The sequence below is a fragment of the Gobio gobio genome (assembly GCF_949357685.1).
Source record: "Gobio gobio genome assembly, chromosome: 22".
In the NCBI taxonomy this organism is placed as follows: Eukaryota; Metazoa; Chordata; class Actinopteri; order Cypriniformes; family Gobionidae; genus Gobio; species Gobio gobio.
Window position 1 is genome coordinate 36376342 of NC_137118.1, and position 72089 is coordinate 36448430.

The 72089-nt window shown below is 37.6% G+C and overlaps 3 protein-coding genes across 4 annotated transcripts in view; all 3 read left to right on the top strand.

The window, feature by feature from the left end:
• The window catches only part of mmp30 (matrix metallopeptidase 30), a gene marked incomplete at its 5' end in the record, with an annotated part of 16138 nt that extends 11810 nt beyond the window's left edge, over positions 1-4328 (top strand). Inside the window, 8 exons of the mRNA XM_079804020.1 lie at positions 427-575; positions 655-780; positions 871-1032; positions 1191-1347; positions 1542-1669; positions 1753-1912; positions 2157-2260; positions 2370-4328. Of these exons, the coding sequence (XP_079660146.1) occupies positions 427-575; positions 655-780; positions 871-1032; positions 1191-1347; positions 1542-1669; positions 1753-1912; positions 2157-2260; positions 2370-2473 (1090 nt within the window). The 3' untranslated portion in view covers positions 2474-4328. The remainder of the gene's footprint in view (positions 1-426; positions 576-654; positions 781-870; positions 1033-1190; positions 1348-1541; positions 1670-1752; positions 1913-2156; positions 2261-2369) is intronic.
• A 9230-nt stretch (positions 4329-13558) lies between these two features.
• On the top strand, positions 13559-29130 carry acat1 (acetyl-CoA acetyltransferase 1). Of its 2 annotated transcripts, none has more exons than XM_079805166.1 (12): positions 13559-13724; positions 13933-13983; positions 14090-14207; positions 18230-18325; positions 18468-18568; positions 18678-18821; positions 18994-19144; positions 20172-20267; positions 21863-21976; positions 28270-28334; positions 28416-28573; positions 28675-29130. In XM_079805166.1, the coding sequence occupies exons 1-12, from the start codon at positions 13653-13655 to the stop codon at positions 28793-28795; spliced, it is 1287 nt and encodes a 428-aa protein (XP_079661292.1). In that variant the 5' UTR covers positions 13559-13652; the 3' UTR covers positions 28796-29130. The 2 variants fall into 2 exon arrangements, with proteins under 2 accessions (XP_079661292.1, XP_079661291.1); XM_079805165.1 differs by having other exon boundaries at positions 13590-13724; positions 13936-13983.
• A 2181-nt stretch (positions 29131-31311) lies between these two features.
• tmprss2 (transmembrane serine protease 2) lies at positions 31312-49728 on the top strand. Its single transcript, XM_079805167.1, has 15 exons — positions 31312-31516; positions 34291-34402; positions 34538-34620; positions 35861-36137; positions 39302-39397; positions 39480-39596; positions 39700-39829; positions 43047-43169; positions 43664-43707; positions 45836-45998; positions 46078-46247; positions 48156-48251; positions 48436-48578; positions 48695-48847; positions 48982-49728. Exons 3-15 carry the CDS (start codon positions 34603-34605, stop codon positions 48988-48990), a joined length of 1539 nt encoding a protein of 512 aa, XP_079661293.1. The 5' UTR covers positions 31312-31516; positions 34291-34402; positions 34538-34602; the 3' UTR covers positions 48991-49728.
• Positions 49729-72089: the final 22361 nt, after the last annotated feature.

The following is a 72089-nucleotide window of genomic DNA, read 5'->3' on the forward strand; positions in this document are numbered from 1 at the left end:
TGAGTGCAATTTTAAGTCACTTTGTATAAAAGAATTTGCCAAATGCATAAATGTGAAAAGTTTAGCTCCTGCATGATACTGTCAATGAAGGGACTTTGGGGACCAAAAGTAGTTTTAGTAAAAAGAAAAAAAAAATATTTCTTCTCTATTGTGACGTACTGTATATCTGAGAGGTTTGCTATAGGTCGATCTCATGTGAGTGATAGGTTGTCCCACCCTCGCACCATCAGAGAAGTGACTAGATGTGGCAGCATAAGGGAGGGGAAGTTATTTCGATTAAAGATTATGAGTGCGCATGAATGAAAAAAATTATGATGTGCACGGCTAAATCATTTATAATAAACACTGCAGTATTCCATGAAAATATGAATTGTCAATTGGTGTCATGATGACTTTAAAGTGGATTCTAAACATGATCTCTCTTAGAATTACTGAATATACATCACAGATGAGCCAGAGAGAAGTGGATGCCATTATTGCCAAAGCTTTCCAGCTCTACAGTGATGTTATTCCACTGGATTTCAAACAGATCTACAGTGGCACAGCTGATATCATGATTCTCTTCAAAGCTGGATGTAGGTTCTAAACACATATCCATTCCCTCAAATATATGTGACACGCACACACAGATTTATATGTATTCTTTACTTTTAGACCATGGAGATTTTTACCCATTTGATGGCCCAAACGGGGTTCTGGCTCATGCCAACTCACCTGGTCCGGAGCAGGGGGGAGACACACACTTTGATGATGATGAGAAGTGGTCCCAAAGTTCACGAGGTTAATGCACAGATGAAGTAGAATCACATGCTTATATGTATGTCAGTTATTACATTTCTATTTTAAAAACAAAATCATAAATTGCTTTAGATGTAAACCTGCTTTTGGTGGCTGCTCATGAATTTGGACATGCACTGGGACTAGATCACTCCAAAGACCGTTCAGCTCTCATGTATCCAACATACCGATACGTCAACACGAATGGCTATACACTTCCCCGTGATGACCGACTTGGGGTCCAGGCCCTGTATGGTAATTTATTTTTTTATTTTTTTGGTGATAAAGAACTGTACATACTGCAATGTCAATAAATTACACACAGTAGATCATATTGTATGGCCACTGGTGAACTTAATCAATTATAAAACAATCTATAAATATGTATTTTCCACCCATGTTCTATGTTTCAGGTGTTCGAACATCAACAGATAAACCTGAACCAAAACCAGAACCGAAACCAGACCCAAAACCAAATCCTGAACCAAGCCCACCAGAACCATGCAAGCGTGAGTTAGTATTTGATGCAGCAACCAGCATTCGTGGAGAACTGTACTTTTTTAAAGATAGGTAAGAAATAATGTTGTATTTCTCTCATATGCACACAGAGGTATGTGCTTATGTGTTTTGAAGGGGAAAAAATCACAAATAATAAACCTAATATGATTTTGGCTAGGTCATCAGTCCAAGTTAATGTAAAAATGTGACTAAAAACAAGTTTGATTTAAAAACAATGTAATATGTCATGCCTTCATGTCCATCAGGTATTACTGGAAAAAGGGCTACTACAGTGGACTTTCAATGCTAGAAATCAAATCTACCTGGCCATCCATTGACTCTGTTGATGCTGCTTATGAGTTCAGTGACAGAGACACTAGCTTCCTTTTCAAAGGTAAAGTCTCATTTCCCAAAGAGTCTTTAAGTGGTGTATAAAATGTCTTCAGTAAATGTAGTTGTGTTGTCTTTCACATAAAGGTCAGCAGTACTGGGCAGTAAAAGGCAGCACTACTTTGTCTGGATATCCCAAATCCATAACCAAATTCGGGTTTCCCACAAATGTGAAAAAGATTGATGCAGCTGTTTATGTGAAATCAACCGGGCGCACTTTGTTCTTTGTTGGAAGCAAATACTGGAGGTGAGAATGTGTGTGTGTGTGTGTGTGTATATATATATATATATATATATATATATATATATATATATATATATATATATATATATATATATATATATATATATATATATATATATATATATATATATATATATATATATATATATATATATATATATATATATAGCCTATATATATAATAATGTTGATTATAATTGTGTTTTCATAACATCAAAAAAATATTTTTTTTTTTACAATGGTGTAGCTTCAATGAAAGAGCAGGTCAGATGGACAGTGGCTTTCCTAAAACTATTCGACGTCATTTTCGTGGCATTGGCTCAAAGGTGGATGCTGCTTTTGAAAATTATGGTGAGCTTAAACACTACAAAACAAAAACATTAACAATTCAATTATTCATTATTTAATGCTGTTCCCTTTTGTATTTTTCTCTAAAAAAGTATTTTTTTCTCTTCTTTAGGTTATCTTTATTTCTCAGATGGTCCAAGGCAAACGGAATATGATTTCACCTCAGGACGTGTGAATCGTGTTCTGTTGAACTATGGATGGCTGAACTGCTACTAAACATTTAACTGAAAATGTACAGTATTTCTAATAATGTTCATTTTATTTTGTTCAGACAAAGCCTTTGCCTTTATTCTCTTTTAAACCACTAGATGATTTAAACACAAGCACAACAATTCAGTAGGATAGTTCACCCAAAAATGAAAATTACCCCATGGCTTACTCACCCTCAAGTCATCCTAGACGTATATGACTTTCTTCTTTCAGACGAATACAATCAGAGTTATATAAAAAAAACTGTCCAGGCTAATCCAAGCTTTATATTGGCAGTAAATGGCAGCCAACAAATTTGAAGGCCAAAAAGTAATCCAACCGGTTAATAAAGGTTTTCTGAAGCGAAGCGATGTGTTTGTGTAAGAAAAATATCCATATTTAAAGCTACAATATGTATTTTTTCGCCGCTAGGGGTTGCTAACCTCTTTTGAAAAATAAAGGCGTAGATTTATGATGCAGTGAATGAGTGTGGAATCATGGAACTTGTCCCCATACTGATGGATCTAATAATGTTTCTGGATGAGTGAATGCATTCATGTTTTTTAAAGGGATATTTTTCACCCTGAAATAAAAATAAAGCCATCTTTTACTAACCCTGCTGTTGTTCCAATACCTTATGTCCTTCTATCTTTCATATAATGGCAGTGAATAGCGACTAGGCTAAAACATAACAAAAATGACACAAAAATATCACGTAATGATACAGTGAGTGTCATATATGGAAAGTGTTCAGGAGGCATACTATAAAGTTTTGCGAGAAAGAAACCAAATTATTCAGTCAAAATACTGAGCTCGGCCATTACTCTGTGTGCATTCCTGTGAATGCGTGCAAGCATCAGCAACTGCCAGCCACCCAGGATAAGCACACCCAGGTAGCCAAAATGGTTCGGCCCGACAATGGCCCAGATCCGGCATGCCGGATGAAATGACTCGGCCCAGTTGCGGCTGCCAGACTCGGGATGGACACGGGATGAATGACGCCCCAGAATCGGCCCAAATACACTGGCCTGAGTCCGGCTGCCAAAACTGCCGGCATTGGGCCACAATCATGCCGGCAAAAATACTACACTTAGCCAGTAGTGGCCCGAGTCTGGGTACTGAAACTGAGTCGGCAATGAGCCACAATCATGCCAGCATACTACATTTACTACAAATACAAATACTACATTTAGCCAGTACCAAGTCTTGATTGGTACCACCAATCAAAACTCTCCCATGGGTCCCAGCATGCATTGCGGCATGAATAAATGATGTGTCTGAATTGTGACTAATTTTCTTTGATTCTTGTGATGTTTTATAGTAGCTTGTTTTATGTTCAGAGTTGATGTTTATCTGATTATTTTTATTGTCACATTGTTAAAATCTATACACTGATTCTTGATGTCTGTTTGTGTCTAAGCAATGCTGTAGATTAAAAAAAAATTTTTTTAAATCCTGCATATTGTTTGATTACAACAACCATCCTGGCTCTCCTGTAGAATCACATGGCTATTATTATGAATACTACAAAACTAATAATACATTATCTCTATAACCAGAGCATTAGACTCTGAAAGAGATCAGTGATTGAGCCACTATATGTCATTGTAGTTCTTGTTCCTGCTCAATCATCACTTAATTATCTCATTAACATCAACACTGCTTCAATGGTACTTTAACTCAGTAGTGTGCACACACATGAACACTAGGCAGTGTTCATTTAACACGTTTTTCTGTGTACTATTACATAATTCTTACCGGTTTCATCTATGTATAACTTACAAATATGAATCACAAATAAGTTTATTAATTTGTTTATGTTAAAATTGAATGTAATTCAAATACATGGAAAAATTATATGCAATTAAAATACATAAATCTTATGTTTAGAATTTTTTTTGTATTTTTTATATGGCCATATCTTGCCCAAAATCAGACCAGCCCTTTTGGTCCGTAATTGGGCAGAATGTGGCTAAATGTGCCGTGTCTCAGTGCAAATCAGGCCAAATCCGCACATCCAAAGCCTAGCCAAATCTGGCAACCATTACTGGGCCAGAGCTGGCTGACTTTTGGTGAGCCGCTGCCAGAACACAGCCGAGAGAACCGACTCTCTGCCAAAATTGGCACTAGGGTGCTGGCTACCTGGGCACACACACACCATTTTGAGAAATCAGGCTCAATAGAAACAAACGCGACTCTCGTCTTTTCTATAAGGTATATGATAAGAAATAATGCAATAATACTAATAATAAGGTAAACCTCCTGAAGTGAATATGGTTTCTTTCTTGCAAAACCTTATACGTAGTATGCCTCCTGAGCACTTTCTATATATGGCGTGCTTCTCACTGTATCATTGCGTGATACTTTTGTATCATTTTTGTAATGTTTTAGCCTGGTCGCTGTTCACTGCCATTATATGGAGGAGCGCGTGCAGGACTATTTTTGAAATCTCTGCTTTTGAGATCCAAAAAAGATAGAAGGACATATTGGTATTGGAACAACAGCAGGGTGAGTAAAAGATGCCTTTATTTTCATTTCAGGGTGAAGTATCCCTTTAACATGACTGTGGTATGAAGCAGGGCACGATTACTAATAAGAGACAGATATCAGCGCCAAACGTGAGTCCCGGTGGACATAAATAAATGAGGGCATTTCATTCTACCCGTAAGTGCTGAATTACTACTAAAACATGTCAGTTTATTTGCCAAATTAAAGTTGTGAGGAAACGCAATACTGTCTACACACTATCTAAACTGCATTTGAGTGTGTTGAAAATTATACTGTTTTTCTGTGCGTTAGTTTGTAGGCTGTATGAGACTAGCACTATAGGCTACATCAACATTAGAACATTATACTGATGATTTGGGCCGGCCCATTGGATTCAGTAATCCAATCTCTGTTATGTCCATTCTTAACTCTCCGTTGTCTATCTTTAGTTTTAAGAAATGTTGTAACTGAAGGTCTTTGTAATAAATTGTAATACTTATTTGTAATAATAAATAAAGACTTTAGAACGTTATATTGCTTCACAATCTTTTGGAAAGACTTTAGAGTGCCCTCTGAAAATAGACAAGACATTTGGTAGATTCCCAGTTTCAGCCATGACGAAAGGCCAATATTTTGTAATGTTCAGGGCAATCAGGATTGAAAGAAAGTGGGGAAGACAGGTAAAGAGAGGCACATAATTTAAAAATATGACTTAATATCTCTCCAAGTGTTTGATATGGTATAATGTTCTGAAATCTTTTTTTTTCTAGCTTTGTGTGGTTCTTAAAGGGGTCCTATTGTGCCCTTTTATGAAGTCTTGATTTTTTTGAAGCCCCTCCTTTCGAAACACAAAATGTGCTGTGATTGGTTAGCTGGCCCAGTGCGTTGTGATTGTCACCGCTTAGCTAGCGTGTGTTTGGGAAATGTCCCACCCCTCCATAACTGCGAGTCATTCTCTAGTGTACTGTAAATATTACGGAATGCATCAATTTTGAACCAATTCGAATCTGATTCAGAAAAAACAAGTAATCTGTAACAAGTATATGCTAATTTTCCTAAAGCATAATAGGATCTCTGTAACAAATGGTTGAAATCTAATTGGAGAGCAAGCTGCACTTCCATATTATACCTACCATATTATATGATTATTTGGTAGTGATGGCAATTTCAAAACACTGCTTCAAGAAGCTTCAAAGCTTTACAAATCTTCGGAGCACGTATCAAACTGCAAAAACCACATGATCTCAGTAAATGAGGCTTTGTTACGTCATCACTGTTTCGAAACACTTTGAAATGTGGTCACTAGGGGGCGATGATCTCTGTGAACCTATGAATCATGAGCAGTCACTGGCTGCGTCCGAAATCTGGAAAATGCTGCCTTCGGGGGACACATTTCAAGGTAGGAAGGCATCAAGGCACGTCCGAATCTAATGGTATCTTCACTTCCTGTCTCCTGAGATACCTTCATCTGATCAATTTTTGAAGGCAGCATATCCACCTTTTTCCTGGTGAGCGAATTTACCCATGATTCATAGCGCATTTGAACCAGAAGTCGGTTGTCCTTTTCCGGTTCAAAGCATGTGTATGTTTTTGATAGCTTGTAGCTTGCCATCTTGTTTGCTGTAAAAGCTCGTGTTTCTCCATGGATGAAGCACAAATGGACAAAAAACGGAGGTGCATACACACCATGGATGTTTTAACAAGTCAGGACGACAGTACCGTAACAGTCCTTCATCCATCCCGTCTGACGGAGTGGCTAGATGAAATGAAGCAATGGCCATTTATAAACACCTAAATCGGAATAAAACCGAATGAAATTGTAATCGGTTTAAGAGGGGTGGGATAAACCTTTTCATGAACCGATCAAATGAAAAATTTCACCATGTAAAAGGCCTGATCCGATTACTTTGAGTGTACGTCTTTCTGTGACATGATATACAGCGCGCGCGCCTCCACAACTGAAGCGCGCGCGCCGCGCTAACATCAGGGCAGGCTTATGTTGACAAGAGAGGAAAGTAAATTTTTCTGAGGTATTAAACTTTTATTTCGTAACAAGTTATGAACATAATGTTGGAATAATGCCTGGCTACAGCATCTCATCTTGACAGCATTTGTCCTAGGCTTCACTGCACCTGACAGAAGAATACATTTTTCTGAGGTGATTCTTGCACTTTACAACAAATAATAAACAGCTTTTATAAAACTGTACAAGTCCTGGTGGCCGTTGAGAGTCGCCATGGCAAAGGGGAACATTCAAGCTGCTGGAGAGGACGTGTGACGACATTTCTCTCTGTTTCTCGTAAGTTAAATAAAATAGTAACTTACTGCATGTCCGCCCACAGAAAAATAAATAAATATAAAAAAATACCAACACAGAACTATTGAACTTATTCTAATCAAAGTAATGTTCCCTTCTCTGTCGATATCATGGTACGCTAGTAGAGGTTAGCCGCTGAACAGGAAACACAATACCGGAACGCGGAAGTAGGTCAGCACCCATTGGTTGCTGAAGAAACAGGCGGATATGTATCCTTCGCTGCCTTTGATATTCCACAATCCCGTGCTTTCCATTCTGTGACAGATGACCTGGGGGAAAAAGATGGCGTCCGGAAGTTGCTATATAGCACCAATTTTGGTGCTTCAGTGGTTCTTCAGCGGTTCTTCAGAGGTGCTATATAGCACCTTAGTCAAAGAACTGGTGAAGAACCTCTGAAGAACCGCTGAAGAACCTCTGAAGAACCGCTGAAGAACCACTGAAGCACCAAAATTGGTGCTATATAGCACTAAAAAAGGTTCCCCTATGATTACGAGCCAAGAACCATTTTTGGTGCAATATAGAACCTTTTTTTTTTCGAGTGTAGCAAGAAATGACTAATGTAGTAATTAAACATTTGTTTAGTTCTCACCAAAGCTCTCTCTTTTTTGCTGTAGATCATTAAACGGTTACACTGCCTAAAAAGTGTGTCCGTTCTGTGAGGTGCCTGCATGCACAAACGCTGACAATTGATAAAAGAACATAAAACACTTAATATTTAATATTTAAGAGCACAGGCATACAAAAATGGAAATAAGAGCAGAAAACATGATTTTGTGTGCAATTCAGATAATTTTGAATTCATGTTTCAGTTTTGAGCAATATAATTTTAAACTTGTTTAAATGTTTATTTCAGTCCAGGGCAGGCAGCAAGGAGTAAATCACAGGAATAAACGCTCAGCGATGTTCACCAGGGCAAGACAAAACTTTGCAATGAAGTAGTCTGAGAGCAGCTTAAATAGTCCACTGATGAATGTCAGGTGCAAGGGTAACCAGTGCCAGGTACGTGAGAGGGAAATGTAGTCCAAAGAGGTTTATTATTCGGGAGAGGGATCCCTCTGGTGGCGAGCAAAAGGAACCGCAGGAGTCTCGTTTGTGACAATGGGCTCCCCAGTAGAAATATGACTTAAGATTTGGCAAGGCGATCCCACCTTTGTCCTTTAGCTTTATTAGTTTGGAAATTTTGATCTGAGACATTTTATTATTCCAAATAAACTTTGAAATGTGTTCATTGAAGTCTTTGAAAAAACTTGCTAAATAACAGTATGGATTGAAATAAATATAAAAGCTTGGGAAGGAAGGATATTCATTTTTATTACATTTATTCTCCCAAGAAATGAAATCGGGAGTAAATACCAGTTTTTCAAATGTACCTTGATTTTTTATCTATAAAAGGAATATAGTTATTGTTTATCAAGTGAAGCTGTGATAAAAATGCCATGATATCTGGAGCCATTCTCTGATATTTGGAAAAGGGAAGATTAATTTTAGGTGTTTTAACAAGAGATTTTTAAAGGTAATGCATATTTATTTTATAGCCAGAGAGACTACAGTTCTAAGAAATAATACAGGATTAGACTGGTCTGGTTTAGACATAAATATTAATACGTCATTAGCATAATAATGCTTGATGGTCTTCTCCATCCACTGTACTGCCATGGAAATGTCTAATAAGTTTGTTCCCACTTTATATTAGGTGGCATCAAAAAAAGAATTACAATGTACTTATTGTCTTGACATTGTATTGCAAAAGCAAAACACTTTTGCTGATATTGAGGATGGGATACGGGTAACCATTCACAACCACTGTGGCTTTAGGATTAGAAAGTAAAGCAACTACACCCATCTGATAAAATGATCCCCTATACATTTCAACAAGAGTGGCAAACAAAAATTCCCTCTCAACTCTGTCAAGACAAGAGCTTTTTCAGCATCAAGGGAGAGAATAAGTGCAGGGTCCCTTTCATTTTGAACAAAATTAATAACATTTAAGAGTCTGCATATTTTATCGGTGCAATAACATGATTTCACAAACCCTGTCTGTTCTTAGGTAATATACTCTCCAACCTACACACTAGATCTTTAGCCATTATTTTGATGCAGTCATGTGGGTCTCTTTATCCTTCTAGTATAAGGCAGATATTTGCCATTTTCCATGTTTCAGGTATTGTACCTTGAAACAGCTTGTAAAGCAGGCATAAAAATGTTTAGATAGTTCAGGCCGAAATTATTTATAAAATTCTGGGAAGAAAACAGTCAGGTCTTGGTGATTTGTTGGCATTGACTGTATTGCTGCCAGGACCTCTTCTGAATTTAGATGAGTTAAGGTAATCTAGGTCTTTGTCTGAAATAACTAGGAGAGAAATATTATTTAAAAAAAAGTTTCAAATTCTCTTTGTAAAGCACTGTTTTGTGAACAAATTCCATATCACAGATGTAAAGTCTGTGATGTAACAATCACATCTTTCGTTCCAAACCGATTATAAACAAATATATGACATATGAGAACCCTGAAGTCACCACCCCTCCGAATATGGTAAAGGAGAAATAAAGTAGATAAGAATCCATTTATTACTTAGCTTGCAAAGTCTTTATGAACTCATTCACCTCAGTCAGAGTAGGCTACTTAAAGTGCAAAGCTCAGATTTGTGAAGACAGTGCAGCTTGTCCGGATACACGAAACCATGGAACATCTTGCGACTAGATTCTTGTTCACAGTGTCAAATTTCCAGCATTTCCTCATCAATTCGACAGAGATCTTGAAGTGTATCTGCATTGTGAGTCATTTGACATTTTTTCAACACTACCTGTAGAACGCCAAGCGATCTGTGCCTAGGGTTGCCACCTTTGCCACCCGGGTCTCCCTGGGTGGGACTTACCCATTCACAAAAGTTTTCTCTTTTCGCCCAGTCTGAGTTGCAGGTTGTAAATCGCTTTTTCTTTGACACTGGTGGTGGCTCATCCGATTTTGTTGTGCTATCCTCCTCGTCCGTCTCTCCCACCATTTCACAAAACTGAGTTAATATACATTTTTTAAAAAGCTAGCTAGCAACTGAACACTGTTTTATCCTAGTTGCTAGGCGATAAGTTGAGCTTCCAATCAAATAAAAGTAAATGCCTGGCATTGGCCAATCCACTGTTTGTTTACCCGTTTTTACCCGTTTACAGACAAAGGATTGGATGTACACAACCATGAAGAAAACACAGTAACAGAATAAGGAAACGGTTTAATTTGAAGCCAGGAAATTCTACTTTAGAAGTACATTTTCACAAAAAAACGGGACAATTCGTGTCCCGGGAAAGAATATACATTTTCCAGGTATATTCACTCAAAAAAAAAGAACAATCCCTGGAAAACCAGGACGGGTGGCAACGCTATGCCTAACCCTCTCAATTTTAAGATCAGAAGAGAGGTCAAGCCATTTTGGTAACCCGAAAAAGCTGATTTTTACGTCTTCCTCTGTTTTCAAGGTCATCCACTTTGGCTCAAAGTTGAGTCACCATTTTCGTCAAGCTATATGCTTTGGAAATGCTCTGATCTAATGCTTTCAAAGCTAGCTTGCTATTGCTAGTGTCTCTGAAAATTGCCTACCTTTTAAGATAAGCTGTCAAATTTTGAACACATTTCAACCATCTCTCCCGAAAAATGTCATGCGCGTTTTGCTGCTTGTATTGCTCAAAAAATGAAATCTGTGACAGAAGATAAAATAAAACCTAAAGTTATAACATAATATACCTTTCCACTCACGGTTAGAAAATGTACATCAATATCTAGTGTCGGAAATTGGAAATGCATCCCGTCTTACCAGAAACGTGGCTAAAACAAATGAATGACCATGAAATGGCCAGAGGAGGGATATCAAAAGCAGAGGCAGTGAATACAAAACCTAAAATCTTCCTGAAGCGGCCCATTCAGTTGTGTCAGAGGTGAAGTCATTGGCAACACAAACTTCTGTCTGACAATCGGAACTATGTTTAATCACTGTTAAAACAATCCTTCCTCTTTCCCCCCAGGCTTATTTGTTACAGTTCAACAGGGTCTATGATATAACAGTCCACAGAGCGATGTTCATTCCAGATATAGAAACTGAACTGAAGGCCATGCAGGCATTTTTTGGACTGGAGGTCACAGGCAAGCTGGACTCAAACACTCGTGAGACGATGAAGCTGCCACGCTGTTAAGTCAATGATGTGGCCAAACACGGTCACTTCCAGGGGAGATCCATTTGGAAGCAGAGCGTTGTAACATACAGGTAGGTTTAGTTACCTGTACCTGTGCCATACACTCTAAAAAAAAAAAGGTTCTATATTGCACCAAAAATGGTTCTTGGCTCGTAATCATAGGGGAACCTTTTTTAGTGCTATATAGCACCAATTTTGGTGCTTCAGTGGTTCTTCAGCGGTTCTTCAGAGGTTCTTCAGAGGTTCTTCAGCGGTTCTTCAGAGGTTCTTCACCGGTTCTTTGACTAAGGTGCTATATAGCACCTCTGAAGAACCGCTGAAGAACCACTGAAGCACCAAAATTGGTGCTATATAGCACTAAAAAAGGTTCCCCTATGATTACGAGCCTTTTTTTTTAGAGTGTACCGAGGTCATGAGTTTGATTCCCAGGGAAAGAAAAAAATGATCAAATATACATTGAGTACAATGTAAGTCACTTTGGCTAAAATAATCTGCCAAATGCATACATGTGAAATGTTTAGCTCTTTGATCAAATAAGAGAATTTTGTTCCCAGAAATTCAGCCAATCCGATTAGACTAGCCAGATATAGAAATACTTTCCAGTTTTTTTGTGCAACATGCACAAGACTGTCAATGAAGGGACTGAATGAGGGCCACAAGAAAATTAGTTTGTACTTGTTCTCTAGTTTGATATATATCTGAGTGAAACTGCTTCTTGAACAAGAAAAAAATTTAGGGTGGGTTTGGATGGCTGTGGTTGGCTATTGGTCGATCTCATGTGAGTGCTCAGGTTGCCCCATCCTTGCACCAGTAAACATGTCATCAGAAAGCTATTACTCAGAAAACCCAAGTTAAGATTAATTGATTGGTTTGTGCCATTTTGTCAAGCAAAAAAAAAAAAAAAAAAAAAACCTTATGGTGATCAGTGTTCACTTTAGTTGGCCACTTGGAACATTCATATTATTATAACTCGGTTCCTATTGATGCAGCGAAGAAGTAACAAGAAATCACAATTATTTGGTTTCAAAGGACGAGAGGTAATAAATAGGTTGCCTTTAAAAGTTGACCTAGCTATATAGTTATGATTTAGTCAGAAATTAAGGTCACCTTTTAAAATTAACGTATGTAATATTTCCCTTTATGTTTATAATGACCGTCTACAATTTTATTGCTAACACTTACATCATAAACACCTGTGATACTTTTAATCGGGTTGATATAAATGAATACCTCTATATTTGTAACAATATCTTGCAATTGACCATGCTTGAGTGACCTGGTTAAAAAGTTGGTTGTTTTGCTAGCTATTAAATACGTATGTTAAGCTATAAGCTACAATGTGAAATTATATATTTTTATTTTACAAATAAAGACAATTAATATTCACAAAAATGTGCAACTCATATTCTAATAAATAAAAATAAATAAGAAAAAGTGGATGCATTTTTTTCTGCAAACTGAACAAGGCATTTTCTATATGTACCTTAAAAACATTAAAATACTCTTTTATAATGAATACGTTTCAGTTTCTGAATTTAAGACACTTTGGAAAGTCAAACATGTCTATGGTGTAACAGCTGTAAGATTTTTTTGTTTTGTTTAAAAAAAGGCACAAGTTTCAGTGGCATACATATTTTGGCATGGGCCTAATCTTTTATTATTGCTATTTCTTAACACACAAATCAAAGTTAGAGAGGACTGAGTGAGAGTGTGAGTGTGTCAAAATCACATATTTAAACCATTTATTAAAAGGCACATTTTAGGTCAAATGGAGTAATGCTGCCTTCACATGCTTCACAATTTTTCTAGTTAAAAGATGGGACATGACCCTTTTAATGTAACGAGCTCGTAATCACGACTTCAGAAGTGGGAAGTAGCCTATGACAGCACATGAAGGCAGCATTAATCCAAGAAAATATTCCACGAAAATGGTATAAAGTCTTTCAAATATGTATTAAAACAATATGGGGACAACTATTACATTTCTCAGAACTTTATACAAGTGTTTTAAACGAGATTTTTAAAGACTTTTCACCCATTAAAACCTTTCATCCATGTAACTTTCACCTTTTAACTATCACATAAAAATACACTACCCATAATGCTCCGAGCCGTCGCCATATGACGCAGACACACCTCTTACTGTGATTGGCTGGTCACTGCAAACGTAAACGTTCACTCCACTCATTCGGAGGTTTGAAGGTGAAATTTGCTCTTCTGTGTATGCAGTTTTCCATCGCGATTATGACTTCCAGTGCTCTTTACAGTACACGCACACACCTGTGCAGACATTTGGTGAGTTTGAACTAAGTGAATAGATATTGATAGCCTAACTTTGTCTCGAGACTCACGGCACATGCAGCAGTTTGACTGCAGGCCTGTTTCATTATTTACCTTTTAAAACGCTGCGCTCCACTTCATAAACTGTAGTTAATCTTTGTTGATATAAATGCTATAACAATATATTTTGTCAGCTGACTCCCATTTTATGAATCTTTCTTAGCAGGCACATAAATATCTGAGCAGGACCTACAGCACACGACCATCTCTAAATGTGAGTAAAATGTTATGCGATTGTATCACTTCATGGACCCAGAACTGTTTCTGTCAGGTGTGCATTCAGTGAATATGATATTCCTTTCGCATTTGTCTCTGGACAGGAAGTTGTCATCGTCAGTGCTGTCAGGACCCCAATGGGTTCTTTCAAAGGAAGCCTTTCCACAGTACCTGCCACCAAACTCGGTTCCATTGCTATTAAAGGAGCCATCGAGAAAGCAGGTAGATATCTGGGGCCAGTTGCATAAACATAGCCATTATGTTAAAGATAAATAAAGGTTGTTTTATAAACACTTGTTGTCATACTGGTTGAAACTCTCTTTACATCCTGAAAGCATTCAATAATATAAGTGGTCTAAATATTAAAACATGCATATATATGCTGTGGAAGTCTCGGAAACAAAAAAATCGGTCTGCAATTATGCGATGTCCTACCTGCCTGTCAACATATATGTTTCCATACCTCCGTGCACTGTTGTAGGCACAGTCACTGGGTGCCGTAAACAAACAGAAGTCGTCTTTTACAGTCCCTTCTGAACCAAAAGCTAAATAACAAATGTAAAGGGAAAAAAATGTATAACTAACTTGTAAGACTTAGCTGTTTACTTAGCAACTGGGCCCTGATAATCTTAGGAGGAATTCATATTTTATTTTATGTGATTTATTGTTTTATATGTATTCAAATAAAATATAATAATTTATACAGTCAAACCAAAATGTATTCTGACACCTTCAACATTTTCTCACATTATCACATTTTATTTGGTATATTACCAATTTAGGTCAACCAAAATGTCCAAGCAATGCTTAATTTAGTTCAGTCTGTGGTGTAAAAGGTTGCATTAGCAATCAAAGAAAAAGCACTGAAAGGTGCACTGTGTAACATTTTTTCAGTAAAATATCCAAAAACCACTAGGCCAGTGTTTTATATTTTTTTCAGTTGAGTACTTACAATATCCCAAATGTTTCCAACTATTTGTAAATAATGAGAAATTTCTATTTTAATTAAGGAACCGGGACGTGTGAGGGAGTCGCCTGTCGATTGCGTCATATCTGCGTTCCCCTTGGTTTCCGGTTTTATTTTGCAGAAAGTCTTTACTCTTACTGCAGTGTGCAACAAGTGTCATAGCAGCCGCCGAGCGAATGCACAGAGTAACGTCATAACTTCATTTTCAACACACTCAGATGTATCTAATATGATAAACAGAGATGCGTTACCTCATACTCACAGAAAAGCGGAAGTGGAGCCGGCGACTCTGTCATAATAAAAGTCCCGCTGCTCGCCATATGTGTTTTGTTCATCTTATTAACAATCGCTCCAGCGGCCTTATTCAGCTCCCACAACACTCGGTCCTGCTCTGCTTCATACTACATTAACGTTAATAATCGCATCCATGAACATGATTTCTGCCAGAGTCCTAACCCAATTCTTTTCCACCGGCTGTGAGGTGAAGACCTCATGTCCCTGATTCTGCGCTCAAATGTTGCATCATCAAACTAAGCTTTTGTTTTGAACAGGCGACCTCTAGTGGACGGAAAAGTTACATGGTGCACCTTTAAGCAGGCAGAATTTTATTTTTGGTCGGGCCTGGGCAAAAGTGAGCGGGCACTTTCACGTGAGGGGGGTTTGTTGGAGGTGGTGGGGGCATGCATGTCCCACCCGCAAATTACGTCTATGCTTTCAGGTAAAATAACGGACTGACTAAATATTCAGGTCATTTCAACCTTATTTTCTTTGATCCTATTGAAAAAAAGAAAAAATCGTAGAACAGTCACAAATGTGCCCAGTCAGTGTCACTGTCAACGTAACCCAAAACTGTAGCTACAACCTGCCCACATACAAAACATGAGCTGTGGTTACAACGCACGTTGGACACTTTATTTCCACTTTTCGAATATTTTTTTCATTTTATTGAAAATAAACGCCTTTCCGATCTTCGGAGATGTTATAATAATTTTGTAAATACGTTAAAATAATGGAAACAACTGTTATTTAACAAATATTATTATAAACTGGGGGGCCTAATTATCATAGTGGGTGGGCCTGTGCCCGTCAGGCCTGCCCACTGGCTATGCCCCACCCCATGTGTCAAAGTTTCTGAATAATTTTGGTCTCAAATTTTTGGGTATAATATGTCACAGTTTACTTTATTTTGCTATCCTCACTTGCATAAATGAACTATAGTGTCCTGAACCCACTAGTAAAAAATTATATATTATTGCATTTTATTATTATTTTGTTTTAAAGTTTGAGTTTAGAGCAAATAGAAACATTATTTTATTTAGCAAGGATGCATAAAATGTATCAAATGTGACTGTAAAGACATGAAGAATGCTATAAAAAATTTCTATTCGAATTGTTGTTCTTTTAAACTTTATATAAGATTTATTAGCTTCCACAAAAATATTAAGCAGCACAGTTGTTTTCAAAATTGATAATGATAATAAATAATGATGTCTGAATAACTCTGAAAGATCATACAGGGAGTGCAGAATTATTAGGCACGTTGATTTTCTGATCATATTTTTTTTCCAGGCACATTTGACCAATTCCAAACCACAGTAATCCTAATAACTACTATTGATTTAGTATTTAATAATGTATAAGTGATATATAATTGTTCATGAAGGCTGGAAATGAAAAACACCTTATATTCAGGTGTGCAGAATTATTAGGCATGTTTTCTTTTACAGATAAATTGAGCCAAAAAAGAGATTTAACTCAGACTGAAAAGTCAAAAAGTATTAAATGCCCATGAGAAGGATGCAATACTAATGCAATACTAGACATTGCAGTTAAGGCATGACCATTGGACAGTGAAATGCTCGTTGGGTCAGCAGGGTCAGACAAAAACATGTGGCGGAGAAAAGACACCTATTAACCGCAAAAGAATTAAGGTGAAGAATTAAGGGTGAAACCATCAGGAACCCTTTAGTCTCCAGCACCACCATTTTCCAAAGCTGAATGACTCTTGAAGGACCAGCACCACATCCTCTAGTACCACTGTTTGAAGAATTCATCTGCCAGAATCTGGCAGTACGTTTAGGGAGTTCATTTTTAGTCCACCTCTGCAAAACGGACTTCAGGATGGACTAAAATGAACTCCCAAAACGTACTGCCAGATTCTGGAAGATGAATTCTTCAAACAGTGGTACTAGAGGATGTGGTGCTGGTCCTTCAAGAGTCATTCTCAACCTATCTGTCCATAAAGCCTATAAAAAAACCTTCTTCATGTATTTTACAACACTTCAGCTTATGATTCTTATCTAGTGGGGGTCATTTTTTAGGATTCTTTACCTAACTGAAGTCTCTGAGATCCTGACACCTTACACTTCTGGAGACTCCAGGTAGGTTGCAGCTCTGGTGAATGGTGGCGCTGGAGACTAAAGGGTTCCTGATGGTTTCACCCTTAATTCTTCACCTTAATTCTTAATTCTTTTGTGGTTAATAGGTGTCTTTTCTTCACCACCTGTTTTTGTCAGATCCTGCTGACCCAACGAGCATTTCACTGTCCAATGGTCATGCCTTAACTGCAATGTCTAGTATTGCATTAGTATTGCATCCTTCTCATGGGCATTTAATACTTTTTGACTTTTCAGTCTGAGTTAAATCTCTTTTTTGGCTCAATTTATCTGTAAAAGAAAACATGCCTAATAATTCTGCACACCTGAATATAAGGTGATTTTCATTTCCAGCCTTCATGAACAATTATATATCACTTATACATTATTAAATACTAAATCAATAGTAGTTATTAGGATTACTGTGGTTTGGAATTGGTCAAATGTGCCTGGAAAAAAAATATGATCAGAAAATCAACGTGCCTAATAATTCTGCACTCCCTGTATGACAAAATTCAGAGTTGCATCACAGGAATTAATTCCATTTTACACTAAAATAGAAAACAGTTATTTGAAATTATAATAATATTTTACAATATTACTGTTTTACTATATTTTTGATCACATAAACACAGTCTTGATGAGCATAAGAGACTTCTTTCAAAATCGTACTGACCGCACAGTAGTGCATATTATATGCCAATGTAATCATGTAAAATATAATAGTTAAAAAAACCTGAGTAACAACCTTAAAATCAGAAAGGTGTGTTAATTGCCTGTGTTAGTGTGATATTTTGTTATTTAATGCAATGAAATTATTTTCATTTATTCTACATTTTTAAGTCTTATTAGTTCTAGCTGTCAAAAGGCCTCATGTTAGGAGGTTTGCATGTCATCTACAGGAATTCCTTTGGAGGAGGTGAAGGAAGTTTACATGGGCAATGTGTTGCAAGCAGGAGAAGGACAAGCACCAGCCAGACAAGCTGTTCTGGGTGCAGGTGAGTCATTTATTTTCTTTTTTAAATGTTTGTGCTTTACCTGGGATGAATTAAAAAATGCAACTTCTCAAAGAGAAGTTTTGCTGTTAGTGTTGGTTTTTGCTGAGCATTGTGTGTGACGTTTGTTGTCTTCCTCATGCAGGTCTCCCTCTGTCCACGGAGGCAACTACCATCAATAAAGTGTGTGCCTCTGGGATGAAGTCCATCATGATGGCCGCTCAGAGTCTCATGTGTGGCCATCAGGTAGTGTGGAAGACGCGTTACAAAAGATTCAGAAAGTGCTGTATGTGAAATATTGAGCCTTTAGCGTGCTAATAAAGCAAAATTAGTAAATCTACATGATGTTTCCCAGGATGTGATGGTTGCTGGTGGAATGGAAAGCATGTCTCAGGTTCCATATGTCATGGCCAGAGAAACGCCCCCTTATGGTGGAGTGAAGATAGAGGATCTAATTGTTAAGGACGGTTTGACGGACGTCTACAACAAATTCCACATGGCATGTACATTTATTATAAACCAGTAAGACTGATTGCATAATAGCTTAGCCTGATAATAAGTATTGAGTGAATAAAGTTGTGTGGAAACATTGGACAGCCAATGTACTGTACATATTGTACACTGGAGAGGACATGATTGTGTAAAACGCCTCCAAATTTCCCCATTTTTAGGGGAACTGTGCTGAAAACACAGCCAAGAACAGCAGCATCTCCAGGGAAGAGCAGGACGCATTTGCCATCAACTCCTACAGCCGCAGCAAAGCAGCGTGGGAGTCTGGCATCCTGGCCAAGGAAGTGGTTCCTGTGAGCATCCCTCAGAGAGGTAGGTTTCACTACTCTAGCTGTTCAATTCCTTATCATTCGAAAATAATTCACTAATATGAGCTAAAATATGTAGGGGTGTGACGATACACTTATTTCATGAGATGAGACGATACACAATGTTGGGTTCATGAGAATTTGACGATATTTTAACACCATTTTAAATCTTCAATGACCAAATATATTACTGAAAAAATTGTTTTATTCAACAAAATTTTACAAAATGCAAAACATTGCAGGTGCATTTTGAAATGTTTTAACTAATCTAGTGCTGTCTCTAATGATTATTTTGGTAATTGAGTAATCAGTCGATTAATTTGATGATTAATCAAGTAATCGGTTAATTTTTGTGGTAATAAAAACAGACCTAAGTGAACAATAGGTTTTAAAATGACTTAAAATACATATACAATAACAGTGAGGCAATAATAATTGGTTCATGGTTTTATTGAACAACACTGTTAAAATATATGATGTAATATACACAATATAAACAACAAAAAATTTATGTACTTTATTATAACAAATGCCCACTGAGGCCACCAAAGGCCTGGGGTCTCATGTATAAACTTTCCGTAAATTTTATAAAACCATGATACGCAAGAAATTGCGATTATTCTGGTTAAAAGTGTGATTTAAAATGTGATTATTATTATTTTATAATTATTTTAACAAGTGAAAAGTGTGTTTTTATTTTTATATATATATATATATATATATTTACTTACTTACTTACTTACTTACTTACTTACAGGCAGTGTTTATTGAAGGTTATAACGAAAAAAAATTCTGCACAAAATTTGGGGGTTGAATAATTTTGTACATGAATGTTTAAAGCCAATTAGATTTTTTTTTTCATCAAATTACTTTCTCTGAATCACTCAAATGTGTATGAATAAACGTTCTATAATAGTTTTCAGATGCCTTTGAATTGTTTTCATAAAAATTGTGTTCGTATGTGTATATGTATATGTGCTGCATAAATAAAATGTTGATTGTGATTTAAAATATGCTCTCTCGCTGCTCAGGAAAACCAGACATTGTTGTGAAGGAAGATGAAGAATTTAAAAAGGTTGACTTCAGCAAAGTCCCCAAACTGAAGACTGTGTTCCAGAAAGAGAACGGTACAAGATTATCACTTAATTAGCCCTTGTGAAAAAGTCTGCATAACTCTACTAACATGCACTTCACAAAAGTGTTCTTCAAATCCTAAAAGTATATTTTAAAAAACATATGCTTGCAGATAATAAAATATTCCTGAAATTAAAGGCCACTTAAGTGTACTTAAAGAGATTATCACGTTCTTGGTTGTTTCTTAATACGCTTAAGTAGATTTTTTTTTTTAAAAGTGCACAATGTAATATTGTCAAATTAAAAGTTATGCTGTACATCATTGACTTCATAATCTTGTCATGCTTTAAAAAAGTACACTTATTTTGATGTGTTAACTAACCTATTAAAGCACATATTACTTCATTGTAATTTAGACATGTGCCGGTACACAGTAATCCAATATATCACAATAATGAACATGCACGATATTGTTATCGTGGGCACTTCAAAATAGCGTGCATAATTATTTATTACAAATTATTCTGATTTTTAGAATGCATTTTAAGAATACTTTACCCATCAACCGTTTAAAATGAACAACACATCAAAGAGGAACGCACACTGATGTAAACAAACCCAACGTGCATGAGCAGCGCATGGCGGAACGAGTGAAGGAGACTCACTGAATGGAAATGCACATTCACTCTCTGACAGCAGAGGGCGCTGACGGAACAGCAGAAATGCGGCCGTTTCCCCGGTAATCCTCATAAACAAAACAGACTCGCGCTACTAAACACACAGCCATTCAGATTTATGTATTCGCTACGGTGCTCATCAAATAACCTAATACTTAAAGACTTATGGCTATTAATTTTCAAACTTGAACATTTTATATTTTAATCTGAAATAAATGACATGCCCTAGATATTGTTAGAATATGTTCTGATTCTTTGTTGTTCAGTCACACACTTTACAATAAGGCTCCATTATTTAACATTAGTTGACATTTGAAAAATGCTTCTAAAGCATTTATTAATCTTAGTTAAATGTAAATTTCAGCATTTAATAACACATTAAAATCAAAAGTTGTAACTGTATTATTTAATGAACCTGAGCTAACACTAACAGTTGTTTTTTTTTATGTTCGGTTCTTTTTGTTATAAGAAAGTTATTAAACCTGTTCTAGTATGACAGCACTTTTTTTTGCAACTTATTTCAATACTGTGATAATACCGTATACCGTCATAAAAGCTTCAGCAATTAATCGCAACATGAAAATTTTATACCGGCACATGCCTATTGTAATTTTAACTTTAGTGTGTTCATTTATATTAGATTTAAAGTTAATATATTTAAAATGTACTAAATTGCAACTTCATCTTTACAAATGTGTAGTTGCAAATATATTTTAGTTAACCATGAATGCTTGTCAGTACACTTAAGCCATATTTCAAAGACAATAGAATTATGAAAGTACATATAGAGAAGTAGGCCAAAAAAGCACTCTTTAGTTCACCTAATTACATTTATTATAAGAAACTAACATTCTGTTTGCACTTAAGTATATTAGTTTGAAGTATAGGAGTTCTTAATAAGTACTCTATACTTTGAGGATAATAAAAAAGTGTTGTCATTTAAAAAGACTAGCAGACCTTTGTTTTTGCAGGTACCGTGACGGCAGCCAATGCTAGTACACTGAATGATGGAGCGGCTGCTCTCGTGCTTATGACAGCAGATGCGGCAAAGAGGCTCAACGTCACACCGCTTGCAAAGATTGTTGGTGAGGCAATACACACCTGTTTAAATCATTTCATGGTGTATCCTGTTAATTTCAACAAATATTGCGATGGTTGGAATAACAATTTATGTAGGAATGTTTTTACACCCACATTTTGCTCATGTTTCATGAATGAATCCCATTGTATTTTTATTACATTTTCTTTAGCTGATAGCTAATGCTCTATGTCTGATACATCTACCTGAATTCTTTCTTGAACAACTTCACCATTTTGAAGGCACTTTATATTTTAATGTAAATAATTTTAATGAAGTCAACAGTCAAACTAACATATATATATCTGATAATAGTGTTTGCAGGAAAGAACACAAAATTTACAAGCATAAAGACAAAATCCCCCTGAATATTCTAAGATATTAAAATAACGGTGTATGAAATTCTGAAATAATTTAAGGCATATCTTATAAATGTTACAACATAGAAGCAATTACATTTTAAAGGGGACATATTATGCCCCTTTTCACAAGATGTATTATAAATAATGTGTCTGTGACGTTTCGGCTCAAAATACACCCACCCCCAGATCATGTCCTTTCAAATGCAAATCGGGCACTGATAAGAGAGTCAAGAAGAGGTTGCAACTTTTCGACTGCAACTGGACGTTTCTGAATGGTTAATGGATAAATTTATGTAAAGTTAGTTGTTGTAGACTTGCGTTGATTCAACTCATCAACTAGCATGTGCCGTCATGTTAATCTATAAATTGTTGTATAGGTGCTCGTGTGGGAATGTGACACGTCCGACACCTGACTGTACAATGCATAATAAATGTGCGTGTATTTGGGGTGTAACGGTACACAAAACTGCAGGTTCGGTACGTACCTCGGTTTTGAAGTCACGGTTCGGTACGAGTTCGGTACAGCAGTTTTACAAAATTGCCTTTTATTTATGTATTAAACAATGGTTTACTGAAGAAGAAAAAAAGTGTCTGTCCTTGAATTAATTAAATAATAACTAACAGTTTATTGAAGATAATTCTGTAAATTATATAGGGAGCCCTTACTTGCACATTAATATTAAGGTTAACAACAGAGCCCAAACTATTAGACTAAATTCAGTTGCTATTAATTTTTAGGTTTAATAATCAACACTCAAATAACACATTGTGTGCAAACATGTAAACTTCACATAAGGCAGTTTTTGCAATAACTTCTAAATCTCATTATAAAATAGTTTTTGAAATATAATAATTTATACTCAGTGTCTGTCATTTTCATGACAGGTTTATTTAACATGCATGAAATAATCAAGACATCCCTAACAGGTTAAGTAGAATATAATGAATATATAGGCTAATATAGAGCATATATTTAGTGAAAGAGTTGATTTCTCTAGTGAATAAAATTATGTGGACACTGAATGACTGCCTGAGGTAAATTTGATGCTAACGTTACATCACATTGTTTAGTTTACACTGATTTAGCGATTACACCACATATGATACATGACAGTAAGTTGTAATGTATCCTCAGCATACCTTCAGATGGTGATTCATGTTTATTCTTTAGTAAGAGATGATCGATTGCCTTCACAGATGATCCCGTTCACCCGCGTGCGCGTCGCGCGGCCGCTTGAACTGTGATCAGATCAGTCACGCCACATAGAGCGTCAAAACGGCATTTTTCGTTTGAATTTCGTGATAAAAGGGACTGAATACTTATGTTCATGTGGGAACTCGGATTGAAGTGTGTTCCGCGCTTAAAACAAGCCTACTGTTAACTGTTAAAGATTGCACTCAGAAACACGCGTGCACCGAACTGAGACCCCTGTACCGAAACGGTTCGGTACGAATACGTGTACCATTATACCCCTAGCGTATATGAATAAATGTGCGTATTAGGCTTGCTACGATAGTCGGTGTTGCCGGTGTTACCGGTGTCCAGACTCAACACCGGTTACATCACTTGCCCACCGTGGCACCGGCCACCGTCATTTTGATTTTTTTATAGTAATAAAATAATTTAGTTCAGTTAGAGAACAGACAAAACAAATAAAAACTGAACGTATCTGCTTAATAAAGCAGGATCCGACCGTGAGTCTCGGCAGCGGCAGGAGTCATTCATCAGATTTAAGAGTGAGGAGCTGACTGAGATGATCGCGGAAGGTTTGATTTCAAAGTGAAACGTAAAAGCGCCTATTTAAGGGATTTTGTCATTTGTTTTGTTGTTGTGTTTTTCATTAAAAATAATAGGCTAATGAACCCACAATTCAAGCAACCCGCAGCCGAATTGGCGCTAATTCAAAACCGAAAGTAAAATGTGCACGGCCGCACAGAGCGCACATTGTTTACTTTCGCCTGGCTCCGCAGTGCGAGCCTCCACGCTACGCTGACTGCGCGCATTTATTTTTGCTGCGCACACCCTCGCGCTCGTGCGGGTGCGTCAAGTATAAACAAGGCTTTACGGACGATCTGTTATTCATTCATGGCGTGCATCTCAATCATAGACTGATCAATGCTTGATCAGTGCCCTGACTACTGAACTAGGGAACTGATTGAGACGCACTCATGGCCTCACAGAGTGTGCATTTACAGACGAGCTGTCATTCACAGTGTGTGCGCACTGGCGCGTTTTCAGTTCAGAGCGGTCGTGTGCATGTTACTTTCGGTTAGATAGAAGAATTAGTGATTTAAAAGCCTCCGCCGGTGATACCGGTATTACCGGTGTTGTCACACATCAATTAACCGGTGGGAAAATTTCCTCACCGTCACATCCCTAGTGCGTATATTAATTATTGTGCGTATATGAGCGTTTTCGGGATGAAACTAACATCATAGATCTAGTCTCTGTGAATACAGTCAGAGACTATGATAACTTTAGCCATTTTATCCATACAGCATTCTAGAAATCTCACCCACAGGGTTCCTACGGGGTTTGGAAAAGTATGGAATTTGATTTGAGTAATTTCCAGGTCTGGAAAAGTATGGAAAAAATAAATCAAAGTATGGAAAAATTTTTATGTTTCCAGACTATTGTGCCTATTTCATTTTCTAAATATAAAATTAAGAATTTCTAAATGTATATAATAAATATTTTTTTCAATGAATTAAAAACTTGTAGCCTAGCTATGGCAGTAAAGGTCAGACCTGTGTTCCTTCCTTTTCACAGTTCAACAGTGGTTAACACAGCACTTTGTAGTTTGAGAAACCAAGTTGGGTTTGAGGATAAAACAGAGTCGATGGTGGAGTTCTTAAAGGAATGGTACACCCAAAATGGAAATTTGTAATTTATTCACCCCCATGTCTTTCAAAACCATAAGACTTTATTATATTAACATTTTTAAAATTTTAAATCTGAGAGATTTCAGTTCCTTTATTAAACAAAATGAAAATGTCCTAATCATTTACTCACCTCAATGCCATCCAAGATATCCATGACTTACTTTCTTCAGTGAAAGATAAATTAAGTTTTTGAGCAACCAACTGAGTTGGTGCCATTTTGGATGGCATTGGGGTGAGTAAATGATTAGGACATTTTCATTTTGAGGTGAACTAATCCTTTAAATATCTTCATGTGTCCAAGATTAACAAAAGTCTTATTAGTTTAGAATGACATGAGGGTAAGTAAATTATGATAGAAATTACATTTTTGGGTAAATTAATAACCCTTTAAAAAAATTGACTGATTTAGCATTTTGATTGTTAAGGTCAAAAAAGGCAATATTTTAATATAGGATTTCTAAATATTAGATAGCCTACATAGAGGTTTTGACTCAGAGTGTAACATACTTGTCGGTGCCGATAGCATTGTGGGTAAGTGGTTCGCCATGTAGTGCTGTTGTGCTCCGGGAGACCCGAGTTCGAGTCCTGCCTCATGGACTTTTCCCAATCCCGCCCCCCTCTCTCTCCCACCTTACTTCCTGCCTAGCTACTTTCCTATCCTAATAAAAGGCAAAAACGCCAATACTAAATCTTTAGAATGTAACACTTGTTAGCAGTTGAATTTGAAAACATTTTATCAGAACAAGTTAAATATGGTCGGAAAAATCTGTAGGAAGTCTGGAAATTCGAGTCTGGAAAAGTATGGAATTTTGAAATGAAAATTGTGTAGGAACCCTGCACCCAGAAAGGAAATTGGAAAACATTCGCAAAATATGAAGTGCCGTCCTTACTTGTTCTGGATATGAAGTTATAGCACAAAGTGTTGGTATTGGCCCATCCTTCAGAAACAACTTTTCCGCAAATCCAGTGTCGTTGGTGAAGCAGTCATGAGTAAAATGATTTGCGCAAATGTATAACATTTTACCAACATTCTTCTGCACATTTCCTTCAAAAATGAAGGATTGTTTTTTTGTTGCTCGGATGCCAGGAGTCTATGGAGACTCGTATGTTCCTTGGTACACCCAACAACAAAACATTTGTAATGTTTTTGGCGCAGACATTAGCCTCTTTTCCACCGACGGGCTGAACGGTTCTTAGAATGGTAAGGAAAAGTTCCAGTTGTTTTTCCACTTGAGCCTGGTACGGCAAGGCACGATTACAAACCGTTCTCGGCCCGGACTTCTGGTAGAATCCGTGGAGTGACGTTGCCATTCAAGATTGCTTACTTGTCTGTTGCCTGGCTACCAGTTTCTCTGTAGCTGGCTAAGCGCTCTATTTGAGCGATGTAAACACAAATTAATAATACAATTAAAATAAATTTCTGATCATCCTCTAATGCAGTCATGTACTTCTCATATCATCAGTAAACCGTTGTGTTGCCAAGGAAACGACTGACGCCTTTGTATTGCATTCCAAAGAGTGGCTGTTATCAGCCCCACAGTGTAAAATGAAACCAGAACCGTACCAGCTGGCCTGGATCGGCGCGCAATGGAACGGTTACACAATGAGAACCGCACGTCAATGCAAAGACGCAAATAGACATTCTGCGGCGCGATTCGTGCGAATTGAGCGATTTGCGCAAGTTGAAAAATCTGAACTTTGGCGGATATTCGCGCCGCGTTTAACCAATCAGGAGCTTACTCTAGTAGTATCAACAATGAGGACAAAATCATATGGTTTATATTAATCATATATTATTAATATGTGGTTCAGACAAGTGTGCATATGATTATCACTGTAATACAGTTTAATGACATGAAACACAACCCAGTCTCTTTTTGTTAAATGCAAGTTTATGTATGATCAATAATACAAAAGTATAAGTAAAAGGTATAAGAAGCTAAACATAAAATAAAGCAAACAATTCAGTCCAACATTCAAAGTCAGTGCTAGTAGGCTACAACGGTAAAGTAAAGTTAAATAGCCTAAAAATAAAAAAGTAATGAATCTTCACTTTGCCCTCAGCCTAAACGATTTGCCAGGAAACAAATAGATCCATGAGACCAAAGATCGCCCGTTACATACAAGACGAATTATAGCTCGAGGCACCACAGAGACATCAGAGCCAGCGGCAGACGTCAGAAGGACAGAGGAAAGGCTACTCTCGCCGGGGTTAACGAGTACACGGGGTTAACTCCTAAAACACCAGATAAAATGTTCAAATCGGCACTCTTTTTATAAATAAACCACCGATTTTAGCTTTAAACAACTACATTATCGCCTGAAAAAGTCTTAAAATTAACGTTTTGTCACACATTAACAGTAGTATTTTTACAAAAAAGACATGTAAACACAGCCCATGTCAGCCATTTCTCAACGAGACGAGCCGGCTGGCAGAAGCCCCTCCCATCACGCAAATTCGCATCTGTTGTGAAGTGAATGTCAGGCGCGAATGAAGCGAGTAAACTCAAAATGTTCAAGCGTCCAACTACGCGCGAATAGCGTGATTCATTCGCGTCCGGTGTGAACGCACCATTACGTAGGAGTAGGGGGAAATTAGTTTAGTTTAGTTTAGTTTATTAGTTTATAATGACGTGGACAGTCCCTTTTTTATAAAATCTGGAACAGTGTGTTATGAGAGATTGCTAATGATTGATTTAGATTTTAAAAAGTATAGGGTGGATTTTTACCATTATAAGCTTGTTGTTTATACACACTGTGGACACACATCTGTTTCAAAACCTAATAAAAGTGAATTTTGCATAAATGTCCCCTTTAAGTGTTCTTTAAAGAATTCAAATGTATATCAACATCTTGATATTTCCTTTTAAAACGTACAATTATGATTTGTAAAATTGGCAAGGAATAGTGATAAAACACTGTCATGCTACTGAAAAATATAGTTGAGTTGGTTGCATTGCTACCAATAGTTATTCATATGCCCAATTTTGTCAGAGAATGCATGTTTGCTGGCTTTTTCTACACTTCTGGACCACCATTTGATTTTAATTTGCAGCTTTTGCCGATGCCGCTGTCGCCCCCATCGACTTCCCTATCGCTCCAGCCTTTGCCATCCCTAAGGTGAGCTAATATTTGTCTTAGTTGCTAAGCAGAAGTGTTTTTGAAGTCGTTCAGTGTAGTGACATCTATTATGTTGTGCAGATCCTGAAGGCGGCCGGTTTGAAGAAAGAAGACATTGCCATGTGGGAGATCAATGAAGCCTTCAGTGTTGTGGTGCTGGCCAACATCAAGATGTTAGACATCGACCCCAACAAAGTCAATATCAACGGAGGAGCAGTTTCCCTCGGACATCCAATTGGGTAATATAAGCAACATCCTTCTCATGCATCACTGTTCACTACATTGACATACTGGAATTAGATTTGCGGGATAATTAATGTGCCTGTTTTGCGATTTCTAGAATGTCAGGGGCGAGAATCGTAGGACACATGGTGCACAATCTGAAATCGGGACAGTATGGACTGGCCGGAATCTGTAATGGAGGAGGCGCCGCTTCCTCCATTCTGATCCAGAAATATTAGGACTTGAGATTGCACTTAAAATCATGACAACAATTGTGTTTGATTTGAACTTTTGACCAGATTCTTCATGCCTACATCCTTAATTTGAGTGTGCTCTCTTGTTCTGCACACAGAAAAAGGTCAGTCTTGTTTTGTTTTTGTTTTATAAAGTAGGGAAAAAAATATCAATGCTCATACAATACAAAGTTCTGAATTGGTAATCAAATGGTAATATTTATTTTGTGCACTCATTGCATATATCGCTGCCTGTTGTCATTCTAAAAAAATAATGTTGTAATGAAAGGGTTTAGTATTGTTAAAATCTGTAACTGCAATAAAAGAGACTATTGATTGTTTTTGTTGATGTTGAATGTGATTATGCTAGATATAATTCAATTCCCCTGAATGAACACAAGATGGCGAACATACTTTGAGCTCTGCTTGCTGATGGACCCTTTTCACAGACTGTGATGACGCATTTCTACAATTATTAACATTGTGGACTATAGAAGTTTACATATGATGACTTCTGAGAAGTCTGGAAATGTGAAAAGAGTCTATTAAGGAAGTTTTGGCCATCCTGACTAGCAGTGACCTGAAACTAATTTATGCCACATTTGTAAGTTGTAAATTGACCAAACAGTTACTTGATTATTGAAAGCTGCAGATACTATAGACATAAATGGTAATAACGCATAATTGATGATTTTGGTTGGTATTGAAAAAAAATTATACTTTGTCATGCAAAGAAATTTTGAATATGCAAAACTATTCAATTAAATATTATTAACTAATTATGTTGGAGGCAATGTATGCTGTTTCTTGCATTTTTGCCTTGTAAAATAAAACTCGTAGCCTTTAGTTTACCCCCCTTTTTATGCTAAATAATTTTGTCAGATAAATACCTTAACCTTAAAGGTACAATTTTTTTTAAAATAGGCTCATTTTCCAGCTCCCCTAGAGTTAAGTTCTGTAGTTACATCGTGTACTAAGACCGACGGAAAATGAAACGTTGCAATTTTCTAGGCAGTTTTCTAATCAAGGAACTGCCGTACCTTGGGTACAGCAGGCGCAGTGATATTACGCAGCGTATACAGTATAGTTCCCAGCCATATCGGCTTAGAAAATCGCAATTTTTCTTTTTCTGTCGGTCTTAGTACACGATGTAACTACAGAAGAGTCAAGTTTTAAATAGGAAAAATATCGAAACTATCGTTGGTAATTTTTTGAGCGAGATGCTAACGGTCTAATCAGATTCAATGAACTATGCTAAGCTATGCTAAAAGTGCTGCCGCAAGACCTGGAGATCGGCTCGAAATTCAAAAACGGTAAAACTCAACTGTTTAACTCTAGGGGAGTTGGAAAATGAGCCTATTTTCAAAAAAAGTGGAGTGTCCCTTTAAGTTTAGTGTTTTGTTCTTCCCTCATAAAAATATAAAGTATGTTGATTGTATTGTGATGATTTAATCAAACTTTGTAGGCTAATTAAACACAAATTTTGTGTTTTATTATATATTTTGTTAAATAATGTATTGACAAATGGTCTGTCAATTAGAAAACAACATTAGATCAAACAAACTCCACACCAAAATTAAAATCATTTACTCACCCTCATGTTCTTCCAATTTTTTCTGCAGAATGCAAAATAAGATATTGTAGGGTCCCAAACTACACTGGAGCCCATTTACTTCCATTGTATGTATCAACAACAACAACAAAGAACACAGACATTTCTTGTTTAGTTCCACAGAAGAAAATCACAGGTTTGGAATGATATGATGTTGAGTAAATGATCATGTAGTATCCCCGTAAAAGTTCTGACATTTTCTGTGAAATTTATATCGTTTTTGATATAATGCCTAATTGGCATATTCAGTATTTTAAATGTGGCCTATTCACCTTTTTGGCCTTTCACCAATTTTTGGGTGAACCATCCCTTTAAATGGACTGTATTTTTTACATGTCACGTTTATTTTCAGACTAGAATGTTACTATGAGTCAAAAATGAGCTGTGAAAAATTCAAATGACTTGCTGTTACTGGAAATGGAAAATTTGCATGCTGTGCACTGTATATACATTCTATATATTGCAGACATGGTAAGAGTAGTGTGGTATGTTGTTCTAAACAGACATTTTTAAGTCACTTTTACCTCAGACACCTGTTAACTGTTTTGTCCCAGCTATTCTCTGGGAGGAAACCAGGATTTCTGTGTTGAAAGGGAACATTTAGTTCTTCCAGAGAACCTGACTGAGCAGGTTCATTTCTACCTATAAATTATCCACCAGCAGCAAAAACCTTTACCTTGAGGAAATAACTCTGGCTCCATCTTCAGACGCCACACTTGTCACGTCACATAACTCTGTAGGTGTTAGTTTTGCTAAGTACACAGAGACCGTTTATCAGCTTCTATTTTTCAATTTCTATTCGTTTTTGAAAAGGCATTGGGCTTCAAACTAAGCGATAGATAATTGAGTTAAATATTAATAGGATGTTGTGAGAGCACTTGCAAAATCGTGGATATGAGAGTATCGGGCCATTGACTCAGTTACTGAATAACAGCAGGGCTGCATTTGACCCTGTGTGATTGCTTTGTTTGGGGAACAGCTCTTTTTATCATAGCCTACAGATTATCTTTACAGCTTGTTTTTAATGTAGTGATTTCTCTGTGCGAACGTCTCTGTGGAAATTGAGCAGGAAGTCTAATTACGTCTTGTAACAGACTAAACCTTCATCACATACAGTAAGCCTTGTAATGGTTTTATAGCTTTCTATAAAAAGATTCTATTGTACTCAAGCTTGGTGATTTTACGATGCTTTCAGTTAGTTACACTTATTGATATTGATTCATATTTCCTAGTGGGGGGAGTTAACCCCCAATAACTACAACTGGCAAGTGAAAAACTCCCCTAACATTTTAATTCTATTGATAAGTTACAACTTTAAAACGCTATAGAGAAAGTCAAACATGATCTAAAACGGCCACATAAACTACAAAGACCGATGAAAAGAGCAGAAAACATCATCTTGCACTAACATAAATTAGAAAATCAACTACTTATGACCACCCATACAAGAATGCATCATGCTTTATTGTGTAAAATGTTGTCTATATGATAATCTGTTAATAAAATATAGGCTATTTATAGATTTATATTACAAATGTTGCAGCTATAGTTTTTAAATGTGTAGGTTGGTATTATCATTTTAAAAATGATTGTCAATGCGAGAAACTTTCACTCAAAGAACAGAAACGTTTTTGCAAGGGAACGCAAAGGTTTTGCGAGCAAACCCAGACTTTCTCAGGATAGAAAATCTAAAAGGGCTGAATCCGAAATCTCCCCCTAAACCCTCAATCACTATTCCCTATGTTAGTCCACTAATACAGTTCACTTGAAGGAGTGAATGAAAACGATTGAGTGAATTCGGACAGCCATTGAGTGTACATTGGCTGTACACTCGTTATCGTGGTGCAATGTGGGATAGCACTCGATAACGTCCACTATAGTTTCGTACAAATAATGCCCTATTTGAGGGTATGGGGTGATTTCGGATTCAGCCTTATTTTTCCTTCCATCTCATATTTGGTTTTCACCACCATGTCCCTTTAGGGGCTCCGTAGTTTTTGACATATGTGAAATGTGTTCTGTTTTAATGATGGCTGATATTAGGAAAAACCTGGGCTGTGTCTGAAATCGCCCCCTATACCCTTAAAATTCTCTGCTGCTAGAGAATACCCACAATGCAGTGGCGCCCACAGCTGAATCAATCATCCATTTTCCAAACTGCGCTGATCAATATAATTATAAATTCCTTTTTAATTGATTATTAAATTGTTTACGGTTCATGCATGCTAGTTTCCATGGCAGAGTTCAAGATATTTATTTTCATTACTACTGGAGCTGCCAGTTTTCTACGTTTCAAATAATTATTAGCGAGCAGAGCAAAAGTGTCAGTGGGTGGTATATATTAGGCAGCAAGTGAAAATTGTCCTCAAAGTTGATAGAAGCAGGAAAAAAACAAGGGCCAAATTGTGATGGCTAGACGACTGGGTCAAAACTGCAGCTCTTGTGGGGTGTTCCCGGTCTGCAGTGACCAGTAGCCTATCAAAAGTGGTCCAAAGAAGGAACAGGGGTGAACTGCTGACAGGGTCATGGGCGGCCAAGGCTCATTGATGAACGTGGCCCGTGTGGTCCGATTAAACAGAAGAGCTACTGTAGCTCAAAATTCCTCAAGAAGTTAAAGGGTTAGTTCATCCAAAAATGAAAATTATGTCATTAATTACTTACCCTCATGTCGTTCGACACCCATAAGACCTTCGTTCATCTTCGGAACACAAATGAAGATATTTCAGTTGAAATCCGATGGCTCAGAAAGGCCTCCATTGGCACAATGCACTGTACACTCTCAAGACCCATAGCTTCGAAGCGTTATGAATCAGCGAGTCGAATCATGATTCGGATCGCGTGTCAAACCGCCAAACTGCTGTAATCACGTGACTTTGGCGATTCAAATCGCTGAATCGACTCACTGATTCATAACACTTCGAAGCTTCATGAAGCAGTGTTTTGAAATCGGTCATCACTATATAAGTCGTTATTTAGGTTTTTTTTGTGCACAAAAACTATTCTCGTCGCTTTATAAAGTTATTGTAGAACCACTGTAGTGAGATGGACTTTGTCACGACGTCTTTAGTACCTTTTATGGGTCTTGAGAGTGTACAGTGGAGGCCTTTCTGAGCCATCGGATTTCAACGAACATATCTTCATTTGTGTTCCGAAGATGAACGGAGGTCTTACGGGTGTCAAACGACATGAGGGTACGTGATTAATGACAGAATTTTCATTTTTGGGTGAACTAACCCTTTAATGCTGGTTCTGATAGAAAGGTGGCAGAATACACTGTGCATCGCAGTTTATTGCGTATGGGGTTGCATAGCTGCAGACCAGTCAGGGTGACTGACCTCTGTCCACCGCCGAATGCGCCAACAGTGGGCATGTGAGCATCAGAACTGGAACACGGAGCAATGGAAGAAGGTGGCCTGGGCTGATGAATCACGTTTTCTTTTACATCACATGGATGGCCGGGTGCGTGTGCGTTGCTTACCTGGGGAACACATGGCACCAGGATGCACTATGGGAAGAAGGCAAGTTGGCTGACGCAGTGTGATGCTTTAGGCAATGTTCTGCAGGTAAACCTTGGGTCCTACCATCCATGTGGATGTTACTTTGACAGGTAGTACCACCTACCTAAGTATTGTTTCAGACCATGTACACCCTTTAATAGAAACGGTATTCCCTGGTGGCTGTGGCCTCTTTCAGCCCTGCCACAAGGCAAAAATGGTTCAGGAGTGGTTTGAGGAACACAAGGTTGGTAAATTAAATGCAAAGCTGTGTCATATGTTCTGTATTATTTAGACATGTTATGATTGTAAAGTAAGACATTGGAATGCTCTGAGTAATAAACTTTGAGTTCAGGTCAGCTGGTGATATTTTGTATTTGCATATACCTGACTAGAGTTCCGGCTGGTTAACCAAACAAAGGTGTGGCATTGGCTGCTCATTACAAATACAGACAGCAGACGCAGAGTCCGCTAAAGCTCAAACACTATAGGAGAACCTACTTTAAGGTAAGTTTTAGTATATATAATTATAATTTATAATACATTCTAATGTGTATCATTCAGAGATAATCTGTGGAACTCATTTCATTTTCAATGTTGCTGTTTCTGAGACTAATAATGTTTGTTTTGCTGTATGTTCAGTCAGCAGATCTTAGTGCACAGCTTGAAGTTCGAGAGTTTTTTGGATTGGTTTTTACAGGCGGAAGATGAAGAATAAGGATACGGTAATGGTTTTATTCCTCTTCTTTCAGTCACCAAATGTAATTTAATTGTCGTTGATTTCATGAAGCTTCTTTGTCAGATACTGTCATTCAACACATGAGATATGAGGTTCTTCTTTGGTCAGGATAGTTAATGCTTTACAAATGTAAAGCATTAACTATCCTGACCAAAGAAAAACCTATAATGATTCATTGTGAAGGTCATATAATCTTTTAAAAAAGAAAAGAAAGCTATTTTAATGTATGAAAAACACTGTAAAGATAACACAATGGTTGAAGTGTTTAGCCATGTTAGTTTCTGTTTTGTCTATGGCAGCAATGTGTTTTTTAATAAGTAATTTTCAGAAGGAAGTGTTTTTCTGAATAGACCACATAACAGGGAACTAATTATTGTGCCTGAGTGAAATTGAAAATTATATTAAATCAAAATAGACTCTATTTAACTCATTCAGTACTGAGATGAGAAACTTTGTAAATGAACAATGTTAATTGCTGAATATTTCATATAATAATAAAATACTAGTGTTTTTTTGTGGTGAAAACTAATATTCAATGTAATTTAATTGTTATCATGGTATATGTTACATGGTACGTGAATATCAAAATATTCAGCAATTAACAGTTTATTTTATGTTAACATTGAATATTATATATGTCCTGCCACATTTCTTTATAAGTATATAATTATTATTAATACTAGTAGTTTTATTATGGTATTTTATATTCAGTGATTAACATTGTTAAAAAAAAAAAATCTTTCTGGAGGGAACTAAAGTATATAATAATCAATTTCAAGTAGACTGTACTGGACATTTGGACAAGAGCACATGAAATCTGAAATCTGAAAATGTTTATTTTTTTACCAGTGTTGTAAGATAAAAGCAATAAGGCTCATTTCCTGTGTCTACTGTATGTAAAATTTTGAACTAACATGCTTATCAGATGAATTATTAAATACCTCAGTTAGTCTTTTCAGTATCATTAAAATTAAGTAGCAAGTATCATGATACAAATATGAACGTTCATTTAATATATAATCATTTCCTGGAACAGTTTATACATTGTTATTGTTGTTAGTCATACTGTAATTAATTAACATGGGCACTATTGTCTAAAATGGTCTTATCGTGGGGTATTTCCTTAAATATCCTTTTCATGCTGAATTACATCACAATATAGAAGCAAAATAGTTTTCGAATGCCTTTTGAACCTGATAAACTGACAAAACTCTGATTTCTTTCAGATCTATGGCAATGTTTCTCACGTGAACCATGGTTTCCAACATGAGGAGCAGCGGCCCCCTCCGTTTTCACCGTCTTCTGGAATAAACCCAGCTTTACCTCAGTACCCTGGTGCCCAAAACCCACAGATTCTATACCCAAATCTCTCTCCGCTATACCCTTCAGAGAGATACTCACCTGCTCAGAGCCTGCATCAGTATGCACCTCAAACAGTACCTGTTAATACCTACCATACAAACACACCTGGGCTCCACCGTGATGCTAGGCTAGTTCACAAAGGTATTTAATGCTTTTTAAGGCGCTGAATTTCAAAAACTTGGGCAGCATTATTTTGTAGTATTGGTTAGTCACACTTGATTCGATTTATGATTCATAGGTTTTCATAGGCAATTTTTTTTTTGCAAATTCAGAATTATTCACTTTGATTTATAATTCAATTGTATTAAAGACTATATCAAATGCATTTAAAGGTGCCCTAGAATGAAAAATGTAATTAACCATGGCATAGTTGAATAACAAGAGTTCAGTACATGGACATCACATACAGTGAGTCTCAAACACCATTGCTTCCTCCTTCATAAGTAAATATCGTTTGTGAAAAACACCACTGAAAAATAGCCGAATCTCAACATAACACCGACTGTTGCGCAACAGTCGGGATCATTAATATGTACGCCCCCAACATTTGCATATGCCAGCACATGTTCAAGGCCAAGCGGAACTGCACAGCCGAATCATCGGAAATTCTGCAGGTATTGTGAATAAACAAGCGTCAAGCGAGGATAGCGAAAATGGCAGATCATGGAAATAAATGTTATGGTCCAGGCTGTGCAGGGGATGTGAGGACTTTTTCATACCCTTCCCACAGAACAAAACTGTCAACATGCATGGTTGATGTTTATCTATAACAGGATACCGCAACAATTTAATTCAAAGTTGTTTGTTTGCTCGGCCCATTTCACCACGGCAAGTTTTTCTAACCTGGCCTGGTCAATATCAAGCAGGCTTCGCTCAGCGTCTGATACTGGAGAAGCGGCAATTCAAACTATATTCCCGCAAGCTGTAAGTAGTGGTTTTATCCACTTATTGACTGTCTAAACAATTTCAGATTAAATTGAAAGTTTCTTAGTGAGACAACATTAACGATAATATCCCCAGTGTTGTCTAGAGCCGACGCAAGATGCTAGTACAGTAACAATAGGAAACTCCAAGTAGCATACATAACAGTTTGACAAATGTCAAATGACAAAGGCTAATATCATTTCCTGCCAGTGTTGTCATATAAATCTACAAAATACAACCGTAGATACATATGGCAATCCCTTTTCTAGAATTATAATTTAGCCTATATTTCATCAACAACACAACTCAGGAGCCATTTCCAATCTCAAAACAATTGGTTGTTCCTCAAAATCTGCATCTTCGTCAGAAACAGGATCAAAGATTTAAGGTTGGATGCATAATCTCTCCATTTTCATGACGGACAGTATAGATGTGTTTCTGTCACTAAAACTACTGAAATTAGCCGCGCAGTGAAACAGCCAATCAGAGTAGAATTCTACATTAATATTCATGACCCTTCCTAATAAGGCAAAAACAGACCATTTTATTCTAAGGACAATTTCTAGGGTTGTAAATGGACCTGTAAAAAAAACAAATCTGGACCATTTTTGCCCTTAAATAAGTCACATACCCTTCTATGTAGATATCAGAGAACAATTTAAAATATTGTTTCAACTCATTCTTTTTGTCTTGCAAGAAAATTACCTACTTAGGATTGTTTATTGCACCAAAAGTAATTTGAGAGCAACTCTAAATATATGTACAGTTCAAGTCACATGATGTTTGGTGACATATTGACTGAATTTACACAAAATATCTAGTTCAAAAGTTTACATATGCTTGGTATGCGTTGTTACCTGGATGATCAAAAACTGCAAACATTTACTGATGCTCAAGGCAACACAACACATTTTTTTGGGTGAACTAACCCTTTAGGTGTATGTAAACTTATGCAAACTGCTCATTTGTGTAAATGCAGATATTATATCTTGTGGACTATATGTAAACTGGAAAACTGCTCAGATGTGGAAAAGGATGTGGAAGAGGACATTAATGCTTTTTACAAGTTGAAACCTTGTAATTACTTAATGGTGTGAATTACGGCATGGCCTAAAGTGCTATGAGTGTCTGTGAGGAAGAACTGTAAAAGGATACGCATACGCACCAGAAAAATATAACCACACAATGTCGCTATTAATTTGCATATGTAATTAAGTTAGTGTTGATATATTTTTTAAATCTATCTATCACAAAAAAATAGTATCCTGGGGATGATGGAGGGGCAACATACCTTCTGATGTTTATTCATATTTATTTTGTGATATAACTGGTAGTAAAGATGATCAGATGATAAAGATTATCAGTTCACGTGCACTCCGTTTCCGTTTTGTTTTAACTGAGGCGCTACTCAACATGTCACGTCACAAGAGCGCCAAAACCAGGCTCTACTCCACACCAAATAATAGCCAGATTTTGATCATGCTTTTCAGCCACTTGGTATCAGTACTAAGCAGAAAATATTATTTCTTCATAAAATTGCTTATTGTTTAAATAAATATAATGATGATTTGAAAACTGAAATTAAGTATTATGTGGGGGGCTGTTTGATATCAAATCCGCTTGCTCATGAAAAATTATCTGAACAAAATGAACCAGTTATTAACAATTTTACAGCTTGTAAAAATAACATTTTACACTTGCTAGTAAGAAATACATTTTTACATTTATTAAATTAGGTTTTTGTTTTTTGTTCTTTTAACCGCTTTAATCCCTGCCACCAACAGATATAAAAAGAACATAAGCTAATTATTCATAATTTTTATAATGTTAATAATAGAGATGTGATTAATTTTGAAGCATTATAAAAAAAAAAATTTGAATTTGTGACAGAATTTTATCAAATGAGCAGGAAGCTAAACAAAAGCATAATACAAGTAAATTATTATTCTAAAAGTAGTATAGCAGTGTTACTAATAATCAAAACCTGCCCCTTTTGTTATAAAATCTGAAATAACAAAATTAATACAACATTAAAAATTATTTAAAATAATATAAAAAATGTTGGGGGAAATAACGCATTTAGTTAATGGAACACTTGTGGCCCATCAGGAATATCTCTTGGTCCAACTTGCATCTCAAAACTGGAGCCAGGCCTGGCCAAAGCGGTATTTCTTGTTTGAATTTAGCTGTCATTGACAAAGTTTGAAAGCTGAGACTTTGTTTCTTATCAAAAGTAAAGCACAAAGCTTAATGCAATTTATTGATGCGATGTGCGCTACAAATAATGTTTAGTGAAGTTTTGTTCATGCGTCACCTAAAAACAGCACAGACCAAAAGATTGATTCATTTAATGTTTTGCTTTTTATGAACTTCTCCGACAGCTTCCAGGAGAACAAAAAAATGGCCATGGGTCATTGGCACAGTCGTCACCCTACTGGTCATTGCTGCGATCATAGTTGCGGTGCTTTGGTTTTATGGTAAGAAACTCTCATTGGCTTTCAAACAATACCATCCACCCAAGTTGTTTCTTGTTCTGATGTCCTCTGTCTGCCCCAACAGGTGTGTTTGAGTGTTTACAAGGGCGGCTCTGTAAAGCAGATAACAAATGCATCAGCAATTCGCAGTGGTGTGATGGTAAACTGGACTGTCCATCAGGAGGAGATGAAGCTTATTGCTGTAAGAATTCCTTTGGCTTATGCCCTCTTTAGTAAACCCAGTATACTGCTATAAATGTGCCTGCTGTGACTTTACTGATCTTTCTTCGTTGTTGTTTTTGCAGATCGTCTGTACGGATCTAATTTCCTTCTTCAGATGTACTCAAATGTGAGCCAAAAATGGGAGTATGTGTGTTCAAAAGGATGGAATAACAACCTCGCAAAGCAAGCATGTGAGATGATCGGATACGAGAGGTAATGATAATGTGACTCATCTCAGTGGAAGTAGTACAATTTCAGGGCTGTAACCATCATAGGCATTGAGGGGGATAAGTCAATGGCCAAATTGGAAATGCCCCCCTTTTGTTTTTGTTTTTTTACTTTTTTTTGTTTTTTTTTACATATTAGACATACAAACAAGAGTAAATTTGTGCATATTTTAATAAAATATTATTTGCATTATTTGTTTAAATGGATTACTTCACAACTATATAGGCTACACATTAGACATGGAACATATTTTATTACTCTTATTTATTCTTTATTCCCTTAAATCCCTTTTAATCCTTTAATTATTTAACATCTTTAAATAAAAAGACCTGAAAGGTTGCTACCCATTGAAAGGTTAAAAGTTGCAGTAAAGAAACTTACAAAAGTTTTCTATTTCAAATAAATGCTGCGTGTTCATTTGCACTTTCCATTCATCAGAGAATCCTTAAAAAATATTAGGAAGCACAACTGTTTTCCACATTGATAGCAATAAGAAATGTTTCTCAAGCTTTGTATAACAAAGTTATACAAACTATAAAAAAAAATCCAAAGCAAAATTTTGTGTTGCCATTATAGCAAGTTCAAGAGGGAGCGGGAAAAAAAACATGGCAAATTTTAAATAAATTATTAGGTAAACACAATTAAAAGGAAACCAAAGCCCTAAATCTAGTTGTGAATAATGTCCTGATCCTACGATCATGGAAAACACGTTTAATAATAATTTTATAGACAGTATATCTGAAATAACAAGGCCCCCCCCCCCCCCACTCCTTCTACTACTCTACCTCGAATGAAGATCAACCTATCTTCCAGATACAAAATATAACAGAGGGAGAGGTAATAAAGATCATTGCTACTCTCAAAAATTCCAAAGCCAAGGATGTCCATCGTATTTACAATAACTTCATAATAAAAACCCATATTAATGCTTTGGTACTACCCATTACTCTTATGGTTAAGAGTAAAAGCAGTTCCATTATCTTGGAAAGAGGCCACTGCTACACCCATCTTTAAATCTGGGTCTAAAACACAGGTCACCAACTACCGACCAATCAGTATCCTACCCATAGTTTCTAAAGTGGCTGAAAAGTGGATAGCAAACCAATTGATTAAACACCTGGATAAAGGTTTTACCCCACTTCATCGAATGCAGTTTGGTTTCCGGCCCAACCACTCCACAGAGACATTTACTGGATATGAATCCCTGTGTAGGAGCCGTATTTTTAGATCTTATGAAGGCGTTTGACCCAGTCAACCATCAAGTACTTCTGACTAAGCTCACACACTTTAACTTTTCCACAGATGCTATATCATGGTTTCAATCATACACTCTTAAAAATAAAGGTTCTTAAAAGGTTCTTTGGCGGGGTGTATGGTTCCATGAAGAACCGTTAATATCCAAAGAACCTTTCCATTGCACAAAAGGTTCTTTGTAGCACAGAAAGGTTCTTTAGACTATAAAATGGTTAGAAAAAAAAATGGTTCTTTAAAGAACCTTTCACAAAATGGTTCTTCAGGGAACCAAAAATGGTTCTTCTATGGCATCCCTGTGAAAACCCCTTTTTGGTTCTTCCTGGCACCTTTATTTTTAAGGGTGTATACTTAGCTGATAGAACACAATGTGTCAATATAGATGGTGTAAAACCATCCCTACCTCAGCAATCATGTTGGAGTTCCGCAGGGCTCAATTCTCGGGCCTTTATTATTCTCAATGTACATAAACGATCTCCCAGATGTCTGTCCTGAAATTCATGTACAGATGTATGCGGATGATGCTGTGATCTTCATACATGGTAGAGATGCTAAGACAATAGCTACAAACCTTACAAATTCACTAACCAAAATTCAAAACTGGTTAATTCAAACCTCTCTTATTCTTAACACCAAAAAGACCGTTGTTATGATGTTCACACAAAAAAACCCAGGTGAAGTCAAATAGTGTAAAATCTGACTGTAAGAAGCCCACCAAACAACTTACAACAAAAAGTAAATCTTCTGTGTTTCTGGGAGGAGAGGAATTGGAGTTGGTAACTCAGTTTAAGTACTTTGGGGTTATACTAGATTCAAACCCCACTTTCAAAAAACACCTAAAAAGGTAGCCAAAACTATAAAATTTGATCTACAAAACTACAAACAAATTAGGCCTTTCATTACAACAGAGACTTCTAAATCTACCTCCATTGTATGATTATTTTGCACTTAGCAGTCTGGTCGTTTGCTGCTGTCACTGTACTAAAATCCATTGATGAACTCTACAAAAAAGCAGGAAACCACAGTAATTTCACCATTGTTCTATTTTAGAGAAGTATCAGCTCCTAAGTTTTGAAAATGTAAAAGTATTTGAAACTTGTCTTGGATCAATTAATGGAATGGCCCCACTGCCCCTGGGGGATTTTGTCAAAAAGAGAAACTAGCGAGACTAGTACTAGGTCAGTTATTATACTCATTTTACAGTCTACTTTTGCACAAAATGTCCTTTCTATTAAAGGGTGCACAAATTGGAACACTTTACCAACAGTAATTAAAGGAAGCCCCACTTTTGTTTTGTTACAAAAAAAAAACAGCTTTAAAGATGGCTGAATAACATCCAAAACTGTGAACATTAGGTAATAACAATGCATTGGCACTTTAAACTATACACTATAAAATAGGTACATTTATAATAAGCACTTTAGGATGTCTATGCATAGGAATTTTTCAATATGCATCTTAAACAAATATGATAACAAGTATTTTATCTAAGCATGGACACTTTTTTATATCCAATCTGTTTGGTATTATGTCTGCTTTTGGTCTTTTCTTCTTTTTTTTTCTGTTTATTCATGTCTGGGACTACGGATGGAAATGAGCTCTGTGCTAAATCCGGCGTATTTACATCAAATTATATTGTACGTTCATTAATATGCATTGTCCCATCCAAATAAATTAATAAAAGAAAAAAGCAAATCAACATATTAGAATGTTTTCTGAAGGATCATGTGACACTGAAGACTGTGGATTATGATGCTTTGTCATCACAAGAAAAAATTACATGTAAAAAAAATATTATAGTAGAAAACAGTTATTTTGTGAGCACAAGAGACTTACCGACCCTAAGCTTTTGGGCAGTGGTGTATCCATACAGTGCCATATTTAATAAATGTACAGAATGTGTTTTGAATGAATTGTAATATGTGCTGTGTGTTTGTGGTTTGTCTCTCAGGAACACGTATGTGGGTTACGAGGAGATTTACTCTGCAGCATCACTGGACTACATGCTGGTGAAGACAGATTCTCTCAGCTCTTCCAATCTGAATATGTCCATAGAAAGTTTTCTCAGTAAAAGGTGCGTCACAGAGTTCGATTTATACAGGATTTTTGGTAGCACTTTACAATAAGGTTTCATTTGTTAACATTAGCTAACAGCATTAGTTGACATGAACTAGCAATAAACAATACTTCTACAGCATTTATTAATCTTAGCTGGTGTTATTCTCAGCATTTACTCATACATTTTTAAGTTCAAAGGTTTTTTTGTTAACATTAGTTAATGCTGTGAACTAACATGAACATAATTTTTAACTAACGTTATCAAAGGTTAATAAATGCTGTAAAAATATATTGTTCATCATTAGTTCTTGTTAGTTAATGAATTAACTAATGTTAATAAATGAGACTTTATTGTAAAGTGTTTCTGAATTTTTATACAGACTGTTTATACAGTTATTCATGTTGTTTAGGTTTTTACACTGTCGGTTATTTTACATTAATTATTGATTCATGTTTTTTCTATATAATCAGCTTGTTTAAAAATGTTATATTTCTCTTATGATAATTCAGTTCAGACTGTCCAGCAAACAAAGCCGTGGCACTCAAATGTATTGGTAAGATAATAGATTTCCATATCTCTTTATTTTTTATTTTGTGTCTTTTTTTTTGTTATGAAATAAATATTTAGGGGTTTTATTAGTTTTTGTTTAGTGTTGCCCTTATTTTGTCTGCATGCTATTTAATACAATTAAAATAAAATAAAAGTCAATAAAAATACATTGAAGCTCTGATAATAGTTTGCAGTGTAGCAACAAACTACTTTGGTTGGTTAGGTTAGTTTGACGTTTGACCGTGGTTAAATTACTTTCAATTAATAATTCATCCCAGTGTTATTGATAACTATAACTAAAACTATTAAAAATGATTTAATGTAACTGAAATTAAGCTAAAAAATAAGTATTAAATAAATAAAATATAGCAATAGAAAACCTATAATAATCGAAATTTAGAAATACCTTGGCATCTCACTGAAATAAATGAGTTTAAGTACTAAAATAACTAAAACTGAAATAAAAAGAAAAGTTGACAAAAGCACATACAAATATTACAATAACTAAAACTAAAATGACAATGAAAACTGGAAATATGAAAGTAAAAGCTCATTCAAAATATTAACTATATTATAATATATAAGAGTATACATCAATTATATTAAAATAACACTGATCTAAATTTACACATTTGTCATTGTCTTTTACTCACTGTCATGTGAGAATTTTCATTTGGCAGAAAATAGCATATTTTCTTAGCGATAATTGCTATTTACACTAAGTGAAAATAGTGATATATTCTATTTACATGTAATACTAATATGTGTAAATAGTAGTTACATGCACTTTATACTTTTTGACAGATACATACTATTTGCACTTCAGTATTGTTGTACATTAACAGGATACAATAATAACATAGTGTAAATTATTATATTTATTAAAATTATTAAATGGATGCCGCCTTAAAGGGTTACGTCAGCGATTTAGTATTAAGCTTTGTTTCAGTAGAAACCCGGTAGTTTATTCGAATTATGGTACTTTTCCCCCTCATGTCCCCCTGAGACGAAAAAAAATCCTCAGATGCACAAATATCGTCATTTTGCGTCATCAGAGGATTTTTTGGCCATAGGCTAGAGACTACAGCCAGTAGAAGGAGCTAGTTCCGCATGTTTTCAACCTGCCCATAGGGGTGGGATCTCACTCACATAATGTAAATGTGCACGGCCGCTGCCGCTCGGCTCGGGCATTCATAATGGAGCGGTACAGAGCAAAGTGAGTGTTTCAACTTTTCAATGAATTCCTATGAAAGTTAAGCTTCCATATGCGATCTGATAACGCGCCAGACTGGACACACGTTGTGAATGACAGCCGCGCTTACCTCAGCTCTTCGCTCTCGTGATGAATGAAATCTGACTCCAGCTGCGTCTGTGCCTGACTTTCGTTCGATTCACTCACACTTTATTGAAAAGACACATTCAGTTTTTAATTGTAGTGTCTGTTCTCTAACTGAACGAAATTATTTTATTACTATGAATATCAAAACGACGGTGGGGGTGTCATGGTGGGCAAGTGTAACCAGTAGCCGTGGCTTTGGGAGTGGCCTCGTAGGGCAGCGAAGCAAGTGCATTCTGGGAGTTGTTGTCTTTCATCCACATGAGACAAAAATACATTTTCTGTCTTTTCTCAGTCTAGAAGGCACCAAATTCAAAAATAATTTCACATTTCTACTACATAAATGACCCAGTTTAAATACACATTCATCTTCTCAGCGCTGAAGTACCACTTTAATTGGACAATAAAAGCCCTCCCTACACTAACCCCTAACCCTACCCAATAAATGCTTATTATTATTATTATTAAATATAATTTCGTTAGGCATTTTACTTCCACTTTTAGAACATTTACTTAATTATAATTGAAAGTAAATGCCTTTCCGATATGATATGTGATAGGAAAAAAAGAGAAGAGTGAGCTCGGCAAAAGGCGGATTCGAACCCGGGTCGATCACGTCAAAACCATTGTTAGGCAGAGCTAGTGCGAATAGCACTTGCCAACAAGGCACACTATTTGCACTTGGTGAAAATAGACACTCCATTTTCATGTTTGGGTGAACTATACGAGTATAGTTTATAGCTAGGAAAATTATATTTTCACATATACTGATGCCATTTTCTGAATTCTGATGTAGAATGTGGACGGAACATCAGGAGCCGAATCGTGGGCGGAAGCACGGTGAACTCGAAGGGGGTGTGGCCATGGCAGGTCAGCTTACAAGCTGGCGGAAGGCATTTGTGTGGCGGGTCCATCATTACCCCATACTGGATCGTCACTGCAGCTCACTGTGTTCAAGAGTAAGTGCTTTCATTTAGTCCATCTCATTTAACAAGCTATGATGAACTATGAACTATGATAAATTACACACTCGTGTAGGTTTTCAAATGCAAGGGATTGGACTGTGTATGCTGGATATCTGACTCGTAGTGAGATGCGGTTCACCGGCGGCAATTCTGTAGGCCGAATTGTCAGGCACGACTTTAACTCGAGAACCAACGACAATGATATTGCACTGATGAAGCTGAACAATCCACTCATGATTACAAGTAAGACTGAATTTTCACATTTATTTCCTAGCCAATAAGAAAGTTTCGGTAACACTTTATTTTACAGTGTCCTTGTTACAAATGTTACATGTACTTACCATAGTAAAACAGTAATTTATGCATAATTACATGCAACTAACCCTCAACCATACCCTAATCCTACCCTAACCCTATATTAAATACATGAAGATAAATAATATTACTTAGTACTTAAATATATAATTACACTGTAACAATGACACCTTAAAATAAAGTGTAATTATAATTTAATCATACTGACAATAAATGAAATCAAAGCATTTTTTCATGCAGTGTTATTTTAGTATTATTTATGTATTACTATTATAGTTATATAGTTAATTATTGTTTTGAATTAGGGTTTATGTTTATTTTCTCAGTTTCCATTTTAAAATTAGTTTAACTTTAGCAATTATCTTAGGTGCTTTTGTCATTTTTATTATATATATATATATATATATATATATATATATATATATATATATATATATATATATATATATATATATATATATATATAATTTTTTTTTTTTTTTTTTCATTTTAGTTTTAGTCATTTTAGTACTTCAATATATGCTTATTTTATTTCAGTTAGTCACCAAGTTAAAGGGTTAGTTCACCCAAAAATGAAAATTCTGTCATTAATTACTTACCCTCATGTCGTTCGACACCCGTCAGACCTCCGTTCATCTTCGGAACAGAAATGAAGATATTTTAGTTGAAATCTGATGGCTCTGAAAGGCCTCCATTTGGCACAATGGCACGTTACACTCTCAAGACCCTTAAAAGGTACTAAAGACGTCGTTACAAAGTCCATCTCACTACAGTGGTTCTAAAATAACTTTATGAATCGGCGACAATAGTTTTTGTGCGCAAAAAAACCCTAAATAATGACTTACATAGTGATGACGATTTCAAAACATGGCCTCATGAAGCTTCGAAGCGTTATGAATCAGCGAGTCGATTCAGCGGTTTGAATCGGCAAATTTCAGCAGTTTGGCGGTTTGACACGCGATCCGAATCATCATTCGGCTCACTGATTCATAACGCTTCGAAGCTTCATGAGGCCGTGTTTTGAAATCGTCATCACTAAGTCGTTATTTAGGGTTTTTTTGCGCACAAAAACTATTGTCGCCGATTCATAAAGTTTTTTTAGAACCACTGTAGTGAGATGGACTTTGTAACGACATCTTTAGTACCTTTTAAGGGTCTTGAGAGTGTAACGTGCCATTGAGCCAATGGAGGCCTTTCAGAGCCATCAGATTTCAACTAAAATATCTTCATTTCTGTTCTGAAGATGAACGGAGGTCTGACGGGTGTCGAACGACATGAGGGTAAGTAATTAATGACAGAATTTTCATTTTTGGGTGAACTAACCCTTTAACATTCAAAAATTCTCATTTATTTTTCCAACATTTATTTATTTTTATTTTTTTCAAAAATGTATTTAATTTGATAACATTATATAACACTTAATTTGAGTATTTACTCTTCCTTTCGAGTGTCATGGTAAAGCATGCTGGTAAACAGAAGTCCCAGACCAGTTTCAGTTAACATTAAGTTTGTCTAAATTAAATGAAACAAGTTAATAAAACTCAAAACAATGAAACAAATCAGATTACTTAGCATGTGTCAATTTGGTGAACTCAAAAGGAAAAAAAGATCTAAATACTCATAAAAGTTGATTTGATTTAATTAATTTGTTTTATTTAAGTTTACCAATTCATTATTTTGAGCATTAGGGACCACTTTTACGGTGCTTTTTTTGGGCTTTCCGTGGTGTGGAAAAGAGCAGCTTGAACATTCTACAAAATATCTCATTTTGTGTTTATAGAAGAAAGGTATGGATGATGACAATTTCCATTTTGTTTTGTATGTATCTTGTTCCAGCGAACGTCAGGCCAGTGTGTTTGCCCAATAAAGGCATGTACTTCTCTGCTCCGCGGGAAAGTTACGTCACAGGGTGGGGGGCACTGTCAATTGGAGGTTTGAAACTTTTTTTATTTATTTTTTATTTTTTGGAAGAGCATCACAACAGGACTGTACTCAAACACATACAGATCCAAACCCATGTGCAGTGAATAATATTGGACAGAAAATAAGTCATGTCAGCTCTCTGAAATCTCCAAAATGGAAAAGCTTTACTGGAAAATTGTTTGTTTTCTAATAGGATCTGCCTCAGAAACTCTACAAGAAGCCAAAATTTGGCTAATCGACAGAACGACCTGTAACAGCCGACAGGTGTATAACGGACAAATCACAGACACCATGATCTGTGCAGGCAAGCTGGAGGGTGGTGTGGACTCCTGTCAGGTCAGAAACACTCTGTATAAACACAATTAGATGCTGCTCGATCATTTGAAAGAGTAAATTAGAGTACTGTAAATGTAATATATGGGCTAAAATTAAATAAGTGCTGTTCCACACAGGGGGACAGTGGGGGTCCTCTGGTCACAATGGAGAATTCTCTATGGTGGCTGGTTGGGGACACTAGCTGGGGTGATGGATGTGCTTCCAGAAACAAGCCCGGAGTCTACGGAAATGTGACCTACTTCCTTGACTGGATACATGAGCAAATGCGGGTAAGAATTCAAATAAAAATCCAAACTGTGTCACGGAAAATGTATTATTATTATTAATGTATTATTTTATAAAATATGCAATTAATTTATTATATTTATTACTATTAAAACAGCTCTTTTGTATTCTTTTTCAGAAATATTAGCTTATATATAAATAAAAAGAAGTTTTGAGAAGAGCAAGTGATCCAAACCAATGAAACTTAGGAACTGTGACCGTGTCCAGGAGACTTTTTTTGTATTCTTGTTTTTGCTTATTTTATTTTACTTTTTGTTTTCATACTAATGTTATCTGATAAATATAAAAAAAAACATGTATTTATTTTCACTATTGCCAATGAATTCCACAGTATGCTGCAATATGCACTTTTCTAAAAAAAAATAATTATCTATATTTTGTATAAAGAACACGGTTGTACAAATGACTTCATAAAAATCCATATCTGATGATGGTGTGCTGCGTCACTGGCAAATTTCTGTCATCCGGGTTTCTTTGTTATTGCTACATTTCATATTTACATTATTACAGTATTTGACAATATAACAGTGTGTGACAGGCAATATAACTGCTCCCATCAGCATTGTGGACAGACTGTATTGCAAATTAATGCTTTTATTATAACGCTTTATGACTAGTTGTACTTGTTTTTAACAACATCAATATTTCTAAGTTAAAATGTATATAAATGTAAGTGTGTATACCTAGGTCCTCTGACTGGATACCCTTTCCTTTTTTTCACCATTTTAATCTTTTAAATACATTTTTCAAGTTGTCTCTCAATTACAATGAGGTCATAAAAGCTGCATGTATAATAATTATAAAAGCAAAATTTTCTTTTAAAGAAGTTTTAAATGATGGATAAACTGTCACTCCGTAGGACATCAATAAAAAAAAAATGAATTCTACAACCCATTAAACTTACTTTAAAAAAATCAATTATGCTACACATTTGAACTTTGTAATGTTTTTTTTATTTATATGTGGACTTTGACATTATTTATGATATTTTAATACGATTTTATATATGTATATTTTGTGTGTGTGTATATATGTGTATGGATATTACTATTTTTTACAAATTTATATATGACTTTGGATATTATTATATTTTGAGGAATACATCAAAGTTCATGTATAAAATCTTATTAAAACATAATATCAAAATCCAAATATAAAAATATAAAGTTCAAATGTGTACCATCAAATATGTGAATACAGTGTTTAAGTTTATATATAGGTAGTTGACAAGAAACATTGATATTACTATATCTTAATTTTTTTATATTAATATTAGTATATTTTGAGGACAATTTTAATTATATTATACTGTATATATTATGTATTGTCTGTGACTGTAAACAAATGGATTATTTGAATAATTCCAGATAATTCTGAGAAGCTCCTATTGGATGTACACATGTCTTGTATGGCTTTATGAAGCATTAAGGTTCACAATCAGCTGACCAAACCACAAGAGTAAAACTCCATGACCCATTTTCCTCAGTTTTTCTTCACGCCTAAAAAAATGAATTCACACCAACCCACGGAGCCCTCACGGTTCCTGGCTCTCTGTTAATCACCATCATGAAGTGTTATAGCATATTCAGCAGCAGTATTTAAACCTCTCCTTTGCCATTTTAGCAGGACCTTTAATCACCGCTCATTGAATTTGCGACTCTAATCGGCAGATGCTCAGTGGAGGAGATCAGCGTCTGCTACCTGTTTGTACCAATTAGCAGATGCGTGACACTCGGCTGACGGCTCTTCAGAGGGTTAACAGATGTGGCAATTACGGCCTCATTTGAATGAATGCTCAAGGGGTTCAACATAAGGGCTGTGCAATTACACGGCAGCCTGGGAACCCATTTCATCTTCAGCTTTATTCTCGGTCTCTGTAAGAGGGAAGTGTTGGCAGGGAACCCACGGTGTGTTGACAAACAAACCTGCTTCCCGTGAATTTTTTTTTTCCCACTGGGGGAAATATGCTGAGTGGTCCATAAACCCAAAAGTGTCAGGCTGATGTAGTCCACTCTGGCCTGACTCGGGCTGCACGAGAGCTTAATTACGAGAACGAATGTATGAATGAATGAGATTTTAAAGGACATATTATTGCCCAGGAAGTGATTTTATTCAGATAGGAACTTAGGTTCTTCATTCATTCGTATTAATCATTAAATCATTCTTATTTTGAAAACAGAAATTAATCCAAAACACTGACACTTATTTTGACAGTTTAAAGGGGATTTTAAACTTTTTTTATTTATTATTTATTATTTTATTTGTCTTATGGAACATAAGTAAATAAATTATACATATAGTGAGTAAGGAAATTAGATAAAATAAATAAATTAATAAATAAATACATGCATATAATATATTATATGCATATTTTGTTTTTTTGTAAAAGAGGTTTTGAGTACAGTAACGAATCCAAACCTCTGAATAATTAGTGTCAATGGGATTTTATTTTTAATTTATTTTTTTATTGTATCTTTTTTTATTTAATTTTATTTATTTGTCTTCTGGAACATTGACAAGTAAATAAATTATATGTAGTGACTAATTAGTGTCAATGGGATTTTTTATTTTATCTTTTTTATTTAATTTTATTTATTTGTCTTCTGGAACATTGATAAGTAAATAAATTATACGTGGTGAATAAATAAATAAATAAGTGATTAAAAATGTGATTAAAGGTATAAATTAATCTGTTAAATAGATTCAATCAAATTAAAATAAATACAATTTTGATTAATGTAAATTTAATTAATAAACAAATAAATACATATATTTAAAAGTACATTACTATAGTGAGAAAAAAACGATATAATAATAATGTAATAATAGAAATAGAAACTAATTCTAGATTTATAATATTAATTTTCCAGTGTATCAATTTTAACATCCAGGTTCTTCACCCAAGGATGATCATATTTGGGAATGAAAAGATTGAAAACCCCTACCCTATAGCCTACATTTAAAGGCTAAAAATGAAAATTATTTTCTTACTTTCACCTTCTGTGGAAAACAAACTTAAGATAAGTCCCATTCTCACTCCCAAGGCGTCAAAATCTGAAGCATGGTCAAGTGCCGTCACTATATGGACGCGCAGGGTGCTCCATTGATTTCTGTTGTTTGCCAAATGCATCAGATCAAGATGCATATAATTCTGTGACGTATGTCAACAAAGTGCCGCAAGAGTGTTTCGAGAGCAGCCAGCTGGTGCATTCTGAGCAGCTTCTACAGAGCAACCGCACAAGCTCAGATGACGACACAGCTGTTCCACGATTGGCCAGATTCACCGCATGACAGCAAGCACGTGTGTTTCGTGTTTATTCTAAAACCTTCAGTTCCACTATTGCTCACAAATAAATTTTTTATAACGGTAAAACCTCTTTTCATTTAGTCGCAATGTTATATTGTCATGTTTATCAAAATAAAACTGATAAAAAAACGTAGAACCCACTTCATTGATAGTGTAGGCTTACATGTTGAACTTTATTATTGTACAATCAGACGCTGTGTTAAGCAGTGCATAAAGTATTGAATGAAAACATCTCTGAAACATCTGTGTATTTGACAAATATTGCATTTATTTCACTTCAGCTGTGATAAAGTATGCAAAGACAGCGCGAGCATCACTACGGGAAGCAGAAAGTGTCCGACTTCACGTCTCCGTTTGCAGCTCCTCCCCGCCTGCACGCGGCTACTCTCGCCGATCGGTTGCATCCAGCCGCAGCCGATGTCGAACACACCTAATGACATTTTACAATCAAAGCTAACGTAATGACACAATTGGTCACAAGACATACGAGAGCCAATGCAATTTCACTATGAAAACTTATGTAACGTTTCTTCGGGCGGCAATTTTTTTACAATTTGAATGTGTGCATGATCTTCGGCGGATGGAGACTCTGATCGCTTTTGGGGATTTTCTTCACACAAATCAATCGTTTGTCCTCGGAACACTTGGAATTTTTGCACTTTTTGAATAAATTGAGCATGCAGTCGTATCTGCCTGTTATATCCTGTATTTTATATCAAATGGGTAGGTTTAGGGATGGGATGGGGTTGGGTCACATGTTCTAAATAGCATAAATAAATAAAAAATTAATATAATTATGCTGCAAGTGTGCCACACTAGGACTGAAAACTGAAGCCAAAGCATCTCTATCGCCCCCAGGTGACTGGAAGCAGTATAGGCCATAAACCCGCCCCCTCCATGAAGTGTAATCAGTCCCTCCAGAAAAACGCAATTATGCGATCGCATGATTTAATGCATAATCAGCCAAATTCCGCATATTTATGCGGGGGCCGCATTTTTTCAAATACACCGCACTTTCGCCGCGTAAATTGCCTATATCCGCATGCAAAATATGCGGGGCTAGAATGATTTCATAATCTCCGCATTTTCGTTGCAAAAAAGTCATATATATTAGCAGAAAGTTTAAAAATGTTTGTTTACTTCACACAAGAGCCGCCATTTTCCCCTATTGCCATGGGAACGTTTTGAAGTGACGTAATTACCCGACACGAACGTCATCGAAAAGCTGCAAACCCCTTGGTGAAACCATAGATATCGGTGAAACCATGATGAAACACGCAAATTCCCATTTGCCAACAAAAATAACAGCAAAAGACCGCGCAAAGCAGTTTCCCGTTGTGTTGACCAATTTCAAAAAAACGCATCATGAAGCTTCGAAGCGTTATGAATCAGTGAGTCGATTCAGCGGTTTGGATCACCAAAGTATTTCAGCTGTTTGACACGTGATCCGAATCATGAATCGACTCGCTGATTCATAACGCTTCGAAGCTTCATGATGCTGTTTTTTTAAATCGGTCATCACTGTATAAGTCGTTATTTAGGTTTTTTGCGCACAAAAACTATTCTCGTCGCTTCATAAAGTTATTGTAGAACCACTGTAGTGAGATGGACTTTGTAACAACGTCTTTAGTACCTTTTATGGGTCTTGAGAGTGCACAGTGCATTGTGCCAATGGAGGCCTTTCTGAGCTATCAGATTTCAAATAAAATATCTTCATTTGTGTTCCGAAGATGAACGGAGGTCTTGTGTTTCTTCGGGCGGCAATTTTTGCAATTTGAATGTGTGCATGATCTTTGGCGGATGGAGACGCTGGTCGCTTTTGGGGATTTTCTTCACACAAATCAATCGTTTGGCCTCGGAACACTTGAAATTTTTGCACTTTTTGAATAAATTGAGCATGCAGTCGTATCTGCCTGTTATATCCTGTATTTTATATCAAATGGGTAGGTTTAGGGATGGGATGGGGTTGGGTTACATGTTCTTAATAGCGTAAATAAAAAAAAATATTAATAAAATTATGCTGGCGAATTAAATTGAGAATCATACTCCAACATGTCATAATGGCAAAATCATAACCCAATATATAATTTAATCATGACGATAACGTTTCCATGCTCAACGCGTCTGTTTGACGCCAAAGGTTTGTCATTAAAATCAATGGAGCACTCTGCGTGTTGATGTAATGACACCTAGGGGTACCTTTAGCGCAGGGGTGTCCAAAGTCGGTCCTGGAGGGCCACTGTCCTGCAGAGTTTAGCTCTTACTTGCCTCAACACCCGTCTGGAAGTTTCTAGTATGCCTAATAAGAACTTGATTAGCTCGTACAGGTGTGTCTAATTGGCGTTGGAGCTTAACTCTGCAGGACAGTGGCCCTCCAGGGGCAGGATTGGACACGCCTGCTTTAGCGTCTTCATTTTGATGCCGAAGGCACTTGACCATGCTTCAGATTTTGACGCCTTGGGAGTGAGAACAGGGTGGATAAGGACTAGCAGATTACTAGTGAATAATCATCTAACAATAATAAGGACCATAAATGTACTATACAAACTGGCAAATTCACGCCTATACAGTAGAGGGTGTGGTTAAAAAAAATACCCAAACTGGTAACACTTTATAATAACTACACGCTATGAAGCATTAGTTAAGCATTGAGCCTTTGTATCTCCTTTGTAAAAGCTTTACAAGGCATAAATAGTCCTCACTTTAGATGAGCTCACAAAAATAATTAACTGACAACTACTAAATGTTTTATAACTACCTGAATTAATCATGAATTACAGTGGAAATACATGTCAATAAAGCATTTATTAACACACTGAGCAACTATTACTATATGTCTAAATAATAAGATGTATAAATGTATATTTAAATAGTTTATTAATCCTTTACTTACACTTTCTAAATGATCTGACGAACCACTGACAACTCCTAAATAACTGGTTTGTAAATAATGTAATACTTTAGAAATGCTAAATTGATCATTTATAAAGTATGAAAATACAATTATTAAACACATTATAGATATGTTTATAAATCAAGAATAAAGCATTTATAGCTGTATTTATGAACTGCCTTAAATGTTAATGTTACATGAAAAAAGTAATCTGATTACGTAACTCAAGTTACTTGCAATGCGTTACGCCCTGGTTTACACTGGTTTGGAACAAGTGTGCCACACTAGGCCTGAAAACTGAAGCCAAAGCATCTCTATCGCCCCCAGGTGACTGGAAGCAGTATAGGCCATAAACCCCGCCCCCTCCATGAAGTGTAACCAGTCCCTCCAGAAAAACGCAATTATGCGATCGCATGATTTAATGCATAATCAGCAAAGTCCGCATATTTATGCGGGGGCCGCATTTTTTCAAATACGCCGCACTTTCGCTGCGTAAATTGCCTATTTCCGCGTGCAAAATATAGTAGTATGGCTAGTATAGGCTAAATATAGGCTAGTATGATTTCATAATCCCCACATTTTCGTTGCAAAAAAGTCATATATTAGCAGAACGTTTAAAAATGTTCGTTTACTTCACACTAGAGCCGCCATTTCCCCCTATTGCCATGTGAACGTTTTGAAGTGACGTAATTACCCGACGCGAACGTCATCGAAAAGCTGCAAACCCCGTGGTGAAACCATAGATATCGGTGAAACCATGATGAAACACGCAAATTCCCATTTGCCAACAAAAATAACAGCAAAAGACCGCGCAAAGCATTTTCCCGTTGTGTTGACCAATTTAAAAAAACAGCATCATGACGCTTCGAAGCATTCTGAATCAGTGAGTCGATTCAGCGGTTTGGATCGCCAAAGTATTTCAGCAGTTTGACACGCGATCCGAATCATGAATCGACTCGCTGATTCATAACACTTCGAAGCTTCATGATGCTGTTTTTTGAAACCAGTCATCACTGTATAAGTCGTTATTTAGGTGAGATGGACTTTGTAACAACGTCTTTAGTACCTTTTATGGGTCTTGAGAGGGCACAGTGCATTGTGCCAATGGAGGCCTTTCTGAGCCATCAGATTTCAACTAAAATATCTTCATTTGTGTTCTGAAGATGAACGGAGGTCTTACGGGTGTCCAACGACAGGAGGGGCAGTCATTAATGACAGGATTTTCATTTTTGGGTGAACTTACCCTTTAAGAGATTGCACTTTGTGCATTGGAAGCACTCAAATGTCTGTTTTGTATAGCTACCTCTGTAAAACAGGGAGTTATTTATTCATTTTTTCAGAAGTTGTAGCATATTCCTTTTGTAAAGCTACAGAACTTGTTTGACTCAATGTTTTGTAAATTTGAGCCATGTGTTTATTAAGGTCTTCAATAAAACAAGATGAGAACTTAAATATTCCCAGCCCTTTCTGTGATGTAGTGCTTTTTTTCTCTTTTTCATCAAACCACAGTTATTGCAAGTTCCCGCAATTTTATCGCATAAAATTGCATAAATATCCCACATTTTCCATCGCATTTTTTACGAAAATGTGCCGCATAATCAAGGATTTTTGCCCACAACAATCACAAAAAAACCCGCATTTTTCTGGAAGGACTGTGTTATGGGACATATACAAACTAAACAATTAAATTACACTTCAAATAAATTTTTTCCGAAGATAGTTTCTGTAATTTTAGGCTGTTTTTATCACGCTGATGTTAGTTCAAGTGTTCGTTCTATAAATAAGTGTGGTTTTAGTTTATTTGATGTTATAAAAACGGGGGTGTAATGTTATGATTGGCAGCTGAGATTGACAGCGTCTCTGAAGTAGTCACTGTCACTCTTCGGGAGGAGATTGGAGCTTTAACTCTCTACATTTCCATGACTGTTTATTTCACAAAAAGTTGTTAATTGGGCGGGAGTGTGGGCGGCTCATCTTCGTGCTCACTACTGTGCAGACTCGAGACCCAAGATGTCAGCGCCATATTTGGACACTGGCAGCTTCACTTACGTCAACGGAAGAGAGCGAAGGCGCGTTATCCATCTTTGTTTTTACAGTCTATGGTTTGGAACAAGCCTGCCGCACTAGTGTTGAAAACTGAAACCAAAGAGCCTCGATCCCCCCCTGGTGGTTGGTCCCAGTATAGCTCATAACCCCCGCCCTTTCATGTATTCAAATGGACGCGAGACAAACTAAACAATCAAATTACACTTCAAATAATTTTTTCCTAAAGATGGTTTCTGTAAAATGCTGTTTTTATCACAATGATTTCATTTCAAGTGTTCGTTTTGGAAATAAGTTTGGTTTTAGTTAGTTGTTTGATGCTATAAATTTAATGCAATGTCCGAATATGGCGCTGACATCTTGTGCATCCTCTGCGACGTGCCAAAGATTGCGCAATCACGCGTAAAGGTCACGGTAGACGTAGGCAGAAGTACCGCCCCCGTGCTTACAAATCGCTTGTGCGAAGACTACAAACATCCTTTAGCAAAAAAAGGTACAACAATGATGTCGGACGATTTTTAAGTTGAAGATGGAGTGTTCTTTGGTAAAGGGCATTTGTATTAGTCCTTGCACGTTCGCTTGGAGCGGTACTTCCGCCTACGTCTACCGTGACCTTTTCGACGTGATTGTGCAGTCCTTGACACGTCGCAGAGGATGCAAGAGATGTCCGCGCCATATTCGGAAGTTGGTGGCTTCACTTCTCACGCGTCGTCCATCCATTTTACGGTCTATGGTTTGGAACGACAGGATGTGAGTGACAGGACTGTTAAAAAATAAAAAATATAGGGACCATCCCTTTAAGGAGTCACCCAGGTGTGAGCAGGGCACAGATTCTCCAGAGAGGACAGATGCTGAGGTCTACCGTTCGCTCTCACATGAGGTTTAGTGTCCGCAGATCAAACAGAGTGTGTCATTTAGTCTGAGGGCCTGATCAAATACACTTGCCTCTGCAGCCAATGAGGGGGGAGAGCTTGTTACTGGGCAGTTATGGGTTTAGTCTCTCTCTCTCTCTCTCTCTCTCTCTCTCTCTCTCTCTCTCTCTCTCTCTCTCTCTCTCTCTCTCTCTCCCCTCTTGAGGTCGATGTCATACATCAGCGTTCATAGATTCCCTGTGCTGCTGTGTGCGATTCTCCTGAACATCAGCAGTCTGTGCTGCTTTTAAGATCAGCTAATAGCATCAACTATCAGCTCACCTCAGCAACACGAGCAATATTAGGCTTATTAGAGGAACACTACCTGCTGACTTCAGATTATTTTTGTATATAGGGAATGTCAAATGATATATTCATATTTGTATTGCTTTATTGTCTTTTCTTTTTTTACTCTGCACCAGCGTCTTTGCCTTAACGTCTGCTGAATCTTAAATAGGCTATTTGTGTGAAAACGCCTTTAGGTCAACTAAGATCAAATATTTTAATCAGAGACTACTTTTTAAATCTAAAATTAGGCTGCTTTTAATCTAAAACTATAGATATTAACATACGGATTGTTTTTAGATGCTAAAACGGAATAATAAAAGCGAAAAGTCTTATCATGCGCCAGTGTGTTTATGTAGTTCTCCTGACAAACACAAGGGGGCGTCACTGTCAGCATAAATAAACCACTGACAATAAACCACCTCAGAACGTAGTTGTGGGGTTTCCCTTCGTTTTCTCAGGTCTTAAAAAATGTGAAAGCTTCACAAGATTAAATATGATAAGTCAAGCTAATTAAGAAATCTAGTAATTATAACCAAGTGTTTTCGACAATATTAACTACTAGGCTATGGTAGCTATTAGAAATTGCATTCATAGCCCATGCGCCAATTCTTGTAATCTTCTAATCATAGGCTATACCATTTCTGACAACATTCTTGAATTCAATGAACCATCAAGAAAGATTTTCTGTACCTTCTGAATACATGTAAGTTGACATTTTACTTATTTAGGTTTCAAACTTGTTTTCTAGAATAACCAATTTGTGATGAATGTGTAATTTTCAGTAGGCCTCAATATTATTATATATGTGAATGTATGAAACAACACACATTGGAACCTAATGTAAATAGCAGTGGTTGCATTTTACTCCTGTATGCAATGTAAATCGAAGTGTTTTGGTTAATCCATCTATGTGAGTGTCTTAAGACAGTATATTCTCTGCGATTCTCTTCAGCTTGTTCTGTGTTGGTCAGTCTTTCTGTTGACAGTTTTGTATTTAGGTCACACAGGAGCCCTCGGGCAGCAGTAAAGCATGTCCTCTACAGGAGTGATTGACACCTTCTCTGATGGCGAATGAAGTCTCCAGCTTCTCTGGGCTTCAGCCACAATAATAAACCAGCGCTGCACACTGACGGTTGGTCCTCGTCTCTTGTTTTTAATTTAACGTTTTATGTGATGCATTGTAATTGAGGCAAATAAATTGAGACAGTTGTAGAATAACACAATTAGTGTTTAATTTTTTTTTCTCTCTAGGACGCAATCATTTTTATTTCCCATTAATGAAACAACACCTCATTTTATGGCCTACTGAACCGAACAGCATGGATTGTGAATTAAATTGAAAGGTAAATAAATAAAAACAAGAATATCTTGCATCGCATCTTTACACTGAGCTACAACCTGTAAATGACCTTTAAATCTAGATTAGAGCTGACTTCACCAGAATTCTTCATCATCTGCCTTTCAATTTACACCATCCTTATCAACTATAATCCCAAAAATAGATTAAACAGGGTGTCATTAAGCCTATAATACCTGTCTTAGAATTTTGGCATCTATTACGATCGTGATGCATATTCAGCTACAAACATCTGAAAGTCTTTTAGGACTATAGAACAATAGACTTTCTGTTGCAAAATGTCATTTCCTGTCTTTAGAGAGACTAGCTTGGATTTAAATTGCCTTTTATTGTTGATCTGGAGTCCATCTGTGTTGCTTTAAGATGAAAGGGAAGACGAATCTGGTCAGGATCAGAGTAAAAGCTGTGGCGTTGCATGTCAATCTCTCTCTCTGTGTTTCTGTGAGAAAGAGAAATCGTACAAGAGCTTTTCAATCTCTTAGACGGCAATGAGATGAAAGAGAGAATGTGAGACTTTTGTCTTCTCAGCTGTTGCTCCTGAGAAATGTATTGTATAATTTTCTGTCTCATTAATGTCTCACACTGTGTACAGATTTTCCAAAATACAACAGTCTGCAATAATCAGAGATTGCAGTATGAATTCAAACTCTTTCAAGAACAAATTAGCTGTGCAACTGCTTCGCATCATTTGTCTAATGTATTTTATTTTATTTATAATGTTGATGATAATATTAAATCAGAAATTGCAATATGAATTCAAACACTTTCAAGAATAAATTAGTTGTGCAACTGCTTTGCATCATTTGTCTCATTTATTTTATTTTACTATTCTTAATTTGTATTTTATATTTTTAATTATATTATTTTTCTTATTTATATAATAATAATAATAATAACAACAATAAATTAGAAATTGCAATATGAATTCAAACACTTTAAATAACAAGTTAGTTGTGCAACTGCTTTGCATAATTTATTTTATTTTACTGATCAAGAGGTGTCTTTTATCTTTATTTTAAATGTTATATTATTTTATTTATTTATTTATATAATAATACATCCGAAATTGACATATGATTTCGAACACTTTCAAGAACAAAATAGCTTCGCATAATTTGTATCTTTATTTTATTTTACTGATCAATAGGTGTCTTTTTTATATTATAATAATAATAATAATAATAATAAATAATAATAATAATAATAATAATAATAATAAATCAGAAATTACAATATGAATTCAAACACTTTCAAGAACAATTTAGCTGTGCAACTGCTTTGCATTATTTGTCTCATTTTATTATTTAAATTTACTGATCTAGGTGTCTCATATCTATTTTACATTATTTTATTTATATAATAATAATCAATCAGAAATTGCTATATGAATTCAAACACTTTAAAGAACAAATTAATTGTGCAACTGCTTTGCATTATTTGTCTCATTTATTTGATTTTACTATTCTTAATTCGTATTTTATTATATTATTTTATTTATAATATTATAATAATAATAATAAATCAGAAATTGTTAAATGAATTCTAACACTATCAAGAACAAATTAGTGTTTGCTACAACTGCTTTGCATTATTCATCTCATTCATTTTATTTGACTGATCTTGAGGGTTTTTTTTGCTTAAAATTATGCTATAGACAAGCTAATTAAACACTTAAAATTTCTCATTAGATTTTTTTTTGTAGTCAAGTTAAAATTAGAGCTTGTATGCAATCGAACTAAAAAATCACTAATTGTGCAGCACATTATGATGTTCATGAGGATAATTGGAGCATTATTTCTTCTGCTCAAGTTCACAGCTGAGACCGTCTACACTCAGCAGCATCTTCACATACCAAACGCAGCCCGTACATTCATCTGTCTGTCATGTTGACAGGTCTTCAGCGGCAGCGATGTTAACGTCCCGTGGCTGTTCTCCAGTGATGAGTCCAGATGGAGGCTATGTTGGTACCTGCCCTCCCATTTCCATTGCCAGCTCACTCCCTCCAGCCCCCCCGTACACCTCCTCGCCATCTGTGCCAACCTGCCGTCTCTCCGTCAGACAGTTGCAGGTTCCGCCGTGCGTGGCAGGCCTACAGCTGTGCAGACAGCCAGCCCAACATCTGTGTGTCCTGTGGGAAAGACGAGGGGGAATGTCCCGCTGATCTACTCAGCTGCTGCTGGCCTTAAACACAGCCACGGGCCGGCAGTTCTGCGGACAAGACAGGTTTTGCTATGTAAGTGTAAAACAGAAAGGCACTCTCTGTTCAGTGTTTGTTACTGAACTATTCCCAACCTTGCAAAATTCTACAATATGAAAAATTATTAGTTATTGCTTATATTATTATTTCGGTTTAAAAATGTTTTCTATTTTAAAGGTGCTGTATGTAGGAATGACAGCTGGTGGTTGAAATGGGTACTGCAGTCCGAATTGAAAATATAGTTTGCCCCGCCCCCTCCTCCTCAGACTCTACGGTCGTGTGGGTCACAAGTTTGAAGACACGCAACAGGAACGAATGCAGTTGACATTGGAAGGCGAGGAGACTTACACACTGTAAGTTGATGAGTTGATCTTTTCGCGTTTTAACATGCTTCCGTTCATAGAGAATTTTAGATCGGTGATGAGGCTTTTAGGTTGGGTAGGATCTGCGATTTCTGACCCAGTTTGTTTGCTGGCTTCCATGAAAGGAATACACTATGTTTTCCATCAACTGGCAACCCGTGGTGTTGAAATACTATTGGGGTAAACTAGCAACGTGCGTTATCGCACCAAAACAAAAACCTTCCGACACAGAAAGCACTTTTGGGGAAAGACATAACTGGCTGTTGCATTGTTTTACAACCCAGCATGTTTCCTAAATATCTATATAGATATTATGGTAATTTTATGCTTTAGTACAGTCAAAAACTTACATACAGCACCTTTAATATATTTAATATGGCATCTGTCTGTCTTGTCTGTCGTCCGTCCAGTTGAATAGAAATATTTTTGGAAAATAGTTTTTATTTGTTGTTTTTACAAGTGAAAAGCATGAAAATTAAGAATTAGATTGTCAACCCACTTTGTATTGTTACAATGCCAGTAATATATGTAAATAGACATTAACTCCATGTTCTCCATGTTACCTGGACCGAGAAATTCACATTTATTTGTCACCAAAAGTCAGCCGGATGACACATTTTTCATCGGATGCCCCTTTTTACAAGATGTAAAATAAGATCTGATGAGTGTGTATGTGAAGTTTTAGCTCAAAATACCCCACTAATATTTTTATAGCATGTTAAAATTGCCACATTTAGGGGGTGAGTAAAAACGGGCCGTTTTTGTGTGTGTCTCTTTAAATGCAAATGAGAGGGCAGAGCTTCAAGAGCTCATGCTCAAAGCCACTACAATCTCTGTCATGCTCCGGCAACAAAACAGAACAATCTCACACTCTAAAAATGTCAGTACCAGAATATGAGCATGGAGATTGAACAGGTATTATTTAGTTGAATTACGGTTATAAATTATATTGTCATAATTGCTTTTATGCGCCATTAGTACAAGCCTGTTGTAGCCGATCCCGTTTAAGTTTAATGAAGTTTATTGTACATCACACAAAAGATGAAGCATCTGTTTTCACTCCAGAAAATCACTGTAAGAGCTGAATACACAGTACAAGAAGTGCGCATTAAAGGGGTCATATAATGCCATTTTTGTACAAGTTAATATGATCCTTTAGTGTCTAAATGAAAAGTTTGTAATATACTTTAATTAAAAATTCTCATTAGTATTGTAAGAAAACACTCTTTTTACCTGGTCAAAAACAGCTCTGTTTTCAGCAAGCCATTTCAGTGCATGTGCCCTTAACTGATAATGAGCTTTACTCACCCCGCCTCTCTGTTCTGTGGGGCGTTCGGTTCGACACAACACACGTGGAGTGTCGCCTTGACAACAGTTGAGGGTATATTACGGATTAAGAATGGCAACGGGAGTCTCTGAGTGCAACCGTATCAATTTGAACTGGGGTCGGACCTGGAACAAGATGACAGCCCCAACGAAATTCGACAATTAAGGTTTCTGACGTTTATAACGTTTCTGAATGGTTGGTTAACGTAATTTCACTTTTTTCTATCTTTGTACTGGCAGGGTAGAGTAGTGAGATACGAATGCTATGTGTTTACTGATGTATACGTTAGTTCATTAACAGATTGTAGTGTTACCACGTTAACTTTATCACCAGCGTCCACAGTTTGTAATAACTATAACGCGTTGTTCATTATAAACGTGGGATTATGAATTATATTGAAAACGTCATACACAGAAAGCATGCCGCAATGCAACTTACCCGGTAAACTTTAGCTGCAATTATCATGAAGCGTGCAAGCGATTTGGAAAGATTAATATAAAGGTTAATAAAACGTTAAACTCACTTCTTCTCAGCAGTAGCTACAAATGTACACACTGTTGAGGGCGAAATAAAGAAAAAGAGAAGGTACTTTTCGAACAAGTGGCGCATTGATGACGAAGGAAAAACGAGGGAATGGTTAGCCTACCTTCCCGACGACCAGTCCATGCACTGTACTTACTGTCAAACCTACGCGTCGTCAGAAAATACGAACAATTTGTTCGTTAGAGGAACAACTAACCTTAAATTAGAGGCGATAAAAGACCACGAGTCATCGAAGTCTCCTATCAAGTGCACTGCCATACAGCTGGCGAAGACGGGACCCCAGGAGCAGTGTGGCAATAAAGGCTATCTGCTCTATGCAATCGTCGCTAACTTGAAGTTGTGTTTTGTGATGGCTAGATGGCTAGCTTTAGCAGCCACGAGGAAAGGCGCTGATACCGTGGGTGCTCCGGAGCTCGATTACTTTTCATCTCCAATCCTATCTGTATTTGTGAGAAGTGGCGCTGTCCTGAGTTGAAGGAAAGCCTACTTTACAGCGTTATTATCGAGTTAATAGGCGTGTTTGTTCGTGTGGGCCGCTGTCCAATTTTTTGACAATTTTTTTTTTTTTTAAAGGGCGGTCTCCTGTGGACACCCAGGGAGGAAAACATAAATCTGCGCCTATGAGTGCAGCATAACTCATATTGTTAAATGGATAAAATGAATTACATATTTTTTCACATCACTTTTTATTTGCCTATATTGATAAAATATGTTTGTCTGGCTATCACCAGACCAAGCTCAATTTAAGATTGAACATTGGTCTGGGGAGTCTGCTCTGTATTTTCTACTGCAGACGCGAGCATAAACGCGCATAAATTAAATGACTTTGTACGCAATTGGATAGTCCTTCAACCAATCAGACCACAAGATGCATGATCAACGGGCAACGACCCATCGCTTCTCTATCCGTCATCGTGATAATCCCTCCAATAGCGGGCCAGGTGGATAAGCCAGTCTGTGATTGGTTCCCGCAAAAGTGTAACAGAAGCAGTAGAAATGAGTGTACGGGTTTCCAGACCGATTTGCCGTGCGAAATCAAATCACTGGCAGATCAGGCTGGGTTTACCCAGTCTAAAAATGTATTAATAATACAAAAATAATGTATTGAAGCAATACAAAATATGCTAGTGCACTTACTTTTATAAATTTGAATTCTGGAAAAAGATGCTGGTAAAAAATTTAAGTGGCTAGTATTTACATATATTAAGCCACGGTGGCAAAAAAGTTAATTTCCCACCCTGACTGTAATCAATATATCCATATCGCTCCGGAGACTATAAGCTGGATCACAAACAGTTCACTAATCCATTGAGTAAAAGCTTTTTTTTTTTTTTTAGCAAAACCTGTGTTTTGTATTGACCCTTTGTATTGACCCTCGTTCACAAAGAATCCTGGTGTAAAATGATTCACGCAGACATAAATTAATTTAGGCGTAGCTATGGAGGCTCATCCTCTTCAAAAATAAAACTATCCACTGCGTCTTCAGCGGCTCTAAAGTATCGGAAGTACATGAAGACAACAAAACTTGCTTACGAGACTTTCTTGTCGCTACTCGCTACAGCTGCTGGAGAAAATGGCAGACAGTGTACAACTCGCTAAGGGCGGGGTCTATGCTAATACGGTCCATCAGCAGTGGGCGGTCTACTTCAAATAACTATAGCTACCTATGTAGAAACCGGCTGCAAATTGAAACAGCTCAGTTTCGGACTCAGACAGCCCATAACAAACTGGCTGCGTGTTTTCAGCTTTTCTGAGCTGGCAGACAAGCCAGAAACTGAACTAAATGCAAAAAAAAGCTAAAAAAAGTGAAAGTTTCATCATATGTTCCCTTTAACAGAACAGTTATTGTCTTATGGTCAGTTTTATGGTCAAATTAGGCATTATGGTAAAATGGAACACTATGGCAACAGCTTTCTTAACTGTATGTGACAGCGTTTTGCTTCGGGGGGGATGGGCGGAAATGATGGAACTGCAGTTTCTTTCAGTTTTCCCCCCTTCGTTTGGCATAAAACACTGTGGTCATCCAGTGTGAAATGTTGACTCCTCAGCATTCTCTCCATAGATTTGGAGCCTTTGGCATAGATGCAGCCTTTAGCTACTGCCTACAACATGTTGGATCCTTCACTGAAACCAAAAGTAACTAAATTTTTTAATTCTTCCACCCTGGAACAATACAAGTCAACACCATTATTACTAAAAGTTTGCTAAGAAGTAGTTTCTACTAAAGTAATGTGGTATTTGCCTCTGGTAAGCACTTCCATAGCAGCCTGGTGGGAGTGGCCTTGGACGGCAACATGCCAAGTTCATTATGGGTGTTGAAGTTTTCCTACCTATTTGGCAAAAGGGAAGACAACAGCCTTCAACAGATTTTTCTCTGGTCAGGTAGCACTGATTTTTTTTAAATGTTGGCCTCTCTACTGTAGGCAACCAAGTTTTATTGAAAGCCCATTTTGCCCCTTTAATAATCGAGGGTATGCACGTGACGTCACCGTTGTCCGGAGTGACTGCGGTTACGCCCACTGAGTGGCAAAAAGACTGAGCAGCAGCATTGGTTTTCAGTAGGGGTGTAACGATTCATCTACTACATCGATGTATCTATTTATATACCTGTGATCTAACTACATCGATCTGTGCTCGGCAAGTTGGCCTTCCGGACGACATATATCGATCTAACATCGTTTTAAAAGGTAATCAATCGATTGTATCGATAATAGGAAATAACGCATTGGATTTAAGCACGTCAGACTTTATATGGATGTTTTTTCTTAGCACTTTTAATGATAAAGGCGTTAAACGTTACTCGATTCAGTCTGCCTATCTGTGACATCATCGCCACACACCAGCAGCAGCGCTAAGAAAACAAAACATAGCATGGCGGATGGCAGAGGAGAAGCCAACGAGCGAGAAATTATCAAGCCACCAGGAGAAAGAGCTACCTGTACTTTCAACCCTTGCTAAATGTTACCTGTGCATTCCTGGCACCAGTGTGCCAGCAGAGCTTGTTTTTAGTACTGCTGGCGACATAGTGAACGCACAGAGAAGTGTTCTGCGGTCAGATCATATTGATCAGTTGATATTTTTGAAAAAAAAAAGTCATTGAAGAGTAGTTGGTTACATTTTATCTTTTGTTAAATATTGTTTGTTTATTAAACTGAGAGTAGTAGCAGGTTCAGCCAGTTTATTCAACCTGAAGAAATGTTGGTTGCACTTAATTTTTGATATTAATATTGTATTTATATTACTTTAATGTTGAAACACAACAGCAAAAGTAGCAGGTAAACCTACTATTAATTAAACCTGAAGAGAAGTTAGTTGCAATTTATTTTTGATATTAATATTGTAATATTTTTATGTTGGAAAACAAAAGCAGAAGTAGCAGGTTAACCTACTGTTGAAATGTTGGTTGCACTTACTGTGCTTTTATTGAAAATCTATTGAATATTGAAAATGAGAGCAGAAAAGGTTAACTTCCTGTTAATTCAACGTAAACTGTTGGTTGCACTTTGAATGCATTTGCCATTAATTGTTGTTTACTTGTTTGTTTATATCCATAATTAATTTATACCTGATTCCCTTACAAGAAACAAAAGGAATCTAGGAAACTTCACCTGCACTGACCATCCATTCATCCATCATCCATCATCTTCCGCTTATCCGGGGCTGGGTCGCGGGGGCAACAGTCTAAGCAGAGACGCCCAGACTTCCCTCTCTCTAGCCACTTCCTCCAGCTCTTCGGGGGGAACCCCGAGGCGTTCCCAGGCCAGCCGGGAGACATAGTCCCTCCAGCGTGTCCTAGGTCTTCCCCGGGGCCTCCTCCCGGTGGGGCGTGCCTGGAACACCTCCCTGGGAAGGTGTCCAGGAGGCATCCGAAATAGATGCCCGAGCCACCTCAGCTGGCTCCTCTCGATGTGGAGGAGCAGCGGCTCTACTCCGAGTTCCTCCCGAGTGACCGAGCTCCTCACCCTATCTCTAAGGGAGCGCCCAGCCACCCTACGGAGAAAGCTCATTTCGGCCGCCTGTATCCGGGATCTTGTCCTTTCGGTCATGACCCACAGCTCATGACCATAGGTGAGAGTAGGAACGTAGATTGACCGGTAAATCGAGAGCTTTGCCTTGCAGCTCAGCTCCTTCTTTACCACGACAGACCGGTACATCGACCGCATTACTGCAGAAGCTGCACCGATCCGTCTGTCAATCTCCCGTTCCATCCTTCCCTCACTCGTGAACAAGACCCCAAGATACCTGAACTCCTCCACTTGAGGCAGGAACTCTCCACCCACCTGAAGCGGGCAAGCCACCCTTTTCCGACTGAGAACCATGGCCTCAGACTTGGAGGTGCTGATTCTCATCCCAGCCGTTTCACACTCGGCCGCAAACCGTCCCAGTGCACGCTGAAGGTCCTGGCTCAAGGAAGCCAACACGACAACATCATCCGCAAAAAGCAGTGACGAAATCGCGTGGTCCCCAAACCGGACACTCTCCGGCCCTTGGCTGCGCCTAGAAATTCTGTCCATAAAAATTATGAACAGAACCGGTGACAAAGGGCAGCCCTGCCGGAGTCCAACATGCACCGGGAACAAGTCTGACTTACTGCCGGCAATGCGGACCAAGCTCCTGCTCTGGTCGTACAGGGACCGAATAGCCCTAAGCAGGGGGCCGCCGACCCCATACTCCCAGAGCACCCTCCACAGAGTGCCACGGGGAACACAGTCGAATGCCTTCTCCAAATCCACAAAACACATGTGGACTGGTTGGGCAAACTCCCATGAACCCCCCAGCACCCTGGAAAGGGTATAGAGTTGGTCCAGTGTTCCACGACCGGGACGAAAACCACACTGTTCCTCCTGAATCTGAGGTTCCACTATCGGCCGAATTCTCCTCTCCAGTACCCTGGCATAGACTTTCCCAGGGAGGCTGAGAAGTGTGATCCCCCTATAGTTGGAACACACTCTCCGGTCCCCCTTCTTGAAAAGAGGGACCACCACCCCGGTCTGCCAGTCCAGAGGTACTGTTCCCGACCGCCATGCGATGTTGCAGAGGCGTGTCAGCCAAGACAGCCCCACAACATCCAGAGACTTGAGGTACTCAGGGCGGATCTCATCCAACCCCGGTGCCTTGCCACCGAGGAGCTTTTTAACCACCTCGATGACTTCAGCCCGGGTGATGGACGAGTCCACCTCCGAGTCCCCAGCCACTGTTTCCTCAATGGAAGACATGTCGGTGGGATTGAGGAGATCCTCGAAGTATTCCTTCCACCGCCCGACGATATCCCCAGTTGAGGTCAACAGGTGCCCATCTCCACTGGAAACAGTGTTGGTAGGGCACTGCTTCCCTCTCCTGAGGCGTCGAACGGTTTGCCAGAATCTCTTCGAGGCCGACCGATAGTCTTTCTCCATGGCCTCACCAAACTCCTCCCAGGCCCGATTTTTTGCCTCCACGACTACCCGGGCTGCAGTCCGCTTGGCCTGCCGGTACCGGTCAGCTGCCTCCGGAGTCCCACAAGCCATCCAGGCCCGATAGGACTCCTTCTTCAGCTTGACGGCATCCCTTACTTCCGGTGTCCACCACCGGGTTCGGGGATTGCCGCCTCGACAGGCACCAGAGACCTTACGGCCACAGCTCCGAGCGGCCGCAGCGACAATGGAGGTGGAGAACATGGTCCACTCGCACTCAATATCTCCAGACTCCCTCGGGATCCGGTCGAAGTTCTGCCGGAGGTGGGAGTTGAAGATCTCTCTGACAGGGGGCTCGGCCAAACGTTCCCAACAGACCCTCACAGTACGTTTGGGTCTGCCGGGTCTGTCCAGCTTCCTCCCCCTCCATCGGATCCAACTCACCACCAGGTGGTGATCAGTTGACAGCTCCGCCCCTCTCTTCACCCGAGTGTCCAAGACATATGGCCGAAGGTCTGATGACACGACCACAAAGTCGATCATCGACCTCCGGCCTAGGGTGTCCTGGTGCCACGTGCACTGATGGGACACCCTTATGCTTGAACATGGTGTTCGTTATGGACAAACCGTGGCTAGCACAGAAATCCAATAACAGAACACCGCTCGGGTTCAGATCAGGGGGGCCGTTCCTCCCAATCACGCCCCTCCAGGTGTCACTGTCACTGCCCACGTGGGCGTTGAAGTCCCCCAGTAGAACGACGGAGTCTCCAGTCGGAGCACTTTCCAGCACCCCTCCCAGAGACTCCAAGAGGGCCGGGTACTCCGCACTGCCATTTGGGCCGTAGGCACAAACGACAGTGAGAGACCTATCCCCGACTCGAAGGCGCAGGGAAGTGACCCTCTCGTTCACCGGGGTAAACTCCAACACATGGCGGCTGAGCTGGGGGGCTATAAGCAAACCCACTCCAGCCCTCCGCCTCTCACCATGGGCAACTCCAGAGTGGTAGAGAGTCCAGCCTCTCTCGAGAAGTGTGGTTCCAGAGCCCAAGCTGTGCGTGGAGGTGAGCCCAACTATCTCTAGTCGGTACCTCTCGACCTCCCGCACAAGCTCAGGCTCCTTCCCCGCCAACGAGGTGACATTCCACATCCCTAAAGCCAGATTCCGTGTCCAGAGATCGGGTCGTCGGGGGCCTCGCCCTCGACTGCTGCCCGATTCGCTATGCACCGGCCCCTTACACTCCCTCCTGCAGGTGGTGAGCCCACAGGAGGGCGGCCTGGCTCCAGGGTGGGGCCCCGGCTGCGCCATGCCGGGCGACGTCACGGTCCTTGGTGTGGTTGTGGACATAAGGGTTTGTGAACTGTTCTTGGTCTGGCCCGTCACCAAGGACCTGTTTTCCTTGGGAGACCCTACCAGGGGCATATAGCCCCAGACAACATAGCTCCCAGGATCATTCGGGTACTCAAACCTCTCCACCACGATAAGGTGACAGTTCAAGGAGAGGACCAGTATCCAGATATTTATTTCAGTCATACAATTTTTGGCTAAAAAGTTACTGAATCGATTTCAAATCACTGAATCGTTTCGGATCGTATCGTTCTAAATTAACCAATATCGTCCTTGAATCGTATCGACAACCTCAAATCGTGATACGAATCGAATCGTTGTTAAAACGAATCGTTACACCCCTAGTTTTCAGCGTGAATGCAGCGAAAAACACACAAAACAGCTGAAACGGGGGAAAAGCTTTGAGATCAACTGTATAAATACACTATATTGCCAAAAGTTTTGGGACGCCTGCCTTTACATGGACATGAACTTTAATGACATTCCATTCTTAATCTTTTGGGTTTAATATGGAGGTGGTCCACCCTTTGCAGTTATAACAGCTTCAAGTCTTCTGGGAAGGCTTTCCACAAGGTTTTGGAGTGTGTTTATGGGAATTTTTGACCATTCTTCTAGAGGTGCATTTGTAAGGTCAGGCACTGATGTTGGACCAGAAGGTCTGGATGGCAGTCTCCGCTCTAATTCATCCCAAAGCTGTTCTGTTGGGTTGAGGTCAGGACTCTGTGCAGGCCAGTCAAGTTCCTCCACACAAAACTCGCTCATCCATGTCTTTATGGACCTTGCTTGTGCACTGGTGCGCAGTCACGTTGGAAAAGGAAAGGGCCATCCCCAAACTTCTCCCACAAAGTTGGGAGCATGAAATTGTCCAAAATGTCTTGTCTGAAGCATTAAGAGTTCCTTTCACTGGAACTAAGGGGCCCAGCCCAACCCCTGAAAAACATCCCCCCTCCACCAAACTTTACACTTGGCACAATGCAGTCAGCCAAGTACCTTTCTCCTGGTAACTGCCAAACCCAGAATCATGAATCAAAAAATCAATCAGATTTCCAGACAGAGAATTCGTCACTCCAGAGAACACGTCTCCAAGATTTACTGCTGGACAAAATTATATATGATATATATATTGATATTGATATAAGCGATCACCTGGATTTAGACCTATATTGTATTTATATAGAGCGTTCACAGGCAAATTTGCTTTGCATTTCCCTGGCGTTGATATCAGGCTCATATACAGAAAATGTCAGGAAACACAATTTC

Bases quoted from the DNA above. Each gene is read 5' to 3' on its own strand.
- tmprss2 (XM_079805167.1), top strand. The intron at 46,248-48,155 runs GTAAGACTGAAT...ATCTTGTTCCAG, and splicing joins CAATCCACTCATGATTACAA to CGAACGTCAGGCCAGTGTGT. The intron at 48,579-48,694 runs GTCAGAAACACT...TGTTCCACACAG, and splicing joins GTGGTGTGGACTCCTGTCAG to GGGGACAGTGGGGGTCCTCT.
- acat1 (XM_079805166.1), top strand. From the start codon at position 13,653: ATGCAGTTTTCCATCGCGATTATGACTTCCAGTGCTCTTTACAGTACA. The intron at 18,569-18,677 runs GTAGTGTGGAAG...GATGTTTCCCAG, and splicing joins GTCTCATGTGTGGCCATCAG to GATGTGATGGTTGCTGGTGG. The intron at 19,145-20,171 runs GTAGGTTTCACT...CTCGCTGCTCAG, and splicing joins TGTGAGCATCCCTCAGAGAG to GAAAACCAGACATTGTTGTG.